This window comes from Rhododendron vialii, chromosome 13a (assembly GCF_030253575.1).
Source record: "Rhododendron vialii isolate Sample 1 chromosome 13a, ASM3025357v1".
Lineage (NCBI taxonomy): Eukaryota > Viridiplantae > Streptophyta > Magnoliopsida > Ericales > Ericaceae > Rhododendron > Rhododendron vialii.
The window spans coordinates 11392356-11462268 of NC_080569.1; the positions used below are offsets into that span (position 1 = coordinate 11392356).

Consider the following 69913-nt stretch of genomic DNA (forward strand, 5'->3'; position numbering starts at 1 on the left):
ATCGAAGCAAATGGAGCCTTTGATAAAGTTAATTTATGCCATTTTTTGTAAAATCTTTTATGAGAGAATATTTTACTCCAATATTGTGCATCCAAACAAGAGAAATCGGGAAATTAATCTTGCCAAAAATACGAGAAATTTTTCAGTGCCGGGTGGGCACGGGACACATGGTGCCCGTGCCAATCTCGGCCGTCCAATGAAGTGTTGGACGGCTCAGATCTGTTTGGCAATTTTAAAGGGTGAAATGACTAAAATACCCCTCTGCAGTCGAACAGATCTGAACCATCCAACACTTCATTGGACGGCCAAGATTGGGCAAGGGCACCACGTGTCCCGTGCCCACCCGGCACTGAAATTTTTTTCCAAAAATACAAAGTACGTAGTACAGTACTATTTTACATGACAAACGGGGGTTCGGCTCCTGTCCAGTGTGTTATTATCCATTTTGGTCCATTTGATGGTTGAGATCAACTCTACCAAAATTAAAGCTCTAGATCTTGCCATGTCAAGCCCCTCATTTTGTTGCTCTCTAAAGAAACGGAAGATCCTAAAACGGAAGTCTTGACGTTAACTCTGCAAAATCCAAAAGAAAAAAACTCCACTCAAGCACGTGTCTTCTCATATAGGAGTACTTTCATGGCACTGACTCATTTTAATTTAAAAGTCCAGCCAAACTAATATTCTGGGTTCTTGAAATTCTTTATTTTGTTTGTTTTGCTCATTTTATTTGAATTTTTGTTAGATTTGCATGATTTTTTTGGATTAATTATTTGTCTCGAGAGTCTAAAAAGTACTCTCTACATTCCTAAATGAGAGTCTATTTTCGACACACGAGATGCTCAAAAAATCGTTTGTATCTCACAGTTTGTGATATTTTAAATTTTGGGCTTTTGTTCTTATTCAAACAAAATTTCGCGTTTGTTAGTTTTGAGCATAACTTTTGTGGTTTTCCGATTCGTCTCGTCAAAGCAAATTAGAAAAGTGAAAAATTATGACGTCTACCCAAAAGGCTCAAAAGCAGGTTTTTTAGACTTTATCTTGGATATCTCAAAAAAAAATTTGGGTAAAAATTATAATTTTTTACTTTTTTGTTCGTCTTGACGAGATGAATTAGAAAAGTAAAAAAGTTTGTCGCAAAACTAGCAAACGCCAAAAAAACTTGAATAAGGACAAAAAAGAAAAAAAAATCCAAAAATCTCTTGGCGGAACGCTACTCTAACCAATTTCCCCCATATGAATCCAAAAATAATACTTACCGATATTTGTTGGAAGTGATTTTTTACAGGACCCCAAAAATTTTTTTTTAAAATTTTATAAATAATTTTTTGAATTTTTGTAAGACCCAAAGTGAACCACACATAAAATGTAATGTAACGTGTAAAAAGATAGACATATCTTTTCTGTTGCATTAATGAGGGCCAGACTCGATCAGTTCCATGTAAACGTAAGAATTGAGAAAACACGTGGATTGAGTAAAGTTTTGTTTGGATTTTGCAGTTAGCTTGTCAAAACTTCCGTTAGGATTTTCCGTTTCTTTAGAAGCAACAAAATGGAGGGGTTTGACATGGCAAGATCTGGAACTTTGATTTTGTTAGAGTTAATCTCAGCCGTCAAATGGACCACAATGGATAATACTACACTGGACTGGAGCCGAACCCGACAAACGGAGCCTAGATTCCACCAGAAATGATGACGACACAAGACCGTTCACTGTTGGTCAAATTTACTGAGATCCAAAGCATCAACACCTCTGGCTATGAAGAACAAGAACACCCCTCCCCCCCTCTCTCTCTCCCTCTCTCTCAATCACTCTTGCGTCCACGGGAGAGACCAGAGTATCATAAACCCACCATGATCACCGTCACCTCCACAATTCCAAATCACAAACCCACCTCCAAACTCACCTACCCTATTCCCCTCCACACCTCCTTCCTCCTCCTCCTCCTCCTCTTCTCTCTCCCACCTTCTCTCTCCAAAACCCCACCCCCACTCCCACTCCTCCCCATCCCCAGCTCCCACCAACTCCAATGGCAACTCTCCGACACCGCCCTCTTCCTCCACTTCGGCCCCAACACCTTCACCGACTCCGAGTGGGGCTCCGGCCGCGCCCCGCCGTCCGTCTTCAACCCCTCCGCCCTAAACGCCGCCCAATGGGTCAAAATCGCCAAAGACAACGGCTTTTCCCGCGTGATTCTAACCGCGAAACACCACGACGGGTTCTGCCTGTGGCCCTCGGATTACACGAACTACTCTGTCAAGTCTAGCCCTTGGAGAAACGGGGGCGGGGACGTTGTGGGGGAATTGGCTGCGGCTGCTGAAAGGGAAGGGGTTCAGTTGGGGATTTATCTGTCGCCGTGGGATCGGCACGAGTCGACGTATGGGAAGACGCTTGAGTACAATGAGTATTATTTGGGGCAGATGAGCGAGTTGCTCACGAGGTATAAAGATGTTGATTTTGGGTTTGTTGTGGTGTTGTTTGGTGTATGTGAAATGGGTATGTTTTGTTTCTGTTGTGGTGTTGTTTGGTGTATGTGAAATGGGTATGATTTGTTTGTTCAGTTCTGATTTGTCTATTGTGGGTTGTTTGAATTTTGTGAGCAATTTGTAGCATTTTTTCTGTGGATGACTTCGAGGTTTTTGGGTATTTAACTTCTTTATGCAAATTGGGTTTGAAATGTTTATGAGTAAGTTTTGAAGCTCGGGTTAGTTTGTTGAGTACTGGTTTGTGTAGTTTATGATTGATAAGCTATTTTCTCAATGGGTTTTTCGATCATGTGAGAAAGTGTGGAAATTTCTTGAGGTGTTTATAAAGTTACGGGTTTTGGTTAACTTGTGTTGATTCAAGCTGATTGATTGTGTTTTCAAAAGAAAAAGCTCTTCCTTCCATGGCTAACATGAATTGTCTCATTTGGACCTCTGGATAATTTTTGAACCTATGTTACTTGGAACGCGGATCGTTCCGCGTACCGGAACGGGAACGGGAATGCAATACGCCACATGCTTAATTTGTGGTACGGTAGGGGTAGGCTTCTATAGATAACAAAACTAGAACTTACTCTTCCAAGCGATAAACGTCAAGTGAAACTAAATATTGGTTGTCAAATTATTCATACAAAACACATTTCTAGCAACTTAATGGCTGGAATTTTTACAATTTATCCCACCGAAATTCCATTCTCTCTCTATTTTGACCATACTAAGTTGACATTTTGGGGAAAACTAAGGGGATCGCTAGATTTACTGTTTTGGAACGGTAATGCACCATGTTTCGGAACATTTGTACCAAAACGTAATTCGCTAGGGTAGTAGCGTTTTCTGGTAACAACTTTTTACAAATGGGATAGACACAAAAGCTTCTATTAAAAACATCTGAAACCTAAGAGCATAATTTGAACATCTTAACCTAAGAGAAAAATGTTCATGAAGTCGTCAAGTCACTTGAATTGTGGTATAATTGCAGCTATGCCCACAATTCTCAGCATTGGTCTTGGTGGATTCATATCTGGCAATGCCATATAAATGGTACAATGGAATGGACCATTGAGTTTTCTTGAGATAGTCGTATGCATCCTAACCAATTTTCATTCCTTGATGGTAGTCAGATAGGTCATTTCATTCATAGCTCTTCCTTCATGGTTACTAGAATTGCCTTGCTTCTTTTCATGCATAAATTTCCTTAGGAACAAAAGTAGTGAATTGAGGTAAGTTGTTTTTTAAGGTTTATTTCTGTGTTTGGAAACCGGAACAGATATGGCGTGATAAGAGAGGTATGGTTGGATGGTGCGAAAGGGGAGGGAGAGAAGGACATGGAATATTTCTTTGATGATTGGTTTAGTTTCATTCATCAACTCCAGCCACAGGCTGTCATTTTCTCTGATGCTGGTCCAGATGTCAGGTGGGTTGGAGATGAGTCCGGTACAGCCGCAACCACTTGCTGGTCCGTTTTCAACACGAGTGCTGCTAAAATTGGCGACACCGATACCAAGTGAGTCTTCTTTTTTATTTTTAGGACAAAAGATGATGTGTATATTCAGTTCTAGTACTCAGAAAGCTTAGTTTGATGGATAAGTAACTAAACTTTTGTCTCCTACCCAAAAGATACAAATTCTGTTTCTTGTAGTCCTGTGTACGCATCATTGCTGCCTAAACTTCCATCCCTTTCGGAAAATTATGCCAAGTATAGCACCCCTTTTCAGGCTACAACACCATTATCCTGGTTTTGCGCATTTCCGTTCCCTTAGTGTAGTTTGGATTTCAAACTCCAAGTCAACCAATCACTTGATCAATTATGTTAACAATACATCAGCTTATGTATTATGTATCCTCATTCTTTTTATTGGTAGGTAAAATAATCTATTGAGAAGAAACAAGATATGTATAAACAAAAGGGGTAAGCCCTAAACCACCCAAACAAGAAGCCTTACATCCACAACAAGTGCAATTACCTGAGTAGCTACATCAAAAGAGCTGATTCTAGCTCTAACATCTTCTGCAATCAGCTTGAGTATGATTTTCACATCATATTTCTTGCAATCACCACCATGATTAATGATCTCAGCAATGCTTTTAGAGGCTTTCCCAGATTTCGTACCTTCTTTCTTCAAAAGTCTTGTACATAAGGGCCTATAGTATTCCAGTTATCAATCCAAGTTTCATCACAGTCATCCATTTTGTATGTAGTCAGAGGTTGCCCAACCAATCTTAGCTTCAGTAGTTTTCTAATAGTCCAATAGCACTCTGCTGGAAAATTTAGGGAATCTGCTGGAACATTCATTTCCCTAAATTCCGGTTTTATCATGCATGTATGCACCCATTTAGAGCTTAAAGGTTCTTAACAGAGTGAATTTGTTCCACGCCTCCCTTTGTAATTTGTGGTGTATTTTGGAGGGAAATAATTTGTAGGGGGGAAAGAATGCTCCATTGCCGTGCTGAAAGGAAGGACATTTCTTCCTCCCACCACCACCACCTATCTTTTTTGGCTTAAAAGACGAAGGATTTCCTCTTTTCTTTGGCCTCTTCTGGGTGTTTGGGGTAATTAAATATCCATGTAGATATCCAAGGGATTGGTATACTTATGTTTCATGTGGGACTCTGAAAAACCACTTATGTTCAACAAAAACTAATGTTTCTCCACATTGAACACCAATGTTCCATACTTCCATCTGTTTCCCGAAATAATTAAGAAAATTGAAGAACAAAGTGTTTCGAACCCAAATCCTTATTATCCATCTTTTCCTCTCTGATTATTCATTCTGGGTACTCGACAGTGGAACTAGGCCCTCACATTGCCACCATTTATATATACCACAGGTACTCACAAGGAGGAGATCCATTTGGCCACGACTGGGTCCCTGCTGAGTGTGATGTCTCCATCAGACCCGGTTGGTTTTGGCACGCATCAGAAGTTCCGAAATCAGCGGTAACTCTCCTTGACATGTACTACAAATCAGTTGGCAGAAACTGCCTCTTCTTACTAAACGTACCACCTAATTCTTCTGGTCTCATATCCGATGAAGATGTAAAAGTACTTCAAGAATTCAACAAACTTCGGACATCCATCTTTTCCAATAACTTAGCCAAGAATTCCTCCATTTCAGCAAGCAGTACAAGGCAAGGGATAATTGATTCTTGGTTCGACTCCATGAATGTTCTTGAAGAAGGAATCTACTCTTACTGGGCTCCAGAGGAAAATCGAACAGGTTGGATTTTGTATTTGGATTTTCAGGAGTCAGTCACTTTCAATGTTTTGCAAGTTCAAGAGCCCATTCAAATGGGACAAAGGGTTTTCTGGTTTCACCTTGATGCTTTGAATGAGAGAGGAATATGGAAGAAAGTGATTAACGGCACAACGGTGGGGTACAGGAGACTGTTGCGATTTCCGACAGTGGTTTCTGACCGATTGAGGTTTGTTATTGATGGGTCTCGAGCGGACCCACTTATTTCTTATTTGGGAATTCATTTGGATTCAGTCTCCGGTTTGAATTTATCTGGGAATAGCACTGCGTCATACTTCAATGGAAGTCAAGTTCTACGGCAAATTACGACCAACCATTCTCGAATTGGTTCAATGTAGTTAGTTCTTCAAAATAAACCTACATTTTTTTGTTTTTATAAAAAATTTAATCAACCTACGTTTAAAAGCATGGTCTTTGGACTAGCTTCCTCCCCATTTTTTGGGAGCATGTTGTATGTAATCGTTAATTCTCTTATTTTCATGACTTAAACACCTTTCCGGTCCTCCGGATTCATTATTCATGAACTCCTTTTCAAGGAACAGTAGGTTTTCTGTAATTGTCGATAGCCTTATGGATGCTAACTTGTGTTCTGGCTCTTGTTGGTTTCCTTGAACCAATTCCCTGCACACGTGTCTCTAGTTCATTCTTCAGCAGGAGTGAATACACGGGAAAAGTCTTCAAACGCTATCCGTATGATGCCATGTGAAGGACAAGTTAAACTATGAAAATTCAGTCATAGCATTATCAGCATATTCTGCGAGGGGACAAGCATTTTTTATTTTATGTTTTGATAAAAAAGCAAACAGCTAGATAGCAGAGGTCTCTAATATTGTTCCTTGATGTTAGTAATTGCAATCGGATAAAACATAAACAGAGAAATGTGTGAGTGTCTCCACACAAAATGGAAGTCCTGAGATACCAAAGTGGATGTACGAATTTTCATACCTAAAGGAGCCGAACGCCAAATTTTCATACCTTTAAAGGAGCTGGACTTGACACTCATACCTTCTGGGGTAAAAACAATTTTGTATTCAATTGGCATTTAGTTTTCTTTGATTTATGTGTTTCCCGTTTTCGACTTCTGCGATTGAGAAAGGTAGCAGGGTTGCATGTACAGAGGCAGCAACAGTGTTTGCCATTGTGCTTTGGCATTTTTGGTGCTGCGATTTTGGCGTTGGTTTGGCGAGAGGTTGCGATTGAGGTATGGTTTTTCGGAGATGTGTTTGGGATCCACGACTGAGGGGTTTTTGGGATTGAACAGGGACAGCGAAGCCGATTCAGTTGGTTTACAGTGCCACGAAATTGTGTACCATTTGTTATGTACTCATCGATAACCAATTGCCCTCCTTGGGCATAAGCCCATCAGGCGGCTGCTTAGGACCCTTGAATTTTGGCCCAAAATCAAGACCCGTAGTTGAGATAATATTAAAGTAACGTTTCCAAATCAGTTGAACCCTTTGGCCCAGCGTTAAGGGTTAGTAGTATTAATTTGTTTCGCTCACGCCTCACAGTACCCTGGCGAGCGGGCCGGCCGGAAGCACATACATATACGTAAGAACAAACAACAAATCACAGTACAATGTGCAACTCTTGTACTACAATAGGGTTGAGGTGTGTTGGGTTGTTGGTGTCGTGGTGGTTGAGCTGGTGGGGGGAAACGAGGGATGGAAGGAAGGAAGGGAAACAATGCTTAAGTAATAGCTATGGAGGTCAATTTCGGAATATTTTGCCACTTTTGAAAGAATATAACTCAAAATTTTAACGGTTTTAAACGGAACCCTAACGGAAGGGGTCTACGGACCAAAAAAAACTATAATGAGGGGATCTCTCCGTAGGCAAAATTCTAAGAGGGAATGAGCGAGACAAAAAGGTAAATTTCAAAGGATGTCTAGATATTTAACCCTTTATTTTGTTATTAGGTGTGACTTGACTTTCGATGGAGCGGTTGGATTCTAAATTAGTTGGGTGGTACTGTATAGTAATAAAGGGTATTCGATCGCGATCTGTTGCAATAGTAATAAAGGGTATTCGATCGCGATCTGTTGCAATCAAATTATGTAGGAGCATGCATGATTTTATGTACGAGCAATTTGCTCACACCTATGCTATGGAAGGACACTCGAAGCCTTATTAAATTAAATTCCAAATAAAGGCACTGGCATACATGTTTGTTAGAACTGTGACTTATATGTTAAGTATGAAGAGTTACTAAGGAGTTCTAGAAAGAAAACCAGATGCCGGAGCAGAACGGAACGAGTGGAGCGAAGCGCAACGAGTGGAGCGTAGAGGGGGCCCAGCTGTATGGTACAGTATCGTACAAGGGTATTTTTGGGATATAGGCCAAATCCGGTTAGAGTTAGAATAGAGTATACCCTATTCTATACTCTATGTTGTAAACCCTATTTTATACTGTGATAATAAAATAACATCAGCCGCTCTCGCTCCTGTGGACGTACCCGATTTTGGAAAACCACGTATATCTCTGTGTTGATTTTTTACTGTTTTATACTCGTAAATCGTGTGCGTGTGTGATGATCCTAACAACTCATCGTTCTAGATTTTCATGGCACAATGAGTGTCTTGAGACTATTAACCATTTGGCTTACGTTCCATCTTTGCGGAGAATAAAAAAATCTACTCAAGAATTGATTCCAAGCCTTTTGTTATGTTTTCTTTGTAGCGGCGGAGCCACTTGAGGACGAGCGGGGGCACGCGTCCCTAATGAATACTCTTTTCTTTTTTTCTTTTTTTTCAGATTTTGTATTTTTTTCTGTAATTGGCTTCTTAAATTGTTCTTTGTTTAATCACTTTAATACATTTTGTATATATTTCATTCTCAACTTTTTGTTTCCAATATTACAACAATTCCATTACACTTGGGAAGTGAGATTTTTAATGAATAAAAAGAGAGTCAGCATTCATCATTTGAAACTCCTCCATACATAATGTCCAAATTTGTAAGTGGCTAAACCACGGGTTATATGCATTATACTTCATTAATTATTCACAGTTTTAAAAGTAATCTTGTCATTGTCGATAGAACTCTCAACACGTGACAAAATAGAGGTCTAAGCATAAAATTTGAAAAGAAAAGCAAATTTTTCTGATTGGATCAAGATTGCTGAATATTAACATTTTAATTATTGTGTATCTAACTATTATTAGACTTGGTACATTGAGACAATTCAGACAATTGATTTGTTTTGATAGTTTATGAAATTACTACCTTCCTTAGTAAATGTGTTAGGTTTTTTTTAAAAATTATTTTTATCATAAGCATTCTTTTATTATTTTGGTGTTGGAGTATGATTTTTTGTTCTGGTGAAGTGTGTTTAAAAAGTGCTCCACTATCGTTAATTCTTGACTACGCCACAGTTTGTAGTTTTTGTGGTTTAAGTTAATGATATATGTCCTTCTCTGTGGGTCGTCGTGTATATGTATGTGGTTTGATATAGCATGTGAGCTTAGTATTGAATTGTGTGTTGATTGCTCGAAGCGTGCCTTCAGATACGGACATGCGTTAATATTTTAATAGAGGATAGGTAAAATAGATAGTGTTGTTATATATGCATTGATCACTAACAGGTCATCATTGGGCCTAGGGGTGTGCAAAAAATCTGCAACCCAACCCGAAGGGTCTCATGTGGGGTCGAACATGTGGTTCGGACATGTGCGGGTTCATTTTTTTTGTTAAAAATCAATTTTCGATTCGGGTTGGTGCATTCCTTACCCGTAGCGGTCGGACCTGACCTGACTAACCCAAAGGGTACACGACGTAAAGAATTGGGCTCACTGACGGTTCTTACCACCTGTTCGGTTCGATTTTGGGGCCAAACCTGACCTGTGCACACCCCTAAATTGGACCCATAGGCCTACAACCTGCCCGAAGCCCTCTCAACCCGAGCCCGTTGTGGATGAGCTAGCCCAACCCGAATTGTTCATGCGCTGGGCTTGGGCCAAAGAATTATAACTCGGTCCGCCCGCCCACGAGTCCACCCGTTAGCCCGACTCACCCGGTAGCCCGAATAAGCTCATGTATTTGCAATTTGTAGTTTTGTTATGTCAGTGACTCTTTTAACAATTTATGCATATATAATTTAAAAAGTTAAAATATTATTTCTTTTCATGTTTCAATTAAAGTATTTTGTTTATTTCACCTCTCCTTTTTTCATGTTTCAAATATTATTGTTTTATTTTGTTACTACACACAAGATAAGAAACAAGAGATCGATGAAAAAAAAGGAACAAGAATTCCACTGTTCCAAGTTTTCTATACTTCGTAAAAAAAAAAAAAAAACAGTCATTATCATTGGGTAGTCTATTATCCTTCATCTTTTCGTCACGTATCACATTACATCAACAAAACAAATGCTCACGTGTAATTTAACATTTGTTCAAAATTATATGAATATTCTTAAAAGATAGTACTAGTATGGTTAGGAATATTTTGTGTGTGAAAATGAATAATAATTTCGTATTTTTGTGAAATGAAAGAAAGAATAGGTATAAACAACCCTAGCCAAACACAAGCGATGGAATAGTTAGAAGTTGTATCATATTCAAATTCTCCATGGAACGGCAGGTTTGTGCAACTGTAAATTGCCCTTTGGCTACTATGGCTCTGGTGAGTGTCCTTTAACCAAGTCCCTGCCTATGAGTCTCTAGATCATTCTTCGGCAGGAGAGAATACATGGGAAAAGTTCTATACTATCCCTATGACGCATGTAAAGGGACTATGAAATTCAGCCACAGCATTATTAGCATCTTCTGTGAGGGGACAAGCATTTTTTATTTTATTTTTTTGGTTGGGATAAAAAGCAAACATCTAGATAGGGGAGGTCTCTAATAATGTTCCTCGATCTTAGTACTTGCAGTTGAAAAAAACATAAACAGAGAGATTGTGTGTCTCCACACAAAATGGGAGTCCTGAGATACCAAAGATTTTGGATAGACAGACTCCGAAGTCGTAGAATCCTATTCATAAAGTAGTAGCATACCCATATGGGAAAGATGACAGAGCCAGCAATAAGCGAAAAATATCCAAAACCTGAAATAACTAAGTTATCCTGACATCTTGAAGAAGCCTTGCGGCCATAGAGCCAAACCTCCTTGCTTCCCATTCACTAAGCTTGTGAGTACTTGGGGCTACCACACCATCTTCCTTGGCTTTGTTGTCACCAAAATCATCCAATTCATCCGGGTCATTATTTTTATCAGCATCGTCATTCTCTTCTTGCATAGTGCCCGTGGTTCCGATCTCATCAATTTGCTGATCCAGTCCATTGCTCATGGTTTCTGCACTTCCTTCTGAAGGCTTCAAGCCCATGATGAAAAGTTGGATGCTTGGATGCTGGTACTTGCTGTCCATCTACACAATAATATTCAAAATCAGATTCTGGATGAGTTGCTAAGCATGTCAATTTTAGAGACGTTCTAGTAATGTACCCATAGATAATGCACGTTTTTCTAAGCATCTATCATGCAGGGGTGTGGTGCATCTACAATCATACACGGCCTACCACCCACTCTTTGTTTGGATATTGGATTGAAAAGGAAAGGAACATGAGAAAAACTCTGGGTTTTTTTTCAACTCCACACATGCATGGTCAAAGCAGAGGATGAAAACCAGGTATTACTTGTTCACCGTAAAGATTTGCTTTGCACTCCTATAGTTTGCTGGCAAACAATAGGGATTTTCCGTTGACAGTTACAAAAGCCAAAGCGAGAGAACTAAGGTTTGGACTTGCTTTGGAAGCCAAGACTGCACTGGTGTGAGCAATGGAGCCTTCAGTTCTCAACTTCTCATGTATGCTACGTTAATAGAGGTCTTTAGTTCTTAAGTAAAAGTTATACCTTTGCCTTTGGAACATTTTTCACTTGGAAGTTTCTCTTCCACAGGTGAAGCATTTGTTCATGGACATTTGTAGAACGCATCTCGTACCCCAACTGCATGAAAATTTGACTAAACAGATCAGTTCATCCAATAAATGGTTTTGAAAGAGAATGGAGACAAATTGATATTCGGAAGGCATGTTACCAGGATAGTGGTTTTTGGTCCTGATAATGCAAGCATCGTCTGCAAAAGTGGTTCCAAGAGATGCTCTGCATAAACCTGGTATAGACTTGGAAATTCTTTGGCTTAGTTGAAATATTATTAAACAGAGTTATATACCAAACATCTTGCTTCATCTATGCGGCATTAAGAAATTACTGTTGAAGATAACATTTGGCACCTGGACAGGACAAAGCAAGTTCAAACATTTTGAAAGTGAATCTATTAACTAAGTTGCTAACAGTGATGCAACAGGGGATCAAAACAGTCAGCAAATAATAATGAAAGAGGATTGCATTGGCACAAACATTCTATAAAGGTGTTTTATTTTGACTACTACATACACAGGATTGATGTTGGCTGATATAATAATGCCTACATTAAGAGAGTAACTTGCTTTCTGCATTAATGGGTCCTGTTCCATGGAACTTACAACATCGGTGCCGATGATATAGTCAAATGGTGGACCAACAGCCTTTATGTGATCAACATTACCCCAGTTCAGCTCTGCAACCTCGATGGAGCCAAAGGGATCTACAAAAAAAAAAAAAAAAATCCATGTAAGAGAATGGTACTTTCGTCTCCCCCCTAAGTAGTAACCAAGCTGCAATATTCCCAAACCCGTAAACTTCTTTTTGGTGATATCACTAGAACTCCAATTGTGTTCGATGATCAAAAGTGCGCGTGTAAAAGTAATTTATATTAAATCCATTGCTATAATTGAAGTATTAAAGTGGAGACAGCGATTAAGGAAACAAAGTAAAAACTATTTTCCAGAAACTTATAAGACACCTGAACCAGGATCCGCTTGCATGATTCTTGATGCATTACGCTCAACATTTCTCATTAGCAAAGGCAAAACCTCAGTTTGGTCTGTTGAAACTACATCACAGCCCAGCAACGCCATGCCTGAAAAGACACAACTAACACTATCAGTTGCCGGAAGGACAAATGACAATAAGCAAGAGCCCTCTCTAGAAAACAATTATGTCATTAATCCCACAATGCCAGAAGAGACTGACCTAAACCAGCCACTCCACATCCTGCTCCAAGTTCAATAGCACGTTTTCCTTTCAGTTTAGAAGGGGAAAATCTTCCCTTTCTGCAATTCTTTTCCTGAGAACCAAAGACATTAAGAGAAACAGTGAACGAATGAACGTCAAGAAGTACATGCGCTACCCCTCTCAAGCAGCATAATCCTTCAGAGGAATTGGCTAGAAGAGCAGGCAATAGTTTCATTATTTGAACTTCAATGTCTACTTGGTAATAAAGTACAGCCCCTTGTTCGACCCGAATACCGATTATGGAGGAGAATATACAAAATAAAGCTGCACTGCTCTTTAACAGATTTAAGCTTTGACTAATAAATTGTTGGTCGACGCTCAACAGTGCTACAACGAGTTCAAGAAATGCAAAATGCAAGGTCTTTACATGACATTAAGTTCTATCTCAATCAGAATATAACAAATTGTGAGTTGCCATCCTAGAGATGACTACTGTCTTCCTCTAGCCCTTCCCCGTTCGCTCTCCTTCACCCAGAAAGAATAGACACAGAGCATGAAAGAAATAAAACAAATTGCAAAGAAGAGAGTACTGAATGTTCAATCAGAAACTACTTCTAAAGATATATATAGCTGTGGATTAAAAAAAGAAGCTACTTCCTGTATAACAAGGAAATTCCAACAGATTACTAAATTCTGATGCCAAAGACTGATTGAGGGATGACAAAATACCAGAAATTTGGCAAACACCATTGATGCATCCCAAACTGTGGTCCCCAAGTGCTTAGAATTGGGATCCTAAACAATTGCAACAGAATTCCATTTGTTAAGATATAGGTAAGAGAATAGGTACCGTAATGGTTACATTGGATTCTCTGTATCATGCAATGGAGAAAAATGACCGAAAACCATATTACAAAATACCATGTCATAAGTCTACCTCAAAAAAGGGGAAAGCACAGAATGTAGAGAAACACCATACAAAAAGTACCTGAGAAAACTGTAGTTGATGTCCTAAAAGTTCAAACAAAATGGCCGAAGTGTCGGGAGAATTTAACCTGGAAATTGAAATTTTGGACACTGTAAGAAACAAATTTCTCCAATCTTAAAGTAGTGAAAATTTTACTCTACAACTCCCTATATTGAATACCGCAGTTTGAGATGACAAGAAAACTATGAAAACAATTGCAAACTTTTCATAATCAGCTTATAGAAGTTGGATTTTTCCGTGTAATTACCCTTAGAATTTAGTAACTAAGGCACTCGTACTGATACAACAAACTGATGAAAATGCCTTAACACTACAACTGAAAGAAACCGAACAAAAGCTGTTCTGTAGAAACGAGAAGTGGGGATTAAAGTGGGATTAGGTCTTCGAACATTTTATCAACTCCAGGGGGTTTTGTCATTGTTGTGCTGGTGCCACCCTACATGGGGTAAAAAGGTCGGGGCTAATACGGGCACAATCAATCAAACTAACCAGCTCTAGGATGTTAGACGATTATACAAGCGATCACGATCATAATCATGAAAGAGCGTCCCTACTTCAAGAGAAGAGGAGCATACCTTTCAGGCTCCATAGACTGCTACAATGAGGGGAAGTAAAGCTTTTCCACCAATTCTCCCACTACAAAATTAAACAAAAGAGCAGAGTTATTACCCTAAACAGTGAAATAAAAAGGAACTTGAATGCATCCAGACAAAACCCACAAAAAACTAAGCTTCTTGTTCCAATTCCAATGATCAGAAATAAGACAACACACGATACAGGAACAGGGTATAAAAGAAAATACGTTAAAATGTGCAATCAAAATGAATTTTAAGCTTATCATCTCTGTCAACAATGCAACATGCACGACGAATTCGGAAGTGAAACTGCAATTCAGTTTGAAGAAAAATAGTACACAGTGATAAAAGAAATTAAGAGCTTGACGGCGAAATCTTAAATATTGCCACGAAGAGAGAGAGAGAGAGAGAGAGTAAACAAATGACATAGCTTTGGCTTGTTTCAATATCTTGGGGAATGGACAATTCGAACACCGAAGTGATAGAAGATGAAACTTAAAGATTTCGAAGCTTTTGAGTCAAACCTTACCGATTATTGCAGAAGCCCCAAAACAAAATTAAACTATCGAATCGTATGAATCACACCCAAGTCACTTAAACGGAGGAGATGCAGTGGCTTATTTGTGATTTAGCCACACACAAACGGAAACTTTCTCGCAGTACAAGATGAGCACCCCCGCCAGGAGAGGGTTTGTTCTCTGAGTCTATACACTCGTATATAAGAGAAAACCTTATTTACGGAGACTTGCTTACGTCACTCAATCGTGACCGTTCAAAAATATTTTAAACGGTCCGAATGTTAATAAAAAAATTTCAGAGAAGAATTCAACTTTTTCCGGAAAACATTCATTAAAATCCAGACCGTTCAGAATACTTTTGGACGGTTGCGATTGGTTGGTGCTACAAACAAACTGTTTACAGCACCTCCGTGAATAAGTATTTCTCCGTATATAAAGAGATATATATTTACGGGGCCACGATGTAGCGGTTCTTTACAGAGATACGCAACGGTCCGGATTAAAAATAATCTTTAACGGTAATAGTAATAAATTGTTTATAATCTGGATCGTTCAAAATACTATTTGACGGCCAAGATTGAGCTCCGTAAGCACTTTTTTACAGCTGCTTTGTAAACAAAATTTTCTCCTATATAAAACCTATTTTTAGGGAACTCAATAAAAAAGTAGAAAAAAAGGAAAAAGAAAAAAAAAAGTATTTGGAATTCAAAAAGGCTTCAAAGTTTTAAAAGAAGGATCATATTTTTTTCATAAAAAATCTAACAAAAAACAATAAAAAGGACTATAAAAAAGATTATGAAATTCATTCTAGTTTTATTATAAAAAAAAACTCTTACTTGTATTATTTAGAGATAGATTTATTAGATTCACTATTTAGAGATAGTGATATAGATAGATTTATCGTTTAGAGATTAATTGATAAAATATATAAATTATGTGAAACTAAAAACAAAAACGATTGTATAAACCTCCATGAGATAATTCTTTTAAATCAGTGTTGTCCTAGTTCCATGCATGAAACAAAATAATTTTTTTTTAATGGTGAAAAACACAAAAAATAGACTTCGACAATATTTTCGTCGTTCCGTACATCGTGGGCTAGAAATGTGCCCGTTTAGTATATGGGATAACAAAAAATGCATCAAAGTGAACATTTTTTTGTCATCCCGGTCGAATGGACACAATGCTACCGTCGATGTCTGAGACCACGAAGAAAATGTCAAAATTAGTTTTTGTGTTGTCCACCATTAGAAAAAGATTTTTGCGTTGTCCTATGCATCATACAGCTAGAGATGCTCTCCAACAACTCGTGGTTGATTCGTTAAGGCTCTAATCGAGTCGAGTTAGAGTTTGAGTTTTAAGCTTATTTAGGCCTCATTCTTCTAAATCTATTAGAAAATAAGTTTGTTTGTCCTTATTTGAATTTTTTTTGTATTTGGTAGTTTTGCGCCAAATAAAGTCAAACTTTATTTTCTAAACTTTATTAGAAAATAAAATTTGCTAAAAAGTGGTTATTTCCCAAAATATTTGGGTAAAAGTAAAAAAAAAATTACTTTTCTGATTTATCTCGTCGAGACGAATCAATAATTCACAAAAGTTTGACTCGAAACTAACAAATACAAAAAAAAAAAAAAGAGAACAAAAACAACTTATTTTTAGGCAATTAATAATGCCAAAACCAATATTATTCCTGCCAAAATAAAAAGTGTTTATGCCAAAATATTAATGATAGCTCCTCGTAGAATTACTTACTTGCTCTCTCCTGCATCACTGACTTTTTAAACCTCATCTTTTTAAAATTATGATAATAGTTTTTACTTTTTACGTTCTTCTTGTATAGATGAACCAATAATCTATAAAAAAAAAAATTGACTCAAAACTAACAAATTTAAAAAAAATTTAATAGAGATAAAAAATAATATGGCTTATTTTTAGTCCAAACCAACCCTTGAATCCACGCGTACTTTTTTTTTTTTTTGAGAAACAATCCACATGTACTTGATTGATTAAAATAGACCAAGATCCGAATAGCAAGCCGTCCTCCGAGCATTCGCATCAGCCTCAGCTGATTTTGGACCAAATTAATCCTCAAAAACCACTTTTCTACTTTAGCTATTCAGTTTTTCACAATTACACAGCACCAGACTCTTTACTCTCACTCTCTACCATATTTTTTAATATTAAGACTAGTGTGTACAGTGCAATGAAAATATTAAAAATAACTGTGAACATTAAAATAAGCATGACCAGTATAATAAAAACTATTAAAATACTAAGTAGCAAATGAACAGTTGCTCCGGACTTTCCACGAGGCACTGTAGCATTTGTAGAAATTTGGTTAAAGTAAAGAGCTACAAGCGACGCTGATGAAGGAATATTTTTAGGGTTTGGCTTGTTACTTTACCTTAGAGGAGGGAGTAGAGAGAGAGAGAGGTGTGGATGCCCTCAGGCGGCGTTGAAGCTTCGACATTTATCATCAGAGCAATTGAAAACATCAAAACAATAGCAATTGAAAACCTCAAAACAATGATAAAATACTCCGAAGAGCTTTAGGCTTTGTTCGTTTCTCTTTTTTTGTTTTATAATAATTATTCTATTTCTCTCATCAATTATTACTTTTATTTTTTTGGCTTAAATACCTTTATGGTTCTTATAAAATAGTAACCGTTTCAATTTCGTCATTGTAAAATTTTTTGTTTCAATTTTACCCTTACACTTTGTGACGAAAGTCAATGTTACCCTTTCCGTCCAAAATGGATGGAAATCTCATAAGTGGCTAACGGTTGGCTGAGGTGGAGTACAAAGGGCTCTCATATTTTCTCACTCTATACACCTTTACCAAAGCATACATAAACCACCACCGAAGATGGCATCTACTCCGGCCATCTTCTCCGACGCCAACGTTAACGTTCTCTACTCTGGCCATCTCCTCTTGTGCGACTTCCTCACAGTAATTTGGTGCATCAATAGCTGGGTGTTTGAATTTTTTGTTTGGGAATACACTCAAAGAACCAATATTAAAAGTCACCCAATTACCTTGCAAGTGTGTCGGTCATCAAACCGGCTTCCACCAGGAGATTAACCATATCATCTGAGTTTCTCAACTTGGTCGCAACCCGGTTAAAATGCCCCGAGTCGGGAACTCGGTTAAAATGCTTCTCTGCCGCTTAATTATGTTCGCTTCAGTGAACAACCCATGGATTTTCTAATTTGATTTGGCTTTGACTCAAACCCACTTGTCATTAGGTTTTAATTAAAAGAACGGTGCTGTCTGCACAGAGTGTGAAATCTGTGCCAGCGCGCACAGACCTTTTTAGACCCGTTTTGGATTCTAAAAAAATGATTGGAGTCGTTTATTTTGTTAAAAATATTTTGTTTATGATCCCTACCAAAAATCAGCTAACTAGAATATAGTAAGAGTGTTTAAGAAACATGCAACTTTGTCTCAAAATTCAAGCCTAAATTCTTGGACAAAATTGAATATTTCGTATATACCCTTACCAATATTCTATTAAGTTGATTTTTAGTAGAAACAATAAACAAAGTATTTTAAACAAAATGAGTAGATCCGATCCTTTTTTTGGGATCCAAAATTGACCTAAAAGAGGTCTATGCGTGCTTGCACAGATTTGAAATCTGTGTGGATATCCTTTTCGATTTGAAAAATACAGAGTAGATGTTTGTATACCAGGTGGCAAAACATGTCACCTCCATGTTGCTTTGGTAAAACAAATATGAGTGCCCAGTTGTACTCAGCCTCAACTTATGAGATTGCCGTCTATTTTGGACAGAAAGGGTAACATTGACTTTCGTCACAAAGTGTAAGGGTAAAATTGAAACAAAAAATTTTATGAGGACGAAATTAAAATGGTGACCATTTTGTAAGGACCATATAAATATTTAAGCCTATTTCTTTCTCTATCTCACTATACTCATTATCCTTCTCTCCAATCATTGCCTTATTTATCTCTCCACCCACTACCAAAATTAAAATATTCAAAACTAGCAAACGAATAAAGCCTTAATGGGTTTTGCTAAAAAAGATGATGTTGTAAAGTCCGTGGGCGCTGCTATTTGCAACCCTCTATTTTCTCTTATAGCCCGTTAAAAATTTTCAATTATACTCGACAGTTAGTTACCGAAATTAAGATATATTTTCAGCATCCAATTACCGAAATATAATATTTTTTTCAACAGCTATTTACCAAAAATGTATATTCGGCAGTTGTTTACCGAAAGTTGAATGTATTTTCGACATGTAGTTACCGAAATATAATCTTATTTTCAATAGCAATTTACCGAAATATTATTTATGATTTTCAACAACCATTTACCGAAATGTAGTGGACTATGGGAGAAAATAAAGGACTGCGAATAGCAGCGCCCAAGTCAGTGATATAGAAAGGGCAAGTAAGTAATTCCATGTGGAGCTAAAATCAATGTTTTGGAAGGAACACTTGTGGTTTTGGCAGCAACAATATTGGTTTTGACATTATCAATTATTTATTTTTAAATAAGTTTAAGAGAACTCATCCTCAGTAAAGAAGTCAAGCTCGAATGCTTACTACGACGTAGGGCTGTTAGCCGAGACTGGAAAATTGATCGAAATCAAAAAATTCGGACTGGATCGAATTTTTCAAACCGGTCGAATAATTTTGATCCCCGGAAAAATATTTTTGATCCGGTTTATGTGTTTCAAAGACCGGTCGAAACCAGACCGGTTATATATATGTATATATTGAACTGTTTTCATGGGTTTTTTTTTTTATGTATTGAGCTCAAAATTGATTTTTTTGTTGAGCCCAAAAAAGGGGGTTGAATTATGGGTCTTTGATTGATATTTTGTTAGTTGAATTGTGGATTTTTGGTGTTGGGCCCAAAATATGACCATGAATGAAAATCGGATAAATCAGATCGAAACCGGTTGAGCCGGTCGAAACCGGACCGCATTATCTCAATCGGTTCCGGTTTCTAAAAATGTCAAACCAAATAATCGGTTTCGACCGAAAAATACGCTAAAACCGGATAGAAAACACCCCTACCTACAAGCTTGGCTCGTGCACCCATCTAGTACCGACCCGAAATTTTAACGGGTCGGGAAAAACATGCCCCATCCGCCGAGCGGGACGGCCATCTTCCTGCAGGGTACTTCCAAGGGGAACTCTGGAAACCCTACAAACCAAAGCAATAAACCCTAGAAGCGATTCATATGGAAGGTGATAAGCCTTTGACGGCGACGCTAATGTGTACTGTAGTGGCCGTCGACCACACCCACCTCTGTTACAGAGTCTGCTCTCTTTGCGAGAAGACTTTGCGCGAAACCGACAAAAACAACACTTCTTCTTCTTCGTCGTCGTCGTCGTCGTCTTCTGCCTGCAAATACTGCAATGCCTTCCACCCTGTTTCCTCCAATCCCAAACGCCTCTTTCGCGTTCTCGTAAGCATTACTACTAGGAATGACTTCATAGCTCCACCGTTTGTTTCCACACAAAACTGGGTTTCTTGCATGCTTGAGTTCTGGGTCAAAATGTTCTTGATGTATATCAATACCATGCTTTTCATGTTAATTATTTTTCTTGATAACTCAGATGTCCGGGCCAGCTTACGCGCGACTCGGTTAATCTCGGGGCTCAATCCCATCGCCTATTTGCGGAGAGCCCAATTAAAGGTATGGACCGGCCCCAAAGGAGTTGATAGCACGTGGGATGGTTCAAACTTGAAATCTTAGAAGGAAGTAAATCCCTATGTCCCAAGCCTTGACCACTAGATGTAAGTATGTAACACCAGAGGTGAATGATAATAATCGGTGCCAAACCTTTATAATAACTTGAAAATGTCTGTCAACGAAGGATTTAGACAAGTTCTGGGGAGGCTATTGACTATAATTTGTGAATGGTAATAATGGGACTATTGTGGATATGAAAGTCTCATTTTTGGGTTTATGGTTGTGTTGTGTTTTTACTGGTAGATGTCTATAGCATCAGACACCAAAGTGTTTGTGGTGGTGATGTTTGATAAAGCTGCGAGGGTTCTCTTTGGTTGCTCTGCTGATGAATTCTTTGACTTTGCCAAGCTTCACCCCTTTTCTGGTACCTTAACCTTTTCCTCATTAACTCCTGATCTTCTTTCTTTGCGTAATTACTTTTCTTGGAATGCAAATCCAAATTGCGTGTCATTGTACGGAGCTTTGGTATGTAACATGAATAAGACTTATCTTGCTCTTCTCATTTACTCTTGATGTTCTTTCTTTGCTTATCAGTTTTTGGGAGAATACAAATCCAATTTGCGTGTCTTCATATGGGGCTTCGCCATGAAACAGAATAAGAAATATTTTGTTCAGTTACACATTCCATTATCATGTTGTATCTTTTACTATGAAAATATAAAATCACTTGCATACATGCAAGTTGCTACCTGCCTGATTGAGAAATTTGAATTCCTTTGCTCCTAATCACTTTCGTAAAAGGTAAAATTTCTTCTTTTCTTCTTTAGTTATTTCCATGCGTTTCTTTCCTTGTTCATGAAGGAAATTTGGTTTTCTCTGAGTTATAAATGTCTCTGTAGTCTCTATAAGACTATAACTCGAATGTTTCCTCCTACATTTTCCTTTACATTGCTGTTTTTCAACACCAATAAGCTTAAGAAGGTAAAATGCCTCGTCTTTTTATTTTTATTTTTGTGTCTATCTCTTCATTCACCCCTAGGATTCAGGTTACAGAATGAGCATAGGAGTTTCATTAAGGCTACATTATCCATGCCTGCCAATGACTTTAACTGTTTCAAATCAGAAAATGGCAGTAATTATGGTTCTGATTGATTGGGGATATTGCTTGTGTTTAGCTGAGACTGCTGCTAAAGCTCTGGAGGGAGAAATGCTGAGAGTGACCCTATCAAAACCAAAGAATGGTAATGCGCAACATCAGCGAGTGGTGTCTGTTGTTCCTTTACGTTCTGGTTTTCGACCTGCCATCGAGAACTTGAGAGAATTGTATGGGTAAGAGTTGGTTCATAACCCCTGTTATTCATCTTGTATGCTTTGTTGAAGTTGGATCAGAATTTTACCAAGGGTTAATACCCCTGCAGTGATAGTTGAGCCTAAAAACTTGTACTCCGTATCATGTCCAAATTTTTGTGTAGAGTGGTGGCAATGTGATTTTCAGATACTTCAATTTGATTGCTTTTAGTACAGTGTCCGTTCAATCTGTTTGGGATGCGTTGAGACAAGATCATCAGTTTTTTGGGTACTTAATCGGCTATCGAAAATGAAGAGAACCCGAGACAGAGATGTGAATGTTGATGTCGACAAGAGATGGTTGCCAAAAAGGAACAAGATAATTTGAATGTCCCTATTAATTTTTGCTTTCATTTATCATACATTTGAACAGTCTATTAGGAATGGCTTGTTACATGAGGCCAAGCTGTCCCGTAGACTTGATCACAGAGAGCCTTGTGTCCACCTCCTCAGCATTTCCAGCGCAGCTTTGGGTTGATCCATTGGAACAAGGTGACCAGCATCACGTACCTACGTTCAAACAAGCAAATTAACTGAAGTTTTGAGTTTGAGTTTGAGAGAGAGAGAGAGAGAGAGAGAGAGAGAGAGAGAGAGAGAGAGAGAGAGAGAGAGAGAGAGAGAGAGACCTTGAGGAAGGTTAGAGGCCCGTAGCTTTTCATTACACCTTTTTCTGCACCATCAACTACAAAGGAAACATTGGAAGCAGCTGTGAAGTCTTTCTGCCCAGACCATGCCATAGCATGAACCCAGTTTGAATTCCCTGTCCAAAACCCATGAAGCCAAAGAAGTCAAGAAATAACTATGCTGCCTAATTCTTGTCCCGTAAAGGGCATCACGGAGGGTTAGTATACCATGAAGCAGCTTCTTGGGTTCCGGGTTATTATACACTGCCGCTCACCAATGGGTTCTCCACGTCTGCTTATGGGCTAACATGCTCAATTGCCAGACATTGAAGACGTTACCTAATACTATCAGTAACTTGATTTTAAGCATTTGGTATCGCATTTTATTGGGCCAGTAGGAGACTTGGTTGTAGACATTTTTTTTCCCGTCGATTGTGTTTTGTTATTGGATTTGTGAAAAGCAAAAAAATAAAGAGATTCTCTTTTCTTTTCCTTTGGCAAATTGGATGTCCAAACAAAATCTCAACCTACAAGCGAAGAAACCGGAAAGTCTGAAGCGAATGAAAGAAGCTTACCAAGCCAGTTGCAAATGAGATCATACTCCCCAGCATAAGCCAACATCTTGATTCCATCTTCAAGAAGTGCAGGAATTCCGACTTCAAGATTCCTCATCCTGTCTGTCACCATGGCCTCGGACACGGTTGTGCTACACGAAACAAACTCAATGTGTCCAACTCCTAAAGCATCCCTAACCGATTGCTCGTTAAGTAAATTCTCCACGTTGGAGAAGTCGTAGCACAGCCGCCCCACGCATTGCTTTCTGATATCATAGTACTGCAGAGAAAAATACCCAACGAATTCTTATCAAAATATGGAAGACGTTTATGTGCCAGATTAGGAGTGACAATGTCGATCCAAACCCAAACCGAAACCCATTAAATAGCGATCATTATAACACTTCTTACGTTAATATGACCCGTGATGGACAATATTCGACTGAATATGGAATTGCAAACTTCATATGCATGTGTGCAAGAATCTCCTCCGTCAGCACCTAATGCAGAAATTTCAAGAATTAAACTAGAAAAGAAGCTGAGAGGTTATATACAAACAGGAGATGTGTATTACAGACAAAGCGTAATGAAAAGTACAAGAAATTACCACAAAGTGATGCGGCCTGTGTGCAAGGGGGAACCAACTCGCTCTCGATATTGTCGTAATCAGATTGTTGAATCAAGTTCATGTCCAAAGCAAAGTCAGGATATGCTGGGTACTGGATTATAGGATCAGTGAGCCCATTACCAATAGCAAATCCCTGGTCATACATTTTCGCCAACAAAATTAACCAGGTTGAATCAATTAACTAAACGCAAGAAATTAGAGAAAATTTTAATCCCATAGACGTACTCATATACGTACGTACTTTGAGATTTATAAAAATCCCTTCCTTGGCTTTGTTTCCCTGGTGAACCCTAGAAGCGAAAGCAGGGATGTAGTGCCCGGCGTATGATTCTCCGGTTATGAAAAAATCGTTGCTTACGTATTGGGGATGTAGCTTGAAGAACCCCTATATATAAGAGTATTATAGGAAGCGTTAGTTAATTACGCACATAACCTTTTAGATAACAGACGTTTTAATGCCATAAGAAGTCCAAAGTTGGAGTTGGATTTGGGCTTTTTTATACAGGAGAACTGGAGAAATTAGTAGTGAAATTGTAATGTTGGTGAAAAAGATTGAAGATAAGGAGATCGAGAGAATTGATCTAACCTGCAAGAAGTTATACAGGTCATTGCTAATACCATTCTCATCATGTCGAGTATCCTTTGCACTGGAGCTGTAACTAAAGCCAGTTCCAGTTGGTTGATCAACGTAAATAAGGTTCGACGCCTGCCAAAAAGAAAAGAAGAAAATCGTGTTAGGCGGATATGAAGCAAGGATATATATATATATATGCTTCAACAAGCATCTCGTACTTGTACAATGTCCATCTATATATTGAACAGTGGTAATTTGCATGATACATGATGATAATTAAGCATGCGTAGCAGTCACATAAAATGTGCATCGATCTTGTATTACAAATTAGTATAATTTCTTTGACAAACTAGATAAAGCTAGCTCGACAAGACTTTTGGATATACTTTGTACGCTTTCAGGACTAGACTTTGGGTTACAGGCATAGTTATTGATACCGTTCTATATCGGCCGGTACTGGCCGGTACGTACCGTTTTGATGCAAAACTGGTACCCTAACCCCCCAATTCCGTTCCGGACCCAATACCGGTCTTTACAGGTCGTTTCGGGAAATACCGGTCGAGTATCCTTTTTCTGGTTAAAAAAAAAAAAACGTTTCTCTGGGTTATCTTAACCCCAAAAAAAATAAAAAAAATCAGAATTTAAGCAAAACGTGCACAAGGCTCAAATCCCAGATTTGCACCCCCTGCGCGCGAATAACCCGTGATGCGTACCCGGTTAATTGGTTTCCGGGTTTGTTTTTCCAAATTGCCTTCGGCCACGGCCCATTTTCCCGAGCACATGAGACCTCTTATTGGGTCCTCATTCACAAGTCCACTAGTGTGCAAAGTCATTTAAGATAGAAAAGAGTTTTGTAACTAGGTAATGTGGGGAAAGATGCAAACATATAGGTATTTTATGATGAATTGCATGGTATGAGAGATTTTTTTGAATTATAATTATATATAATTATTATATATATTGTAGTTGCAGTAAATCCGAAATGGTATCCGGTATCTGATCGGTACCGGTACGTACCATACCAGTAGGAAAACTGGTACCCTGCCCGGTAAGGTATTCAGAACATTGGTTACAGGTTGTTTAATATAAGTTTTTTTTTGGTAAAGAGGTTCTTTAATATAAGTTGTCAATGCTTTCTTGGTCACGTGGTCTGATTCTTGTTTACTTAGGCCATGAGTGCACTATTGAGATTTGTAAAAATTTCTTATTACGTTAAATGTTGTCGTTAAACTGTAGTTTATATGCATGTTAGATCCGTTAAAATAAAATTAGTTTTATTTTCAACTGAGAGAGAGAGAGAGAGAATTAGTAATTATAATTACCTGATCCCAACCAAACTCATTCCATAGAAGAGACAAGTTGTTGGCAATATGGAAAGGGCCATTTTCGTAAAACAAAGCGAGTTCGCTGCCACAGCCAGGGCCTCCAGTGAGCCATATAACAACAGGATCGTCACTGTTGTTGTTCCGGGATTCAAAGAAGAAGTAGAACATCCTGAAACATTTCCAATTAACAAGCTAGGGGTCAAGCAAAATTAAAGGTACTAATTAGCTGCATGAAACAATTAAACAATTTTAGGTTCCAATTGAGTTGCCAAATTGCCTATAAAGTAGAACCCCATAAATATTAACCAATCATTCTCTTCTGTTGAAAAAAGTTCGTTAATTGTATAGTTTCTGATGAAACAATACAATTGTTTCCCACCAAAAGTTAAATAATTAAATATATAGATACAATTAATTGTGATTTGGCTAATATCGCGAACACTACATGCAAGGTTGTACCGGAATTATGGCCATTGAAACCGTGGTATATATGTTTGTGGCTGGATACTGCATGTCCTATATATTTGACGAAATTATTTAATGCTCCTGTTTTTACTGACTCTACTGGTTCATGATCAGGGCCGGCCCAATGTATTTGGATGCTCTAGGCCAAGTGATGGAATAGTGTCCTACATAAATTTTATAATTTAAAAATAATAAACAAAAATATTTTTCTATATATAATTTTCATTCATACTATTTAACATAGTAAATATTTTGGCCTTAATGGCTTGTACGGTTGCAATAATATTCAGTAGACTCAAGTTTGAATCACAGCAGCCCCAATTTGTGTGATAGGAGGAAATTTTTTTTGGCAAAAAGACACTACAAAAAAAATACCTTACCAGGATTTGAACCTAGGCAACTTATGTAAAAAAGCAAACACTTTATCATTGAATCATCAAAGGAATTTGTATTATAATTACACACAGAAAATATATATACTTATTTAGGAAGGGGGTGCCCCATTTTTGGCTCAAAATGTGGAGGCCCAAGGCGGCGGCCTCTTGCGCCTCCCCATTGGCCGGCCCTGTTCATGATGTATGCTAAGGTTGTTTGGAGAGGTGTTTTGTGCGCGTTTTGATCACTATGGTCTCTGGGTGGACTTTTCATATTTCAGATATTATGTATTCTTGTGATGTGATGCTGAGGTATTAGTGCTGCTCTGGATGGCTAAGAAATCAGGTTGAGATCTTTCTGGCCTTGCTTTGATGGGGCTGGTTTGTGGATGCTATGAAGTTGAAGTTGATATGGCTATTTGGCTGGTAGTGGATGCCAGCTCTTTTTGAATGGTTTCTGTTGATTTTTGGACCAGTGGAAGTACATGTTTGGCTCTGGATGGATCCATTTCTCATATACTCCGTATATGGTTTCATTCAATTCTGTTCAATGTAATTTTTTTCCCTCTTTTTCTTGGCCTGTTTTATGATTCAAGTTTTTCTTGCATCTAGAGCTTGGCCTTTTCGATGTACCCTTTGTCGAGTTCAATAAAATCTTGTTGCCGATTAAAAAAAAAAATTATTCAATGCTCCTAGAGTCTACCACACGACATCACACATTTGTGTGGCATCCACAAAAAATACTGATCACATAAATGTGTTGTGTGAATAGTTTTGGATCAAGAGATTGGCCTGACAGTAGTGGATAATGTCTCATTCGCTCTCAAAGTGGTGGTATCTAATTCCTAATGTGTATTTCAATACCACTATTTATAACACTTCTACAAGAATTGTTATCGCTTTCATTTTCTATACAGCTCTTTGAACATTGATTCCATTTTTTTGAACGGCGAAAAATATTTTTTATTAATCTTTTGAAGTGATGAACATTGATTCCATTTTGACTCAAAAACACTACGATTATATAATTGTACAGTGTGAATACAAAATTACTCCCATCGTTAAATGTTTATAAATTCTATTTTTCGAAACTTCTCTCGTTACGTACTTTTCTAGGATGTAGATTATTTTTTATTTTTTTATCGGCGAAAGTCAAGGAAATTTTTTTTTTTTAAGACGGTACATTATTAATGCGAACCCAGTATTACGTACCTTGCATCTACGGTATTTGGGAGCCGATAATAACCGGCATGGTGACCCAAGTCTTGAATACTATTATTCCCTGCTGGGTCCCCAAGCACAAGCAATCTCAAAGGCTTCTCCACCATCATCGGACCGCCCGCCGAAGACTCGTCCATCACGTGGCCGACATCCCCGTTGTTGATGTCATGTTTGGGGGACAAGTTGAAACTTTTGATAAGCTTTTGGGCTTGTAATTTCGGGAAGCTCCGTAGAGGCGAAGATTTGGAAGCTGGTTTGGGCATGACATGATTCCTGATTGCCGAGGAAAGTGGAGAGAGGAGGAGGAGACAGGAGAGAAAGACGTGAGAGAGAGTTTTTGCCATTGCTGCTGGCCGGGTTTAGTAATATTGTCGGGATTAGCTGGCCGGGATGAAAGATTTGTGGTTTGGTGAAATGAATTTATAAAGGGTGGCCTGGGATTCGGTTTTTAATCAATTAATTCACGGGGCCGGGCACCAAATTTGAAAATACCGATCGACGAAAAGGAGGATGAAAATGACGGATGAGTTACTCGATCTACTTGTAATTTGTTACGAGGTTGATGCGGGGAACGTAGCTATAGTCGACGAAGAGTCGTATCTACAGGATATATATTAACTTTGTCAAAATGCTTGTAATATCCTTTCTTAAAAGGAATCCACTTACCTTGTCAAGGTACTAATTAATTATGTTTGAATTAGGGAATGATCAGAAAATAGAACGAGCTGAGAGATTTTTTGCCATCTATGGAAAAATTTACCATAAGTCTGGTAGTAAAGTACGTAGGAGTACTGTGAGTAGACTTTTTCTCATGAGAATAAATTCTATTTACTACCGGTGTAAAATTTCACTTTTTCACCACTGCCTATTATGGATCATACCGAGTGTCTATTGTTGTGATCTGAACCGGTTCATATTTTAAGACCCGCAGCATAGTATTGTCATGCCAAAAAACAGTTTGATCGGAAGTCGATAGATATATCAAAATTTGAAATTTGGTTTATAAAATGGACGATCTGATTTCTGCCAATAATAATAAAGATAAACTATCCATTTTACAAAGCAAAATTTAATTTTTGATACTCCTATCGCTGCCTGATCAAGTTTATTTTTTGGCATATACACTACTAGATGAGGTGTATAAGATGAACGGTTCAGATCAACAATAAATACACGGTAGGACTGTAAAAGGTGGTGGTGAAAAAATGAGATTTGTGGAAAGAATTTAATCTCTTTTCTTATATTCTCGAACTCAAAATATAACTCCTATATATGTCGATGGTAGTTTAAAACACTCCAAGGGGCAAAAAAGGAATTTTGCATTAGACAAGGCGAAGAAAGACGCCTTGTATATACTTCCTGGTGCAATTCTTATTCTCCTTTACAGCCACAGAATTCAAGCCGAAAGAAAAAAAAAAAAAAGGATAAATCACTGGGCTCCATTGCCAAATAACAGGAAGTTGCAAGGGTAAAATGGTATTTTGTAGGTCGAAAAAATTCGAAACGAAAGGACGAAAGCAAATGAATAATAAATTAATACCCCAATCCTTACTCGATCTTATTTCTACCTAATCTCGCTCCGCCCCAAAATCCCTAGCCATTAGTCGACATAGATGGGTGGGGGGCCCGGGTTGGGGTTCTCCCCTGTGAGGTTTTTTCCTCCGTCGGCATTGGATCGGAATCTCCTTTCCTCTTCTTTCATCACTCTCCACCCTTATCCTTCCGATTCCTTAGCCTCCCTGGTTTCTCTACCGTCAAGCCTCCTCCATCATATTCGTTGTTCGCCAGTGACTTGTCTCTGGTGGTGTGGTTTAGATGTGCGGTTGTGGGTGCGAAATTTTTGTGTATGATTGGGTCGCCGGAGTTAGAGATCTATGTTGGTGGATGATGATGGCGAGATTTTTTTTTCCATTTTCTTGTTGGTTTGCGATCATTTGCTTATTCTTCTCCATTTTGTGGAGGTTTCTCTCTGGTTTCTTACCGTGAGTTTTTCCTCAGACTGGGTTTCTCCTAATTGGGTTGTTTCTTGTTTCTGCAAGAAAAATGTTTAGTTAGTTTGAGGTATAGTCTGTGGGATGAATTCTTGCCGTTGTGGTTACTTAGCCTTTTGTCTAAGGACGTGTTTTTATCTTGATGTACTCTTTAATTGGAGTTATAATATCACGACGGCCTAGGACGTGTTTTGAAAATGACTCCACCGTTTGTTTCCACACAAAATTGGGTTTCTTGCATGCTTGATTTCTGGGTCAAAATGTTCTTGGTGTATATCAATACAATGCTTTTCATGTTGATTATTTTTCTTGATAACTCAGGTATCCGGGTCAGCTTACGCGCGTCTCGGTTAATCTTGGGGCCCAATCCCATCGCTCACTTGCGGGGAGTCCAATTAAAAGTATGAACTGGTCCCAAAGGAGTTGGTAGCACGTGAAAGGTTTCAAACCTGAAATTCTAGGAGGGAGCAAATCCCTTAAGTCATGAGCCTTAACCACTAGACCGACCTCTTTGGGTGAATGACAATAATGGGTGCCAAACCTTTATAATAACTTGAAATTGTCTGTCAACAAAGGATTTAGACAAGTTCTGGGGAGGCTAATGACTAATTTGTGAACGGTAATAATGGGACCATTGTGAATATGAAAGTCTCATTTTTGGGTTTATGGTTGTGTTGTGTTTTTACTGGCAGATGTCTATATCATCAGACGCCAAAGTGTTTGTGGTGGTGGTGTTTGATAGAGCTGCTAGGGTTCTCTTTGGTTGCTCTGCTGATGAATTTTTTGACTTTGCCAAGCTTCACCCCTTTTCTGGTACCTTAGCCTTTTCCTCATTAACTCCTGATATTCTTTCTTTGCGTAATTAGTTTTCTTGGAATGCAAATCCAATTTGCGTGTCGTTGTACTGAGCTTTGGTATGTAACATGAATAAGACTCATCTTGCTCTTCTCATTTACTCTTGATCAATGTTCTAAAACTCGCTATAAAATTCGCTAGGCGCTAGTTAGGCGGAAAAGGGGCGCCTAGCGCCTAGGTGCCGACTAGTCGGCCGCCTAGCACCTAGGCGGGGACTAGGTGCCCGACTAGTCGGCTGTCACACCCCAAAATGAGAAGTGACCGGCCATGAACCACAAGACCAAAGCTCGTAGAACATGTAGCCTAAAAAGAAATTTTATAAAAAACTCCCAAGCAAAAATCCACCAAACAGTCAACCATTTTTTTTATTCAGAACATCTCCAACCAATAAATTCTACAAAAGAATGGAGTACAAACATCCCATGAACCAAATAAAATCCAGTCATCCAACAGTAATAAAAGAATCCAGATGTTTGACAAAATATTTCAAATACGGAAGCGATTAATAAAATAAAAATATGATGAGACACCCTAAGGAGGTCAATACAAGAAACGGAAATGATGCCACCAGAGTCCTTGCCTAATTCCCGTTGCCTGAAAAGAAGTTGGAATAAATCCATCAGCTGACGAGCTCAGTGAGTAGTAAAGCATGTATATTAGAATAGAGTTCCTGAAATAGGGATCAAAATAATTTACCATGTCAATATAAATTTGGCATAGAGGTAAACAATAAAAAAATCAATTAATCTAATAAACGATTCATTCGATAAATCTTAATGGTGTTCTCAATCCAATCTCCAACAACAATGGGGAACCACAACCAATATCGATAGAACCAAATGCTAGTGAATAAATGTCTCATAATTGGATCCTATATCGTATCTTTGAGTCACCACGAGTAGGCAGCCCGTGGAACTTTTCCCAAAGAACGACCCGGCAAAAGAAAGCCGTTGAGCATTAGAGTCACCGGCCTAACCCGGTCTCTTTTCTAATGGCCAGAGTCACCCGTACACAGAGGATTAATTTTCCTGGACTTTCCAAAATATGTTCCCAACAATATACACAAAGTTCTCACCAAAAGATTTATTCAGACAATAAAAGATTTCACCAAACGTTTTCCCGCATGCCAATTCAAGTAACCAAATAAATAGTTATGGGTTTCCAATTCCAATCATAAAATCTTCTAAACAATAATTTAAGGGACACGGGGAAGTTCGAAAATACGTAATGCTTAACTACTCACCTGGGCCAAAAGTAATGCAACTCAAATCGCGCAAAATGAGCTAACCTGAACAAAGAATCATATAGTAATATTATCACTAACTGTAGCAATTACGACTGATGTAAAATTACAATTAACTAATCCTAAAGCTAACTCACTCACTCACTAACCGTGTTCGCCATTCCCAAACTCACAGCACAACTATTTAGTCTAACACACTAGTTGTATAAGCACACCACCTCACCCATTGAACTCTCCTGCTACATGAAGAACTATATCATTACTCCCTTAATCTCCAACACCACCAACTCCCAACAACACCAATCAAAGCAACGTGCCAACTCACTCACACAAACATGACAGCATGTGCACATCATCACCCCGCACCCTCAAAGCACCACCTCACACTCGGATCCACTTACTGTATAAGAACCACAACAGCACATGCACACCCATCTCTCTCTCTCTCAACACAAAATACAAATTAACTAATTTACCCAATATCAGTCCATGCATCCTATTGCTATGGGAAGAGGTGGATGACAGAAACGAGAGAGATGAGAGTATATTATTACCTTGAAGTTAAGAACCCCAGTAAAACCCTTCTTCGAAGTTCGACGGCTGCCCTCAAAAATCAGAACTCTTCTCAATGCTTTCTAAAGAATAACCCTAACACCGTATGTATGTATGCTTATATATTGTCCCTCGTAAGTTGATAACACTACCCATTCACACACGTTTCCCCTAAATACAATGGACGGATAAAATAGAGCATCTAATTACGATACAAAACTAATTACTAAAATTGATTAAACTTATACCCTCAAAACAATAATGATAACAACTATGCCCATAGTGCACATAAAATAAATAATTAGGATCCGACCACAACACCCAATTAAGAAGTGGCTCGTAAAATTAATAATATAAAAAAAATATTAGGCCGTAACAGTCTAATCTAGGCATCAGACCACTGCCTAGCGCCTAGCCAGGACTAATCGGCCTAGGCAGCTGCCTTTTAGAACACTGCTCTTGATGTTCTTTCTTTGCTTATCAGTTTTTGGGAGAATGCAAATCCAATTTGCGTGTCTTCATATGGGGCTTCACCATTAAACAGAATAAGAATCATTTTGTTCAGTTACATGTTCCATTATTATGTTGTATCTTTTACTATGAAAAATATAAAATCACTTTCATACATGCAAGTTGCTACCTGCCTGATTGAGAAATTTGAATTCCTTTGCTCCTAATCACTTTCGTAAAAGGTAAAATTTCTTCTTTTCTTCTTTAGTTATTTCCATGCATTTCTTTCCTTGTTCATGAAGGAAATTTGGTTTTCTCTGAGTTATAAATGTCTCTCTAGTCTCTATAAGACTATAACTCGAATGTTTCCTCCTACATTTTCCTTTACATTGCTGTTTTTCAACACCAATAAGCTTTAGAAGGTAAAATACCTCGTCTTTTTATTTTTATTTTTGTGTCTATCTCTTCATTCACCCCTAGGATTCAGGTTACAGAGTGAGCATAGGAGTTTCATTAAGGCTACATTATCCATGCCTGCCAATGACTTTAACTGTTTCAAATTAGAAAATGGCAGTAATTATGGTTCTGATTGATTGGGGATATTGCTTGTGTTTAGCTGAGACTGCTGCTAAAGCTCTGGAGGGAGAAATGCTGAGAGTGACCCTATCAAAACCAAAGAATGGTAATGAACAACATCAGCGAGTGGTGTCTGTTGTTCCTTTACGTTCTGGTTTTCGACCTGCCATCGAGAACTTGAGAGAATTGTACGGGTAAGAGTTGGTTCATAACCCTTGTTATTCATCTTGTATGCTTTGTTGAAGTTGGATCAGAATTTTACCAAGGGTTAATACCCCTGCAGTGATAGTTGAGCCTAAAAACTTGAACTCCGTATCATGTCCAAATTTTTGTGTAGAGTGGTGGCAATGTGATTTTCAGGTACTTCAATTTGATTGCTTTTAGTACAGTGTCCGTTCAATCTGTTTGGGATCCGTTGAGACAAGATCATCAGTTTTTTGGGTACTTAATCGGCTATCGAAAATGAAGAGAACCCGAGACAGAGATGTGAATGTTGCAACAAGAGATGGTTGCCAAAAAGGAACAAGATAATTTGAATGTCCCTATTAATTTTTGCTTTCATTTATCATACATTTGAACAGTCTAGTAGGAATGGCTTGTTACATGGGGCCAAGCTGTCCCGTAGACTTGATCACAGAGAGCCTTGTGTCCACCTCCTCAGCATTTCCAGCGCAGCTTTGGGTTGATCCATTGGAACAAGGTGACCAGCATCATGTACCTACGTTCAAACAAGCAAATTAACTGAAGTTTGAGTTTGAGTTTGAGAGAGAGAGAGAGAGAGAGAGAGAGAGAGAGAGAGAGAGAGAGAGAGAGAGAGAGACCTTGAGGAAGGTTAGAGGCCCGTAGCTTTTCATTACACCTTTTTCTGCACCATCAACTACAAAGGAAACATTGGAAGCAGCTGTGAAGTCTTTCTGCCCAGACCATGCCATAGCATGAACCCAGTTTGAATTCCCTGTCCAAAACCCATGAAGCCAAAGAAGTCAAGAAATAACTATGCTGCCTAATTCTTGTCCCGTAAAGGGCATCACGGATGGTTAGTATACCATGAAGCAGCTTCTTGGGTTCCGGGTTATTATACACCGCCGCTCACCAATGGGTTCTCCATGTCTGCTTATGGGCTAACATGCTCAATTGCCAGACATTGAAGACGTTACCTAATACTATCAGTAACTTGATTTTAAGCATTTGGTATCGCATTTTATTGGGCCAGTAGGAGACTTGGTTGTAGACATTTTTTTTCCCGTCGATTGTGTTTTGTTATTGGATTTGTGAAAAGCAAAAAAATAAAGAGATTCTCTTTTCTTTTCCTTTGGCAAATTGGATGTCCAAACAAAATCTCAACCTACAAGCGAAGAAACCGGAAAGTCTGAAGCGAATGAAAGAAGCTTACCAAGCCAGTTGCAAATGAGATCATACTCCCCAGCATAAGCCAGCATCTTGATTCCATCTTCAAGAAGTGCAGGAATTCCGACTTCAAGATTCCTCATCCTGTCTGTCACCATGGCCTCGGACACGGTTGAGCTACACGAAACAAACTCAATGTCTCCAACTCCTAAAGCATCCCTAACCGATTGCTCGTTAAGTAAATTCTCCACGTTGGAGAAGTCGTAGCACAGCTGCCCCACGCATTGCTTTCTGATATCATAGTACTGTAGAGAAAAATACCCAACGAATTCTTATCAAAATATGGAAGAAGTTTATGTGCCAGATTAGGAGTGACAATGTCGACCCAAACCCAAACCCAAACCCAAACCCAAACCCATTAAATAGCGATCATTATAACACTTCTTACGTTAATATGACCCGTGATGGACAATATTCGATTGAATATGGAATTGCAAACTTCGTATGCATGTGTGCAAGAATCTCCTCCGTCAGCACCTAATGCAGAAATTTCAAGAATTAAACTAGAAAAGAAGCTGAGAGGTTATATACAAACAGGAGATGTGTATTACAGACAAAGCGTAATGAAAAGTACAAGAAATTACCACAAAGTGATGCGGCCTGTGTGCAAGGGGGAACCAACTCGCTCTCGATATTGTCGTAATCAGATTGTTGAATCAAGTTCATGTCCAAAGCAAAGTCAGGATATGCTGGGTACTGGATTATAGGATCAGTGAGCCCATTACCAATAGCAAATCCCTGGTCATACATTTTCGCCAACAAAATTAACCAGGTTGAATCAATTAACTAAACGCAAGAAATTAGAGAAAATTTTAATCCCATAGACGTACTCATATACGTACGTACTTTGAGATTTATAAAAATCTCTTCCTTGGCTTTGTTTCCCTGGTGAACCCTAGAAGCGAAAGCAGGGATGTAGTGCCCGGCGTATGATTCTCCGGTTATGAAAAAATCGTTGCTTACGTATTGGGGATGTAGCTTGAAGAACCCCTATATATAAGAGTATTATAGGAAGCGTTAGTTAATTACGCACATAACCTTTTAGATAACAGACGTTTTAATGCCATAAGAAGTCCAAAGTTGGAGTTGGATTTGGGCTTTTTTATACAGGAGAACTGGAGAAATTAGTAGTGAAATTGTAATGTTGGTGAAAAAGATTGAAGATAAGGAGATCGAGAGAATTGATCTAACCTGCAAGAAGTTATACAGGTCATTGCTAATACCATTCTCATCATGTCGAGTATCCTTTGCACTGGAGCTGTAACTAAAGCCAGTTCCAGTTGGTTGATCAACGTAAATAAGGTTCGACGCCTGCCAAAAAGAAAAGAAGAAAATCGTGTTAGGCGGATATGAAGCAAGGATATATATATATATATATATATATATATATATATATATGCTTCAACAAGCATCTCGTACTTGTAAAATGTCCATCTATATATTGAACAGTGGTAATTTGCGTGATACATGATGATAATTCTGCATGCGTATACAAGTCACACAAAATGTGCATCTTGTAATACAAATTAGTATCATTTCTTTCACAAACTAGATAAAGCTAGCTCGATCGATAAGACTTTTGGCCATACTTTGTACGCTGTTTTTTTTTTTTTTTTTGGGGTAAATAGGTTCTTTAATGTAGGAAAATTTTTAAAAATGGTCCCTCTAGTTTGCACGAGTTCTCATTTTCGTCCCTCTACTATTAATTGTATTAATTTTAACCCTATAATTTTCATTCCATCTCAATTTCGTCCTTCTCCCTGACGCCGTCCATGAAACAAACGGAATTGAAGGGCAAAATTGTCATTTTCTCTCACAGAGGGACCAAATTGAAATTTTATGCAAACCAGAGGGATTATTTTTAAAATTTTACATTTTACTTTCATTTTTTTGCAAATAAAATAAAAAAGACCATAAGTAATGTATTTGACAACAGAATTATTGGGTAATCAAACTATATTGAAAAATTTATATTTCATTACACATTACAAAAATATTAGAAAATGCACAAATCAACCTCTTAGCTAATGTCTTTGTATCATGTTCTTATAATCTTCTTATTTTTTCACCCAATAAAAAAATGTTTAAAATCCGTGTTTATTTGTTATATGAGTAATCTTATGAGTAAGTCCCAAAATAAATACACTTATACCCATATTTTAATGTATTTGATCTCTTAATATTTAATAGTGTTTCATTGCTTAATTAAACACAATTACAAGATTTCTAAATACTACTAAATAACTTTTTCTTTTTAATCATGTGACAAAAAAAATAGCGATAGTGAAAATTCAATTGAAAAAAAAATACAAGACCAAGACAATTAACATAAGGGTTGTTTTTCGAATTTTCTCATATTTTTTGTGATGTATATAATAAAAATTTTAAAAAATTTCAATATATTTTTTATTATTCAATATAAAATGAGATGAGAAATATATTATATATGATGTATTTTAAATTTATTTACAAAACAAAAGTATAAAACAAAATTATAGAAATAGTCCCTATAGTTTGCATGAAATCTCAATTTAGTCCCTCTGTGAGGAGAAATGACAATTTTGTCCTCCAATTCTGTTTGTTTCATTAACGCCGTAAGCAAGAGGGATGAAATTGAGACAGAATGCAAATTATAGGACTAAAAGTAACACAATTGATACTAGAGGAACGAAAATAAAAATTCATGCAAACTAGAGGGACCATTTATAAAAATTTCCCTTTAATATAAGTTGTCAATGCTTTCTTGGTTACGTGAGAGAGAGAGAGAGAGAGAGAGAGAGAGAGAGAGAGAGAGAGAGAATAGTAATTAATTAATTACCTGATCCCAACCAAACTCATTCCATAGAAGAGACAAGTTGTTGGCGATATGGAAAGGGCCATTTTCGTAAAACAAAGCGAGTTCGCTGCCACAGCCAGGGCCTCCAGTGAGCCATATAACAACAGGGTCGTCAGTGTTATTGTTCTGCCGGGATTCAAAGAAAAAGTAGAACATCCTGAAACATTACCAATTATCAAGCTAGGGGTCAAGCAAAATTAAAGGTACTAATTAGCTGCATGAAACAATTATAAAAAATTGATGAGAGGTCCACTATAGCATGTTTGTAACCCACTAAGTCCACTTCTAAATTTCATAACTCCTCTAGTCCACTAATATAGTTATATAATCTAATAACTCCAATTTACTTAAAAAGAGATATTTTTCAAGACCAAAAACCCTCCTATATAACATATAGAGAGAGAAACCTTAGATCACAAAACAAATCTAAGCCTCCCCTCTTCCCCTCTCCCCCTCCCCTCCCCTCCCCTCCCCTCCCCTGGTGAATTGTCCGCCTCCAAATTCTCCACGCCGACGAGCTCTCCCTCACTCACCACGAACTGGATCGGGCTCGAGCTGCCTATAACTGTGATGCTTACCAACAATTAGTCACCGAAGTTGATGGAGGTGGCGGTGGCAGTGCTAGCAATTATCGGCATTCTGGGTTTGGGGCTGAGCTCCATCAACAGCGACACAAATCAATCTGACAGGTATGTACTTTACTCCTTCAGTCTTTGCCCCCAAGCTGCTCTCACTACAACACGAAAGGGCTATAACGAGGATTTACTTTCCTCACAAAAGCACCTGATTTCCTCACAAAATGTATTAGCGAGGAAAAATTTTGTCGCCAGTTTTCCTTGCTTAAACCCTGTCGCAAAAAGTATTAGCGAGGAAAATAAATTCCTCGCCTAATTTGACGTGTTGCGAGGAATTTCTTCCTCGCTAAATGCTTAAATTCCTCACTAAATATTTTCCTCGCAAATACCATTTGTCGTCAAATAGGCTACGAATTTATCAATAGGCGAGGAAATTTTTTCCTCGCTAAAAAAAGAATCCCAAAACAGAAGTTCTCTCCGCGCTTTTTGCAGTTTCTGGTACTCAAACCTTGGACCTCTCCCATAAGACGCGAAGCAACTACCAACCACGCTACACTGTACTTTCTATGAAATTGGTGAAACTTTATTTATATATTATCTCTTTCACCACTCCAAATTAATTTTTTCAACATTAATTTTGGCCTTTCTACTTTTTGTAGTTTTATAGTGTCTGAACTTTATTTGAACAAGTTAATTTTTTGCTAGCACAACAATTTTATCTGACAACTTTTGAAGAACTAATAATATGTGTTATTATTCTCATTTTTTTATGGGATAATCCTAACTTTTATGGAATGAGATTAATTTTGTCGTCATAAGCTTGAGATATATTTTAATGAAAAGTTAGGGACAAAGAAAATTTACCTCAGAGTGCCCCGAAAAAAACAACTAGTGGTTGAGATTCAGTTTGATGTGTGGGACCCTATATATCAAAGTGAATCTCAACCACTAATTGTTATTTTCAGGGTAAATTTTTTTTTGTACTTAGTACTAATATTTTAATATCAGATTATGAATAACAGGAAGCATCACCCTCATTTTCTAATTTTAAAAGTGAGTTTGACATTCTTTTTTGCCAAATACAAAGGGTATTATAGACTTGTAATTTTTTTCATCATCGCTATAATAATATGAACAAAATTTATAAATATTCATATAAGATCATCCTAAAAGCACTAAAGACAATACTTTTTTAATTTTTTAATCTTTAATAAATTTTTTAAAATTTTAAAACGTCTCTCTCTCTCTCTCTCTCTCTCTCTCTCACACACACACACACACACACACACACACAATATGTATATGTATAAATAAAAGTATACATGATACTTACAAAATTGCATTTGAAATTAATACTTAACATATTTATCTGGTTATAAAGGAATGTCATTACAATCACCTAAGTTGGTTTAAATAAAAATCAACAAACTATTTACAGGGGAAAAAAATTATAGCATGAATGCACAACACATATGAAATAGTGTATTTTTTGTGAAATAGTGCATTTTTATGTAGATGTTCTGAAAATAGAATTGTGATGATCCAACTTTGAGATATTTTAAATACAACGTACATCAGTAACTTAAGATATTTTTAACTTTATCTTTTGTTGAGTTTTTCACTATTATGAAAAAAATCATCGATACCTACACTTCAAGATATCTTTCATTGCTAATTAGAATAAGAAAAGTGACAAATATGAGGTTTCTTCACCAATTCAATGCGATTGGTGATGAAAACTATTTGTTCCCTTTTAATACTTTTTATTTTAATAAATTTCATAATGGTATAGTTTATTATGTCATACCGTCGTGATATTACAAAATACATAGGAATATAATTAATAATAACTTATATATATAAAAAAAATGAATCCTAAAAAAGGTGACGAAATATTTTCTTATCAAAAAGTTACATTTGGCGAGGAAAAATATTTTATTGCAAAAAGGTTACATTTGGCGAGGAAAATCTGTTTTCCTCGCCAAATGTAACCTTTTTGGGAGGAAATTATTATTTCCTCGCTAAATGTAACTTTTTGGCGAGGAAATGAAATTTCCTCGCTAAATGTAAGCTAAATGTAACTTTTTAGCGACGAAATTGGATTTCCTCGCAGATTGTGTTTTTTTAGCGACGAAATTGAATTTCCTCGCCATATTTCCTCGCAATAGGCCTTTCGTGCTGTAGTGTCTGCTGGATGTGTTTGTTTGTTTTGTGTTTCTCTCTATTTGTGGATAAAAATTGATGGGTTTTCATTGGCTGACTAAATCTATCTATATTCTATTTTTTCTTGAGAACGCGGTGTATACTTTGTACCCATTACTAAAAAGCGGGCAAGCAGGAGGCACGATCTGTTAGAAGAATCTAAAGCCACAAAAAAATTCTACATTCTTCACATGTACTACTGGTATTATGGTTAAACTCTGTATATATTATAGATCTATATATAATCTTGTGGAGTAGTTTATTTTTTAATCATGGTGATTTATGGCCAGAGAGGGACGCCGCCACCATGGCTAAAGATGGATCGGCCCGTACATTTACGTGAATTTATATTTGTGCTTTTCATCAATCACTTATTGATTTGGTCCGCGCAGCGGCCTCTCGTACTTGCTTTTGATATATTTGGAGTTTTTTGAATAAATATATAAGATTATATGTGTGTTTTTTCTAGGGCTAGACATATAAGGTTGAAATAAGTTGTGTTTTTTGAAAAAATATATAAGTTTATATATATGTGTGCTTTTCGTGTCACACAAAAAATATATTTTTGTTGTTATTTAATGTCATTTTTTTTAAAACATTCTCAGTTAGAGAGATATAATAATATACAATGTTATATTGTTATATATAACATTCTAAATTATAAATATTCTATGTTATTTAATAAAGAGAACATATAATGTTATATATGACCTTTTGTACCGTCTAACGTTATATATGAGCTTTTATCATAAATAACGGTATATGCTTCATTATCAATCACTTATTGAATTGGTCCACGTAGCGGCCTTTCCGACTTATACGTTAAAATATGTGATTTGAAACTCGGTTAGCGATGTGGTTTAGTTATAGATAATCTTCTCTATTGACACATATATGTTATAGAGTGTTGCTACAGGTACCGAAATTGGGGGACCGAAATCGGACCGACGGCCGCCGGCGGGCCGTCTCCGGCCACCGGACGGCCGATCCGAGCCGTCCAAAAATTCTAAAAAAAAAAACCGAGGGGGCCCACGCGGGAATCAACGTCATCCGAGGTGTGTAGGGTGCTTGATCGGAGCACCCCTTTTCGTGTGTATATGTAATTTACATATACACACGAAAAGGGGTGCTCCGATCAAGCACCCTACACACCTCGGATGACGTTGATTCCCGCGTGGGCCCCCTCGGTTTTTTTTTTTAGAATTTTTGGACGGCTCGGATCGGCCGTCCGGTGGCCGGAGACGGCCCGCCGGCGGCCGTCGGTCCGATTTCGGTCCCCCAATTTCGGTACCTGTAGCATTTTTGTATGTTATATGTAACAATTTGTCCTTGGTACTTAATTTTGTCCTGTAAAACTCCAAAACAAAGGAACTAATAACGTTATATGTTCTCTTATTGAATTGGTCCGTGCAACGGCCTCTCGAAAACACATATGGATATATCCATATATGATTATATGAGAATATTTGTGACCAATATATACATATATATAGTTATAACGTTATATATATACGAGCTTGTATTGACATAAAAAAAAAAATTCAATTTGCATAGAGAACATATAACGTTGTATTTGAGATTTTGTCCTGTAAAACTAAAAAAAGAAGAAGGAACTAATAACGTTTTATGTTGTCTTATTGAATAGGTCCACGCAGTGGCCTCTCAAAAGCACATATAGATATATCCATATATTATCATAAGCAAGTCGAAGAGGCCGCTGCGCGGACAAATGCAATAAGTGATGGACAATGAAATATATAACGTTAACTTCTATCATGTGTAATACGTGTTTTTCCTAGAGTTGGACATATAATATTATATCTCATTTTTTAGATATATTAATGTTGTTTATGTTGTTTTGAATACGTATATATGTAGATATAAAGGTTATGGAAATACTATTTGGAGGCAGAAAATCAAAATTTTGAAGAATCTGATGAAGGTTTTGATGAAGAAACGGTGAAAAAATGAAGCTCGGCCCCTTTGGCTTTATCAACATTCAACTTGGGATTCAAGGCGCGACTAGAAATAATGATAATGGTGGCATGATATGTGAACATATAATATTATTTTTTGAGATATAAAATATTGTTGGAAAGATATGATGTTGTTTTGAGAACATATAATTTTATGTCACGTTTTGTGAGACTTAGAGCTAAAGAAGCTCAGATATTATATATATATATATATATATATATATATATATATATATATATTTGTGAGATTTAGAACTACAGAAGCTCATATATAATGTTATATGTTCTGTTCTATTTTTATGTGAGATTCAGAGCTGCAGAAGCTCAAATATAATTTTATATATTCTTTTTTTTTTTGCGATATTTAGATATTCAAAAACTCACATATAATGTTATATGTTTTGTATAGACCAGCATATAACGTTAAAGACTAAAAATAAGAAAAACCAAAAAGAAATGTTGCATGTTAGAAAATTTTTGCCACACATATAATATTGTATGTTAAGAAATTTTTATCACTCATATAACGTTAAAAAATCAATACAAGAAAAATAGGAAAAAAAAAGAAAAAAAAAATTGTCACATATATAACGTTAAATGTTAAGTATAACGGGTTCAATAAAAAAATCGAGAAAAATGAAAAAATGCTTTTTTTGTTAGACATATAACGTTATATATGATGTGATGACATCGACGACGGTGGTGGTGGTGGTGGTAGCGGCGGTGGTGGTGATGGCGGCGGCGGCTTGATTGCAACAAAAACAAAAAAATATGAAAAAAAAATACTTTTTCGTGTTAGGCAAACAAGGCCCTTGTTTTTTAGGTGGGATATTTTTGTCATTAAAATTATTAGTGGATTTAGTGGGTTATAGAATTTAAAAGTGGACTTAGGAGGTTTGGAAAGTGCTATAGTTGAAAAAAGTTCGTTAATTGCAAATACCAATTGATAATAGTTTCTGATGAAACAATATTACAATTGTTTCCCACCAAAAGTTAAAATAATTAACTAGATACAATTAATTGTGACTTAGCTAATGTACGTCGCGAACACTACATGCAACGTTGTACCGGAATTATGGCCATTGAAACCGTGGTACGTACGTTTGTGGGTGGATACTGTCCTATATATTTTGACGAAATTATTCAATGCTCCTGTTTTTACTGACTCTAGACTGGTTCATGATGCTAAGGTTGTTTGGGGAGGTGTTTGTGTTTTGATCGCTATGGTCTCTGGATGGACTTTTCATATTTCAGATGTTATGTATTCCTGTGATGTGATGCTGAGGTATTAGTGCTGTTGTGGATGCAGGGCCGGCCAGGGGTAGCCCCGCAAGTCGGCGGGCTCGGACACCCAGGCGAGGGGCAACAAAAAAAAATCTCGTAAAAAAAAAAAAATAGAAATCCAGCAGGGAAAAAATTTAGGGGCATAATCCAAAAAAAATAAATTACAAAATCAAAAAGAATTGGAAATATGTAGTTTCCACCCGCTTTAAAAAATTATGATACTTAAGAAAAGTAGGAGGGCAAAAATAGAAGGTGTTCTATGCTCGGGGTAAATAAAAGATAAAAAGAAAATTAGGAGGGCAAAAATTAGAAGGGCAAACTGATAAGTGCCAAAACATACATATTTTAGCCCTCAAATCTACATTTATTAGTCCTTTATTTTTGTTAACCGATTTTTATTATGTGTTTTTATATTTATAGGTTGCTCGAGCCATTTGTCTGAGACTTTGAATAAAAAGAAGATTTTAAAGAAGTTTAGAGTTCAAATGCGAAATGATTCAAAATTGAATGGTTCATTTATTATTTCATAAAGTCCAAAGGACCTTTGTGTGATAAAAGTTTTCAATACCCATATAAACCATGTAACCTACTGGTGAAAGAAGGCTGCCGTGGAAAAGTTTCGGACGGAAGAATAGAAAGGACGGGGGCTGCCAGCAATATTGTTTAGTTTTCAAGTTTTGTTTAATTATTCGCATTATGGTAATTCGTTTAAATTTTTGTTCTTAATAAAAGTTGTTCATTTGTGTTTTCTCAGTGTTAATTTCGTGTTTATTTTTCATCTCGCGTATAGAAGCATGTTTCAAACTAGAGTTTATTTTGTTTATTGTGCAATGATTAGTGAATAATCGTATAGGTAGGGTCGCGGTGTGATTAAAACACCGTGGCCGGTTTAGGCACTACTCATATTTTCAAACAATGAAAAGATAATTTTAGATTGGTAAAATACTTTCCGTAAATGAACCTGGGCATTGTCGGAGCCCATGTGAATGGGGGTCCAAAACTCATTTTTCGTTGCGCATGGGTAAACGGCGACCATAAAGGTTCGCATCTTGCGGGGTATCTTTTTCAATCTAAAGTTCAATGTTTTTAATTAGAACACTGAATGGAGCAGGCAAATCCGAACTGGTTGCGAGTGTTATGAACCCTATGACCGTACCTCCTTTAATTATTTGAAAAGTACAATCAATTTTTAGTTTTTTTTATTAATCTCAACCAAATCGACAAGGAGTGGCTACCTAAGAGCCAGTTTTAATTATAACAACCCGAGTTTTTAGTCAACACACATCATCGTCTCTGTGGATTCGACTCTGGACTTACCGGATATTGTGCTACGTCGGTCTCCGCCCTACGCTTGGGGCAACCCATTAATTTAGGATTAGGAAATCGTCGAGCACAAACTAGGAGGGCATATAGTAGGAAAAAACATAAAAAAGGGGACGGGATTGCAATTTTATTTGCCCCCAAATTTTCGATACCTGGTGTGGACCGTGTAGTGTAAACCCTAACTTAAGAAGGAGAAAACCCATCAGCTTTCAGGTCATCACATTGGACCACGAATAGTTTTGTTTCTCTAATCTCCATCACAGATAGCCCACCCTGCTTGAGATTCTTCAACGCCAAGTCGTCGAAGAGCCAAAGTTGAAAAAATTGAACTCAACTTTTGTTTCTCCAGTTCTCCTCTTTCTCGCCTCGTTATTGACGGTAAGTAAGTGCATTTTCTTTCTTTTCTTTAATCTTTATTCGGTGCTAGTTTTACTGTTAGTGAAGCTTTTCTTTAATCTTTATTTCGGTTAGTGCGTGCCTTTAGTGGAGCAACGACAAAATAAATTAATATGGATTGGTTAGTTCCTTTGACTGTTTTTTGATTGCAACAGAATAATTTATTCGGTTACACTGCTGTACACACTACATTATTAATTTTGTGAGTTTTTAGTAGGGTTACTTGTCTTGAAATTTTGATTAGTGAGGTATATTAATATAGGTACTATGACGAATATTGAGAATGACAAGAATAGAGTGATAATTGGCAAACAAAAATCCGAATCTTAAAATAGAAAAGTGAGGCAACGAAAAGATTTTAGTAGGATTACTTGTCTTGAAATTTTGATTAGTGAGGTATATTAATATAGGTACTATGACGAAGATTGAGAATGACAAGAATAGAGTGAGAATTGGTAAACAAAAATCCGGATCTTAAAATAGAAAAGTGAGGCAACGAAAAGATTTTAGTAGGATTACTTGTCTTGAAATTTTGATTAGTGAGGTATATTAATATAGGTACTATGACGAATATTGAGAATGACAAGAATAGAGTGAGAATTGGCAAACAAAAATCCGAATCTTAAAATAGAAAAGTGAGGCAATGAAAAGATTTTAGTAGGATTACTTGTCTTGAAATTTTGATTAGTGAGGTATATTAATATAGGTACTATGACGAAGATTGAGAATGACAAGAATAGAGTGAGAATTGGTAAACAAAAATCCGGATCTTAAAATAGAAAAGTGAGGCAACGAAAAGATTTTAGTAGGATTACTTGTCTTGAAATTTTGATTAGTGAGGTATATTAATATAGGTACTATGACGAATATTGAGAATGACAAGAATAGAGTGAGAATTGGCAAACAAAAATCCGAATCTTAAAATAGAAAAGTGAGGCAGCGAAAAGATTTTAGTAGGATTACTTGTCTTGAAATTTTGATTAGTGAGGTATATTAATATAGGTACTATGACGAAGATTGAGAATGACAAGAATAGAGTGAGAATTGGTAAACAAAAATCCGGATCTTAAAATAGAAAAGTGAGGCAACGAAAAGATTTTAGTAGGATTACTTGTCTTGAAATTTTGATTAGTGAGGTATATTAATATAGGTACTATGACGAAGATTGAGAATGACAAGAATAGAGTGAGAATTGGCAAACAAAAATCCGGATCTTAAAATAGAAAATTGAGGCAACGAAAAGATGCAATGGAAGAATCACTAGTTGGTTCAATATCTAGCCTATTTGATGCAATAAAAAACAAAAATCTCTTCTTTCAAGTCAAGTTGAAGAAGCAAGTAATGAAGAATTTGGAGAGGAGGATGTGAATGATAATCCTCTCCAAATTTTGGTAATCATAAAACACTATAATTGGGTTTCATTTTGATTATAAAATTTTGATGTAATTCAAGCTAAAGGGCACAATATCACCTTATTTTTGTTATTATTATTTTTTTGTATGTCTTTTTTTTTAAACTTAATACTAAGTGGGCAAACTTGAGGTTGGGCTTGAACAACCCAAACGTCAGGACTGATACTGTATGAATGGCTAAGGAATTAGGTTGAGATTTTTTTGGCCTTGCTTTGATGGGGCTGGTTTGTGGATGCTATGAAAGTTGGTATGGCTATTTGGCTGGTAGTGCAAGCTCTTTTGGAATGGTTTCTGTAGATTATTGGAGCAGTGGAAGTATATGTTTGGTTCTGGATGGATCCATTTCTCATATGGTCTTTTCTTGACCTGCTCTATAATTCAAGTTTTCCTTGCATCTACAGTTTGGCCTTCTCGATGTACCCTTTGTCGAGTTCAATAAAATCTCATTGCCGATCAAAAAAAAAAAATTTATTCAATGCTCCTAAAGCCTACCACACGACATCACACATTTGTGTGGCGACCACAAAAAATACTGATCACATAAATGTGTTGTGTGAATAGTTTTGGATAAGAGATTGGCCTGACAGTAGTGGATAATGTCTCATTCGCTCTCAAAGTGGTGGTATCTAATTCCTAATGTATATTTCAATACCACTATTTATAACACTTCTACAAGAATTGTTATCGCTTTCATTTTCTATACAGCTCTTTGAACATTGATTCCATTTTTTTGAACGGCGAAAAATATTTTTTATTAATCTTTTGAATGGATGAACATTGATTCCATTTTGACTCAAAACACTACCTGATATATAATTGTACAGTGTGAATTAAAAATTACTCCCATCGTTAAATGTTCATAAATTCTACTTTTCGAAACTTCTATCGTTACCTACTTTTCTAAGATGCAGATTATCTCTTATTTTTTTATCGGCAAAAGTAAAGTTTTGTTTTTTTTTTAAGATGTACTTTATTAATGCGAACCCAGTATTACGTACCTTGCATCTACTGTATTTGGGAGCCGATAATAACCGGCATGGTGACCCAAGTCTTGAATACTATTATTCCCTGCAGGTTCCCCAAGCACAGGCAATCTCAAAGGCTTCTCCACCATCATCAGACCGCCTGCCGAAGACTCGTCCATCACGTGGCCGACACCCCCGTTGTTGATGTCATGTTTGGGGGACAAGTTGAAACTTTTGATAAGCTTTTGGGCTTGTGTTTTTGGGAAGCTCCGTTGAGGTGAAGATTTGGAAGCTGGTTTGGGCATGACCTGATTCCTGATTGCCGAGGAAAGTGGAGAGAGGAGGAGGAGACGGAGGAGGAGACAGGAGAGAAAGACGTGAGAGAGAGTTTTTGCCATTGCTGCTGGCCGAGTTTAGTAATATTGTCGGGATTAGCTGGGATGAAGATTTTGTGGTTTGGTGAAATGAATTTATAAAGGGTACGTGGGATTCGGTTTTTAATCAATTTCATGGGGGGCACCAAATTTGAAAATATCGACGAAGAACATTTAACAAAGAGATTCAATGGAGCTGTTCAAAAATCAAAACATTCATTGGAAAAGGAGGATGAAAATGACGGATGAGGTACTCTACTTAATTGTTACGAGGTTGATGCGGAGAACGTAGCTATAGTCGACGAAGAGTCGTATATCTACGTGATATATTAACTTTGTCAAAAGAAAAATTTTAAAATCAGCCACAATTGGCTGACAATAGTAAGTATGTGAATATATATTAAATGATGTATAAAGTATAAAAAATACGTATTTTTCTTGTCTTCTAGTGTGTTTATCGTCATTCCACTGGACTGACAATAGCAAGACCGTTGTCAAAATGCTTGTAATATCCTTCCTTAAAAGGAATCCACTTGCCTTGTCAAGGCACTAATTAATTATGTTTGAATTAGGGAATCAGAAAATAGAACGAGAGATTTTTTGCCATCTATGGAAAAATTTACCATACTAATAAAAAACTGTTGGAGATTTTCAAAATAATAAATGGATTTTGGTTATTTTTGAAAAGGTATTGAGAGGATTTTTTTTTTTTTTTGGCGAATGGTTACAATACCTTTACACCTGAGTTGTGACTTTGTGTGAATGATTATAACATCTACAGTATTAATTTGGGAAGCGTTTATTTGGAAGGGATGTATTTGTTGGGAAGGAATATGAAACATGGAGTTGCCTCCAAGAGACATGATCCTACTAAGAAGCATGATCATTTTTAATTAAATTGTCTTCAATAGATATGATGAACCTTCCTAATGTGTGTTTACTAAAGAAGACAAAATTTTTCACATAAATGTGCTTATAAGTCTATAAATAGGCTCATTTTTAAAGTCATTCCACACACAGAAAATTTCATATTAGATTTCTCTCTCTCTCTCTCTCTCTCTCTCTCTCTCTCCACACTCTCTTACAAATGAAAGTAATACAAATTTTGTGGGGTTTGCGATAGTTTTTTCTTAGATTTTAGATTGTTGATTTTGCTTTGTATTTTAGAGAAGCTATGAAACAGTATTTGCTGTGGTTGTACAAACTACAAACGGGAAAAAATAAACTTTTGCTATGAGTTAGCCTATTTTGTCCTTGGACAAGGGGTAATTGTCAAAATGCCAAGGAATGTTTTTGCCTTTGCACTAATCACAGCTTCTCAGTAAAAACACACAAATCGTAACTTCTAAAAAATCAGCTTTTGTTCCTTAAAATAGCTTTCAAAAAAGCTGGTGACTTTTAGAAACTGCTTTTAAAATCTGCAGTTAATTACACTTCATTGCATATATTTTAAGAAGCTAAAGTACCCCTCATTAACCTGCTCTCAGAATTTTTTCTCTAATTTGCCCAAAATATAAAGAAAAACCCAATCATGCTTCCCCGATCTCTTGTGATTCTTTTTCTTGAAAAACCAAATACTTCCCCTGGCCTCAAAGAGTTGGTTTGACATAATTAGCACCTAGCTAGCTATGACATTTTCGTTGTTCTCTTCTCTCTCTTTAGTAACAAAACAGACAAATGTGGAAGTAGGGATTGGAAGTTCAATTTCTGGAGTAGAATGCTTAATTTCTCAGTTACTTCCACCTCGTACGTGAGTGTTTTTTTTTTTATTTTTTATATCAGACATTTTAGCAGCCATAGCCAATGAATGTATGAAAATAACACATTTATTTTGAGAAAAACTAACTCGTACAAAAAATAAATATGTTCTGATCATGCATTTATCGGTAACAGATAAATATGAATTTCGGCGTGATTAATATTTTCATCATGCTCTGGAAAGTGAACATTTTCAACAATCAAATGATGGAGCCCATATGCTAATATAGCAAATCGTTTTGAAATCTCATAAGGTTCTTGCCGTAATAAAAAACTTTAAATGCAAATTATTGCAATTTCCGTTAGCTCATTAAAAATTATGATGATTTGGTCTAGGATTGTGCTTTTCAAAATGGCCATGATTTATTCAAAGAGATATGGTTCTAAATTAAAAGAACTTATTGGATCATTCAAACATGAAAACTTCCTTTCAAACTTTGCATCCTTATCCATCACTTGGTCTGCCAAGGACTCATTTCGCGACGAGAAACTTTTTAACACAATGATGATGATTACTACCTGGGATGAAACCTCTCTCTCTCTATTTATATATAGAGGTTTCATCACCCACTTCATGTGAGATGGTGTTATAAATAAACGTTGTCCTTCCTAATTTTTTGCTCTGGTAGTTTTTTTCGATATTTATTTACTTTTTGTATTATTTGTTTAACTCTTCATTGTGATTTTTGAGATTAATCATTCGTTTCAACGAAAAAAATCATTAAGTACCGAAGTTGAAAAAAATGACACTTACGATAGTTGTTTTGTACCTTTTTGTCAATGATTTTTTTTTTTTTTGGTCATAATTTTTTTTACTTTCTAAACTTATCTCGTCGAGATGAGTGACAAATTCAAAAAGTTTAAGGTGAATGGAACAAAAATTTAGAGAAACAACAAAATTAATACCAAAACAAAAATTTAGGAAGGTCAGGTAATTTTGGGACAGTATACTTTGACTGTGGTCCACTCCAGAGTAGCTTGAGCAACTGTTGTATTATACCTCCAACTTGGAAGTACGAATTGCCCAAAACTCAATGCCCAAACTTCGAACTCAAACTCACGTCCAATGGCAACAACTAAAATCTCATGGTTTGGTTCCAATCCAATCCGTGAGTCACGGTTTGGCTCCGGTTTTATCCATGGATTAAATTCCATAAACACTAAATTGCTAATTCAATAAAAAAAAAAATCAAATTCATGCCAAAAAAAACCAAGCATTACAATCTGCCATTACATCCAGCAAGGTAGCAACCAAATGAAGTAAAACAATCATGTATTATTCGGAGTTCTAGATTAGATACATCAAGGCAACAACCACATGACTCCAACACAACGTGCAAATTGTAGTCAAGTATTTTCCAAACATTATCTACTTATTACATTCCATAAAACCTAACAAAAACTAGCCAATTAGTTTCACAAAACAAACAAATAGTATCACATCAAGATAAAATTGCTGAAAAAAATAAAATCAATTGGCAAAACTTATAATTATTTACTAAAGATTACACACACATAAATATTTTTTATTTGTTATTTTTAAATATTCACGGTCCGATTCGTTTTATCCACAGTTTCATAATGAAAATCCGTGCACCGAACCATATCTCACAGTTTTTCAATTTTTAAATCCGTGTTCGGACCATTAATCCACAGATTCAATCCAAAAGTCATGGATTGGTTCACTCCGGTCCCATTTCACGGTTCTCTATTTTTCTTGGACAGCCCTAACGACAACAGTACCCAAAACATGTGATTTAGGTTCTATGGAGTTTATCTAACAATTATCAACACAAATCAAGAACTAATCAATGATCTTCAAATTAGCTTCTTGCTATACTTTTAGGGAAATAATAATGCCAAAACTATTTTTGTTAGTGTCAAAATTCTAGTGCACAAAAGGCTTGTACAATGTGCAGTGTACAAGACTTTTATGCACTGGAATTGGTACCAACAAAAACAGTTTTGCAACACTTAAAATCTTCATTGATGACTACCTAATTAAGGTCTCAATCCTTCAAATTACTTCAACATCTAGTCCACAAATTACCATATGGATGATCTTCACTAAGGAGTATTTAATCGGCCCAATTGTTAGGGTAAGCCCAAGTCTACGTTTATGTAAGGCTATCCCTAATATTTAAAAGAGAATATCTTCTTCACGGAGTTTTCAGTGAGTAATTTTCAGTAAGGCAGCCCCTATTCCCCTGTTTATTCCCCGTTTCTGTTGCCGCTTTGTGCAGGCCTCAGTTTACCTCATTCCCTTAATCCTCTTCTACTAAAATCAAAGTGTAGATTAGGGTATAGCCAACAGATTGGCCAAACCAAATTTACAAAAGCGCATAATATTTCCCTTCAATTTGTTTGGTGACACGGTACGTAATATGTATCCCAAAGATTTCTACTTTTATTACTCGTTTGAAACAGAGTTGTTCATGAATCTCTTTGTACCGAATCTGCTGTTAAATGTTGAATTGGGGACAGTAACGTTTGATCCATTGGAACCATAATTATTTGTATCTGTTGCTTTCATTAATCAATCTCTTCTTTGAGCTTTGAAGAATCTTCTATAAGAAATGAGGGTTGTGAATAATGTGTTTGATTGGGGCAATTACATGGGGACAATCCGAAATTTTGACTGTGTCGTCACGGAAAGTTTGCCTTGTGTCCACCTCCTCAGCATCTCCAGTGCAGCTTTGGGTTGATCCATTGGAACCATGTGGCCAGCATCATGTACCTATTTCATGTTCGAAAACAAGCAAATTTAGGTCAAGTTTGAGTTTGCAAACCCCAATGCCAAGAGGCATTTGGCCCGACAATATCACGAGTGCACTTAAGTGCTAAGAGAAAGGATGTCAGAAGAGAGAGAGAGAGACCTTGAGGAAGGTAAGAGGCCCATAGCTTTTCATCACACCTTTTTCTGCACCATCGACTACGAATGAAACATTGGGAGCAGCTGTGAATTCTTTCTGCCCAGACCATACCATAGCATTAACCCATTTGGAATTCCCTGCTCAAATCCAAACACACCATGATTTCTAAAGAAAGCTAAAGAAATTGATGGGAGGTGAGGCGTAACTATGGTATTGATTGAAGTTTTGAAGACAAGTTGGATGCTCTGTAGTTAAAATTTACTGAACTAGCATGCAACTTGGGGGTTGCAAAACACTGGTTCTATGGAGGGCGTCGTGCCGGTTTGATAGGGTAGAGGCTCCAGAGAGAGGCATGGAGTCCCGGGTTAGTATATCATATGCTGTTAATGGTTTTCTGCTTATTGGCTTGCTATTCTCCACCACCTAACCGGAGAAGAAACTGGGAACGCGACGGTGATTAGATCATAACCTACGGCATTGACTACTATTAGGTAGTGGAGAATAGCCAACCAATAAGCAGAAAAGAAGATGATGGATTCTTTTTTCTTTTCCTTTCACAAAATGGATGCTCAAACCCGGTCTTGATCCAAGAACGAAGAAAATTCCAATGTGAGTTAAAGCAAGAAGATTACCAAGCCAGTTGCAAATGAGATCATACTCCCCAGCATACACAAGCATCTTGATTCCATCTTCAAGAAGTGTGGGAATCCTAACTTCAAGATTCCTCATCCAGTCTGTCAACATGGCCTCGTACACTGTTGAGCTACACGAAACAAACTCAATGCGTCCAACTCCTAAAGCATCCCTAACTGTTTGCTTGTTCATCAAATTCTCCATGTTGGAGAAGTCGTAGCACAGCTGTCCCACGCATTTCTTTCTGATGTCATAGTACTGCATACGACACACGCGACAAAGCGTCGTCATCAAAATACGAAAATGAGTGAAAACCAAATCCATCTGACTAACAACAGTTTGAACACTTCTTACGTTAATGTCACCCGCGATACCAATGATCTCATTGAATACAGAATTGCAATTTTCATATGCATATGTGCAAGAATCTCCTCCATCATCACCTAAAGTAGAAATTTCACTCATTAAACAAGAAAATAAGCTAACAGATTGTAAAAATAGGATATAAATTGTGCTAAAATAGATTACCGAAAAAGAAATAATACAAGAAATTACCACAAAGTGTTGCAGCCTGTTCACAAGAGGGAACCAACTCGGTTACAATCTTGGTGTAATCAGACTGGTTAATCAATTTCATGTCCAGAGCAAATTCAGGGTACGCTTTGTATTGGATTTCCGGATCAGTGAGCCCGTTACCTATAGCAAATCCCTATTAACCCACAAATAAAATGAATCAGGCTGAATCAATTAATCAACTAAATAGCATCAGATAAAAACATAATAGAATTTACTGTAATTTAGAGATGTACCTTGAGGTTTACATGAATCCCTTCCTTGGCTTTGTTCCCCTGGTGAACTCTAGCAGCGAAAGCAGGGATGTAGTGTCCGGCGTAAGATTCTCCGGTTATGTAAAATTCATTCTTTGCATACTGGGGATGTAGCTTGAAGAACCCCTGAAGTTAAGACATTTACAAGAATGTGTTAGCTAAGATATACTTGACCTTGTAGTATGGAAATGAGAGGTGAATTTTCATTCTGAAAACCAATACAATACAAGGAGAGAGAATCAGACCTGCAAGAAGTCATATAGATCATTGCTGACACCATTTTCGTCGTGTCGAGTATCGTTTTCGTTGGAACTATAACTAAAACCAGTTCCAGTTGGCTGATCAACATATATAAGGTTTGATGCCTGGAAAAAAGACATATTCGGTAAGCGTCTAGCAATGAAGCATGAATATCACCAAAAAAAAAAAAAACACGTCGTACACGACAATATTAAACAATGTTTTGTACCTTACTTTTGTGATTAATGTTCAGTTCTGTATGTTTGATCTTAGTTTTACGCCAAACTTTTATGTATTATGGGTTCGTCTCGAATCGGAAAAGTGAAAAATTATGATTTTTACACAAGTATTTTGGAAAATATCCAAGAAAAAACCAAAAAAAGTCAGGATTCAAGTACCTTGTTGTTTCTTGTTTTTTTGCATTGACAAAGCTGTAATGTATGAGAGAGAATGATGGCATTTGATTACCTGGTCCCAACCGAAGTCATTCCATAGTAGAGACAAGTTCTTGGCAATGTGGAATGGGCCATTCTCGTAAAACAGAGCTAGTTCACTGCTACAGCCAGGGCCTCCGGTGAGCCATATAACCACAGGGTCACTAGTACTCTTGTTTTTTCGGGATTCAAAGAAAAAGTAGAACATCCTGTTGCAACCACAAAACACCCTAGTCTGTGAACTTAAAGTGGGATCAAGTTGAGATGAAAAAATATTGCCTAATGAAAAACCCAGAAGCTTTAAAGAAATCATTCCGGGTCGATGTGGCTCGTTTTTCCGAGTTAATTGCAAACATCATAACAATGGCTTCGGAGAGCATTTCCGAAAACGAATTATTCGAGAATAAATTGTACTACTACTATGCAGAAAAAATTCACTAACTTGTGCTGAAATTTTTTACTAAGTTTGATTTAGCAAGCTATAATTTCCCCAGATAATTCAAGAGTTTTGAAAAAAAATGCAGGAAACAGAAATTAAAAATGCAGGTAATTGGAATTTTTTAGTTTTTTGTCAATATATCCTTCTGTTTTCTCCATTATTTTGAGCACTAAATTTTTTAGTCCGGTTCCCTTAAGGGATCCCGCACGGGCTTACCGTGCGGGACTCCCATTTTCCGATCGAATTGGGACGATCCGAGCCACTCAAAGTGATCAGAACGTGATTTTAAGGGTCCCCGCGAGAAATCAGCAAAAAAAATGATTTTGAATGGCTTGATCAGAGCAGTTTTTTATTGAATGGTTCAGAAAAAACTACTCGGATCAAGCCCTTCCCGATCATTTTTTTTGCTGATTCCTCGCGAGAACCCTTAAAATCACGTTCTAAACACATTGAGCGGCTCGGATCGTCACAATTCGATCGGGAAAGGGGAGGTCCGCACGGTAGACCGGTAAGGAATCTCTCACTGGATCCGTGGTGTGTGTATATATATATATGGGCGTCCCATTCTCACGGTGACATCTTAATATTTTACTGTTCCAATGAGCAGTGGCAGGACGTTTGTCCACAGAATCTTTTTTACTCTATCGAACCCAAAGCATATCGCTAAAAACTCTTAGCCGTCTGTTTCTTCCCCTCCCTCCTCCAAGAGTTTCACCACCCTTGTGCCGCGACGGGCTGGAGTGGAGATGGGTGCTTCCTTCCTCCCTAGTGATGGTTTTTCTCGCTTTCAAAAGTCCCTACTTTTCGGTGAGGATTCTCTATCTATCTCAAATCTGAGAGTTTCTTAAATATTTCTGTTATCCACTCTTTTCTTTATCTTGACTTCCCCTTCATTGACCACTAAGGTGCCGGTTCAGATTCCGATAGTGGCGGTGGCAATGGTTCTGATAATGAATCAGATCGACTGGCTTGACAGCCTTGCAGTACAAGTGTTTGGATGTTTAATTAGTGTGAGTTTTTTTTTTCGTGTGCATAGGAGAGCGAATGAGATGACCCATTCTTTGACTAGGAGAGGTTGTAGTGTCCAGGTGCCTATACCCGGTAAGACTACCGTCCTTTGTGACTTTCTAACCCTTTAATTAAAGACGAATGCTATTTCTACGTGATTATTCTGCATACTTGTGTTTCTGATCATTGGAACTATTACCATTTTGGAAAAACAAAAGAGCAGTGGTCAAGGAAACACAAGGTATAGATTATGCCAGACAAATGCATGGGCCAATTAATTAAATAAATCAAGATCCATAAAATCTGGCCGAATATTTGAAACTTGATTAGTTAATTAAGGCAAATAAGCATTAATTGCGACAAGTTGAATTGATTAGGTCAATAATGTTTACCCTTTAAAGCTTAGAAACATTAATGATGAGTAATAAACAAGCGCAGCTGTAATCTTATTGGCAGTAATTATTTTTTGCCCATTTAAACTCAAGGTACACTACTATCGTTAACCAACCACAATTTCTTCATTAGTTTCCTATTATTAGGCTGTCTTAATCTATGTCACGAACATTTTAACATTAAAATCGTTATTTTTCACTGTGAGTATTTGCGTGAGAAAATTCAACGGCTCCGTGCATTGCTCCACACACAGGACTGCTCATAAATTATTATTATTTTTTCGTAAAACTGGCACAAATATATATAGTACGACTCAAAGGAGTTTTGAAGCAATGTCTAATGGAACAAGATAGTGCCTCGTTTGCTGCTTCCATTTCCAAATAAATGTTTCCAATACTCTTATTTAAAACATTGCTACAAAATTATTTTGTCTTGTACTTTATGCGCCCTCTTCTACCGAAGATTCCACATTTACTCAAAAAAGGGATTTTACAAAAAGTGAGTTGTAAGGTGCAAATCAAACTTTCCACTTCCTAGCTACATATCGGATTCATGAATTCCATTTTTCAAGAACACAACTTCAGACGCAATTATGTTCGGAATCATTGAATGTGTGTAGACTCGTATGCATCTAACGGTTCTAGATACAGTTGTGTTCGGAATTGTGTTTTACTGCTACCAATTCAAATATTACCTTGCATCTTTGGCGTGTGGGAGCCGATAATAACCCGCGTGGTGACCCAAGTCTTGAATGGTATTCCCAGCATCCCCGAGCACAGGCAATCTCAACGGCTTCTCCACCATCATGGGACCATCCACCGGAGACTCGGCCGCCTTGTGGCTGCTGCCGGAGCCGGTGTTGATGTCATGTTTGGGAGATAAGTTGAGGCCTCTGATGAGCTTTTGGGCCTGTGTTTTCGGGAAATTCAGTTGTGGTGAAGATTGGGAAGGATTGGGGTCGTGAATCCCAGTTGCTGAAGAGAGTGGAGACAGGAGGAAGAGGAGGAGAAGGAGGAGAGAGAAAGTTGGTGCCATTTTTCAGTGGGTTTATTATGCCGAGACTAATTGGGAATGATAGAGATTTGTGGTGTTTGGTTAATAATTGGGTTTATAAAGAGGTGTGATTATTGAAGTAGAACCCACTTAATTAAATACTACTTGTAGAATTTGCTGCTAAGGAATACAAGGAGGTGGATTGAAATGTGTTCTGTTTATGTACTCCATGTTAGAGAGAGAGAGAGAGAGAGAGAGAGAGAGAGAGAGAGAGATGGAAAAGTCTGGGTTAACGGTTATCCGGGTCATACTGGTTGGTTGGAGTTAGATGTACTTTTTTTTTTGTCTTTGTTAGTATTTATATCATAGATTGATAGAAAGAGGAAGAAACAAGAAAAAGAGAGAAACCAAATAATGTGTTTCTTTCGTTTCACACCTAGTGAACATAATATACATGTTTTAAGGGAGTCTTTTGTTTCTAGTTACGCGTCAAAAAAATCCTTATTATTGAAAAGCTTAATGCTGTGTTTGGTTTGATTTTTGAATTTATTTTTGAAAAATTGTAGGGGTAATAAATGGAAAGAGATAGAGAGAGAAATGTTAGAAGTATGGGAAAATCTAGGGGAAATTTTTTGAAAAATTCTTTTTGAAAAGCAAAAAGAACAAGGATAGTATTTTGTTATTTTTGACTTGTTATAGTATTAACATGAGAATCTGTACTTAAATACGTGAACCGTAACGAACACTCGCTTATCGCTACGTGGTTGACCTCACCCGTCACTAGCTAGCAGCGGAAAATTTGTGGCTTCCAGGCCAAATCACATTATTGATGCATTAATTGACTATAGGACCACGAATACGCCTGGAAAAAAGATCGAACCGCTCCTACCCACAAGAGAAAGGGCTAACTTTTCAAACGGCGCAGTTACATTGAGCACCTAACTTGAAAGTAATCACAAATTGACATCGAATCCGTAGAAAGATCGAGGCAGCTAGAAAGTGATGGATTAGGTGCTCTACTTTTTGGCTAGCTCCAAGGCTGATGAGGAGATTAATCTATAGTCCTATATATATATTATATAAATACTCCATATGAGTCATAAAGCCATAGAGCAACGATGTTTAATTTGTTGCCTGATAGTCATCATGGTCCACTATTATATATTGAATCACAACCATTAATTAGATGCATATATACATCTATGTAAAATTATTAAATTTGATATGAAGTTAATTGGATATTAATGAGTGTCTTGTGACCAAGTCAAATTGGGATAGAGAAAAATAGACGGTTTTATTAATCGTAAAAGGAAATGACTTCTCTCTGTGGTCCCTTTATTGAACCGTAGATGTGCAGTTGGGATCGATGCGTGGGATCTGCTTTAGGCTCCACTACATGAGTCAAACTGCTGATTTTATGTATCTTAGGTGGAATTTATTCCAACAAAAACCAAATTAACCGGATGTTGTTATATAGTACTCCCGGTCCTCTGTCCCAAAATATTTGTCCGATTTGCAAAACGAGGACTCAAAAATAATAAATTTCTTTATAGAAAAAATTCATTTTTTTTTCTTCATAAATTTAAAGAACTCATCGATATCTAATGAATTGTTGAAAAAAAAAATTAGATTTTTTCTTGCAAAAATTGTATTATTTTTAAGTCCTCGTTTTGCAGACCGAACAAATATTATGGGATCTGGGGAGTATATTTTTTGTTTCAAAATAATGTGTTTCGAGTAACTTTCGACAAGTACCTAAATATGGATTTTTATAAGGAGGCCTTCCACCAAAACCATTTAGCACAAGGTTTCACTTGCAAGGAGGTTGATATCTAAAAGATTTTTCCTCTTAACAAAATTTAGTAACATATATAATACATCGTACCGTTTTGCTCAAAATAGAATACAAAAGAAAGAAAACAGAAATAAATTAAAATGTCTGTTGCCTCACAACTATTTTTTGTAATTTAAATCCAACCACTACAATGTACGTTAAGAAGAGGCCTTGGTCTAAACATCTATAGTGGATCTTAGACTAAATTTTTTATACTCTTACGCCAAGGGCTAAGAAAATTAATATAGATATACTAATGTCTTATGATCTTTTTCGTGACCATGTTGATTCAAGTGTTAGAGAAAACCTGATTTTTTTATCAAAAAATAGTTTAAGAGATACCGATCAATTATTGGGACTCGAAACCACGACTAGGGGTGCTCCTATGGGGTGCAAGCGGGGGCCCTAACTCCTGCGTACACCTCATAATTATCTCATTATTTTTATTATATTTTAAGTTTTATTTCTAAAAGTTATGAAGAAATGTCTCCTCAAAAAAACTATACTATTACTATTTTACATATATATGAACAATATTTGGTTGTTAATTTATGAGTACTATGTGACTTGGTCCCCGCATCGTATTAAGAATCCTGCATCTGCCGCTGAACACGACGTATTGGTACAAATTTTTTTTTTAGGGGCAACCAGCTAGATAACTGTTTACTTCACTCTCAAAAAATAATAAGACAAATTAATTTGAGTTGTTAAGGTGAGGAGGAATTGGCAATGCTAATATTTCTTGGTTACTAGTACTGCAATTCAAAGTTCAAATAGTCCAAGGTGGTTGGAGAAAAGAAATACCCACCAGAGAAATAGAAGAGTAAAATTATAATTATCTTGCTTGTAAGGAATCATCAATACCTTCAAAATTCTCTTACGCAAACTATGTGATCCAAGCAAAGCAATAAAAGCAAAGCAATAATATATATATATATACACACACACAGAGTCCGGATCCAATGAGGGATCCTGCATGGTGCTATCGTGCGGGACTCCCCTTTTCCGATCAAATTATGACGATCCGAGCTGCTCAAAGTGATCAAAACGTGATTTTAAGGGTACGCGCGAGAAATCAGCAAAAAAAATGATCGGGAAGGGCTTGATCCAAACAGTTTTTTATTGAATTTAAAATCACGTTCTGCACACTTTGAGCGGCTTGGATCGTCGCAATTCGATCGGGAAAGGGGAGTCCCACACCGTAAGGCCGTAAGGGATCCTTCATTGGATCCGGATTGTATGTATATATATACAGGGCGGTTCCAGGGACATTTAAAAAAACCCTTAAAAAAACACTTCATAGTTCCCGATCGAATTTTGATGATCCGAACCGCTCAATGTGATCAGAACGTGATTTTAAGGGTGTCCGCGAGAAATCAGCAAAAAAAAGATCGGAAGGGCTTCATCCGAACAGTTTTTTATTGAACTTTATTGAACGGTCCAATAAAAAACTGTTCAAATCAAGCCCTACTCGGTTAGTTTTTTTGCCAGTTTCTTGCGGGCACCCTTAAAATCACGTTCTGAACACATTGAGCGGCTCGGATCATCAAAATTTGATCGGGAACTATGAGATTAAGATTTGGAGGGTTTTTTTTAAGGGTTTTTATAAGTGTTCCCGGAACCGCCCCGATATATATATATTTCTGTGATGAAAACAATACTATGAGAATTGACACATTCACGTCATTAATTAATCCTTAAATGTGAGTGTTATGATTTCAATCGTTTGGCGGATGCTACCGGCAACATAAGAGTTTTGGCAAGGATCTTGGATACATTAAGAAAAAAACGAAAAACAATTCGGTACGTAGTTTTTCACTTTATTTGTTTTTTATATTTTTGTCCCTCCGCTAATCTAGATAACTTGCTAGTAGGGCTGCAAACGAGCCAAGCCGAGCTTTGTCGAGCTCGAGTTCGTGTACTAAATGAGCCAGAAACTTGAGCTTAAGCTCGGCTCGGACTTTTAATGAGCTAAGCTTAATCATTTACTAAACGAGCCTCTTTATAAATCGAGCTAAGCCTCTCTTAACACGCGAGTCAAGCTTTTTTTGAAAGAGCTCCACTCGGCTTGTTTAGTAAACGAGCCGAAAACTCGAGCTCGAGCGCTCGGCTCATTTACTAAAGAGCCGAGCCAAACCGAGCTTGCGAGTTGCTTGATTCGCAAGCTAACTCAGTTGGTTGGGTGCTTGTTCCAAGTTCACAAGAGTATCGAGTTCGAGACTTAACCGTCGACTAACTTACCAACCTTCTAGCCTATACCATTGTATTAGTTTCTTGTCATTCATCAAAATTATGGTTGTGGAATTAGAGCCTGTATCTTACTAGTTTTGGAAAAAATTTAAGTTTTTTATATCCACACTTACTTTTTTATTTTTTCGTGTTGAAAACGTGTGTATTTTTTGCTCAAAGACAAAAAAATAGAATATTAATATAAAAAAAAATAGAAGTATGAAAATCATTTTTCATTTTTAAGAGCAAAATTGTACTACGTGGAAAAAAAAACCAAGCAGACATGGCGTCAACTGTTGACTATTGAGAAACATGGAACAGAAATAAAGAGGGCTATCCCTTTTGAAAGGGCTAATTATTGGGTACTCTTTGAAGACTACCATGTCCATGTAGCATTGCCATATGATACTTTCTGCAAATAAAATATTTAAATCATAGAACGTTGGTCACTTTTTATCTCTCAATCACCAAATAAAAGTGACTGATAATGTCTCTATAAATTAATTTGCCGCTATGTAAATGGTTGAGTAGCCATGTGGTGCTCCGGAAGCGCTGAATAATTACTCGACAGGGAGTGGCTATACAATATACTTACATGAATAAAAGATATAAAAAAAAAAGATATAAAATGTACTCAAAAAGAGAAAAATAAAGATAGATACGTGCACATGTTGGTAAGGAAGTTGCAACAAAAAGCCTTTAACCAGAGACCTTTTTTTTTTTTTGAAGAGATTACATATTCTCTGTTTATAGATATGCGTGTGTAAGTAAATATAAGTATTCGTGAATTATGATGCAGTTCGGTTACGTTTATGGTTCGGTTCAATTTTCGGGATGCAGTTAGCACATGAAAACCAAAACAAAAACCAAACCGTAAATATAAGTATTCGTGAATTATGATGCAGTTCGGTTACGTTTATGGTTGGGTTCGATTTTCGGGATGCAGTTAGCACAGGAAAACCAAAACAAAAACCAAACCGGCTAGTTTTTCAAAATCAAACAGGTAAATTGTCCAACAGGTTCGAGTCTCGTAAATTGTCCCCTCTGTAGCAGTTATGTGCAAAGATCACTTTCTACTTGTATCTTTGACAAACCTTTGTATGATCAGCAAAGATGTTACGTGTGACTTTTGCTGTTGATGTCGCAATCAAAACAAAGCTCGGATGGTAAAATGGGACCGGGAGTTTGTTTCTGAAGCAATCATTTTGTCTTAATACTAGGGGTAAGCATGGTTCGGATTGGTTCGGTTTTATAATAAACCAAGAACCAAATCAATTCTTACGGATTACGAATTTAGGGAACCAAACCAACCTACAAAAGACATAAAACCAAATCAATTCAAACCATTAAAATACGATTCGGTTTCGGTTTTAAACCATGATTTGTTTTAAACTAAGCTATCATCTTCAAAAAATATTTAAAATTAGGAAGATAAATGAAAAGAAAACTTATATTAAAACCAATTCCATTCAAATTTACTAAAACACACGAAAATCAACCAACTAATTAAGAGTAGAATACCGACAATTGCCTCAAGTCTTAAACTAAGAAAATAAAATACTGAAATTGGATTTCATGTATAGAAATTTAGGAATTGGGCCGTTGAAGTTGACTGATTTGGTGATTCTATTTGCTTTTTGTGTTTAATAAATTTATAATCATAGGAAATTAGGAATTGATTGTAATATATAAAAGTTTAGTCTAAATTATCTTGGCAGTGAAGGAAAACTAAATATTGTGATGGATCAATAAATTAGAAAAATAGTTGATTAAGGCTCCCATATTTATTTGATGAATTATAATTAAATTATATATATGTATAACTACAAATGTGTGTGTGCATATATATATATATATATATATATATATATATATATATATATGATGTACTATACGGTTCGGATTGGTTTGAATTCATAACCGTAAACGTGAATCCACAAACCAAACCATATAAAACGGTTCTTATTTTTTTAAACCATGACCAAATCATACTACTAAAAAACCCAAACCTTTCGATTTTGATTGGTTTGGATAGAATTCGTGGTTTGACGGATTTTTTCTCACCCATACTTAATTCCATAATAAGAACATAGCCTGAGCTAATGGCCCAGTGGACCCCTATTTTTGGACTTTACACCAATTTTCTGTAATAATAACTTCAAAATTAATGAAAGACAATCGATTGATTTCCATTTCCTAAACATGAATATGATTATCTACGTACACACAGTACCAATTTAATCATTTACCCAAAAAAAAAAAAAAACCAAAATTTGAAAATATATAAGACTGCACTTTTTAATGTGTTAATTATTTACTACTAGAACAAAAATACAACTATGGGTAGACCATTTTGTGTACAAATCCATCATTGGCGTAACGATCATTTGGATACGCAATCTTAAAATATTTTTCTAAGGGTCGTTTTAAAAAATCACTTTAATTGGGTATTGGTAAGGGCTTAATCGATTTTTTGCTCAATTTCTTGATAGCAAATAAGGTGTAGAATCGATCCAGCGCATAGAATCGAGCCTTTACCAATTATTGATATACAACTGAGCTAATTTTTATAGAGACCCTAAGGAAAATATATTTAATATTAATAAAATATTGAGCGGCTTCGATCATTCGTGTGAGATTCCAAAATGGATCCCACTAAACACAGTGTACACCAAATGGTTTACCCATAGTAGGACTCATTTTTTTTTTTGTTGATTTTCCCAAAAAAAAAAAAAAAAGCATCCAATATCCCACTAAAAAACAAAAGCACTTGGACATTAATTTCTTGAAAAAGTAGACTGACCAAATTTACATTTGAAGAACAAAAATCCGAAATGCTACTGGTACGATCTGTGCACAGATTGTGCACAGATTTTATGGTGGGGCCCACCACGGATCCCACATAAATGATCCGAGCCGTTCATTAAATGTAAGACATTTTTTCAAGGGTTCTTGTAAAAAATTAGTTCAATCCAATACCTATAGATGCTTGATTTAATCATCTAACTTTTCATTACCCGAAAATCTGAATGAAAATTTAGATGATTGGATCGAGCACTTATAGATATTACATTGAGCTGATTTTTTACGGAGACTCTTGAAAAAATATTTTACATTTAATGAACGGCTTGGATCATTTGTGTGGGACCCGTGATGGACCCCACTACAAAATCTGTGCACAGATTGTATGTACCAGTAGCATGGTTCAACAAAAATAATGATATCCACACAGATAAAAAAATCTGTGCCAACACGCACAGATCCCTTTGAATATGTTTCGGGATCCAAAAAAATGATCAGAACCGCTCATTTTGTTTAAAATACTTTGTTTATGATTCCTACCAAAAATCCATTGAATTGGATATCTTTAAAGACGTTAACAAAATATCCAACTTTGTCCTAGAATTTAACGGATTTTTGGTAGGAACCATAAACAAAATATTCTAAACAAAATAAGCGGCTCCGATAATTTTTTAGAACCCAAAATGGGTCTAAAAAGGATCTGTGCGTGCTGGCACAGATTTCTTATCTGTGTCCATGGCACCGCTGTTGTGCAAAGATGAAAAGGATTCCACTATATAAGAACGATCATTCATCAGTGGCCTTTCCCACTAAAGGAAAAAGAAACTGAATGATGAAAATTGAAACATTCACATGACAGCGCATGCGTGCCGGATAAATAATGTCTGAACAGAGTCTCTCTGCAGTAGGCAAAACCTAGTCGATCGTGGATTCGGGGATTCTGTAGGGTGGGTTGCCCAACAAGTTGTAGTGCATCATGCCTACCGTCCATCTCAACAATCAACGGTTCAAATTTAAAACAAACTCTTCTAGAAGAGTCCGGGCCGTTGAAAACACTTTTTAATGTTTGGACAATGCCCTACGGCCCCTGTAGTGTAGGGTTTCCGAATCCCTCGATTGTCCAGTCTGGCTATTTGAGCAGGGCTCATCCCGGGTAGATCTTCCATGCAGCAATTATATGGAATTGGAAATCAGTAGCCATGTGATTGATACACGTTCGTCTTACAGAAAATGGAAGGTTTTAAGACTCGACTGTCAATTTTCATCGGGCAAAGGGATTTACTTGGCTACCAATATCTGATCACATCCGTTTTTTTCACAAATGATCTACTCAGCGGGTCATACAAATGCCTGGATCAATCAACGTAGGACCGGATTGAGCCCACCAACATGCGGACTCAACAGAACGACCGGAGAGAGACCAGATCCTAAGTGTCTATAGAGATTACACAAACCGCAATTCCATCTCATATTTATCGCACAAACAACCGCCAAACGTGTCAACTAAAAGCTCCTGATCTTGGTAGAATTATATAACATGGACACTTTCTTTCATCTCTTTCTCAAGAGGTAAACTAGGTTTTACCTGCTGCAACCTGTAACCGAGATGAAATTGAACACTTGACTATGACCTAACTCTGGCAAGTCGCGCCCGTATTTCTTCAAGTTCTTCTTCATCGTCAGCACCCTCAGCTATCGCCTCATCCTACAAAGTGACATGCGTGATTTACATTTTTTATAATTCTCCCAAAACAAATGATCGGCAAGAATGAAAATGCATCAGCAGATAAAATAGTTGCATATACCTCCACCTCAGCTCCTGCAACTCTGGCTGGTTGCTTTAGTTTCTCCTTCCTGACTGCTTCAGGAAGCTGAGCTGCAGTCTCACCAGCAAGTGCAGTCAAGACCTTCTCAACTTCTTCTTCAATCTCCTCTTCTATATCTTCTGAATCTAACGCTGAGTCAACGGCTTCATTTACAGTCTCCTCAATTATCCCCGCCTACATATCACGCATGACCGAGATTAGTTTGCAATCTTCAATATTAAAACCGGACCAATTACCATCAGTGTTCCGTACGATAGAAGATTGCATAGTTTGCGAACCATCTTTAGAGCATGTGATGCATGAAGTTCTATGTGATTACCCTTGTAAAATGAGATTTAGGTGGTAATAATTAGGGCTGCCCGTGGATCGGTTTGGTGGGATCGGTCCGGTTCCCAATCCGATCCACTCATGGATTTCTAGGTAGAGACATAACTATAAAACAATTTTACACTATCAGTTGAAGAAATATAACCAAAAAGGACAACAGAAATATTCTTTTATCGGTTCACGTGTAAAGTAATGAGTTTGTGTTTATACGAAACACGAAGCAGAGGAAAATCCCAGTTTCTATCCCAGTTGAATATACTTTTGATAATACCATTTGTGAGAAACCAAAAAATACCTTCATCATTTCCTTACTGAACTCTTGCATTGTGATAGCAACTTCTGGAGCCTTCATGAGGTTATTGACAAGCTTCATGACCTCAGCACTCTTGGATAAATGCCCCACCGTGCGGGCAATTGCTGCAAGGTCAACCAGAGATATAAACATGGAAATTTTTACTAGACTGTGTAATTAGAAAAGAGATTTCCTATTTCAACTCAAATAATCAAAGCTGCTTCCTGTTAGTTATGAAATCACATGAGAATAGGCCAATTATATTTAAGGTTACAAAGCTTGCAACATTACCAAGAGACTGAAACCATGCTTTCATACTTCAGTCCAAATTACTTAACAGTATTAAGCTTGGGTCTTTCTAAATCTTTCAAATCTTAGATGCACTACTTGCAAGAAGACAACATTACCATGTGGTTGTGTTTGTTTGGCATTTTAGTTTTGTTTTCCAATTATTACCCTATTTCTTTCACCAATCATTACCCTATTTTTCCAATTATTACTTTGTCATCCATCTCTATCTCTCTACTCATTACCCCTCTCTCCAATCATTACCCTATTTCTCTCTTCACCCACTACCCAAACTAAACTAAACTAAAATGCCAAACAAACAAAGCCACGGTACCATAGTTCGAGTTTGTGAAGATGGGTTTAAGCCTGACATTCTTTGAAGTATCAGAAATGTATGTATCAAAATGTGAAAAGGATTTGGTTGACAAGTTACAGAGTAAAGGGCCTTGGAAAGATGCCATGAGAAGTATATCGAACTCGGCAGAAACAAAACCCCATCTCGAATTGTGTAGGGGCCTGGACAAGTTGTTTTAGGCCACTACATTCATGTCCAAAAGGGTTCCGATAAAAGGGACACCCCAGTGATTTCCCTCCAAACAAAACAACCTGATCCACATTTCGTTTTTGCCATTTCTTCTGCTTTTGAGGTTGTGTATGCCAGAAGCCAGGAACACACAGCACACTCGGCCCACACAACACAAGAAAATTCGAGCATTGAATGTATCTATTTTATTTACGGTGGGATTTGCCCTCCCTATTGGTTGTGATTGCATGGAGCCATCTTTTCGCAAGACTATCTAACCAATGGCCCACATGGGGCACATCTATTATGCAAATTTAGAACATGAGGTAGAATTGGAGGAATTTATGCTCTGTTCAATGCATAAGACCTTGCAAACACATGTAATGCTGTTCTACCTTTCTGGACAGTGGAACAGAGCACTATTGTCAAGATATTGCTTTATTGGGTATTGACCCTTCCTGAGAAAATGCTGGGTAGAAACCACAACAGCAGTACCTCATACAAAATATATTCCTATCTAAAACAATCGTTCAAACAAAGTCAATAATCAATACATTGACCGTTGCCATTGCTTCGAAGGACATCTGAGCAAATTGAAAATGATTGTAAGCGAAGTACTAAATCTTGTATTAGAGTACTTATAGGCAAGGTTGCGGAGGAGAAATCTGCATGGATATAAATAAGATGCCGAACACTGGTAATTTGGAGGGAACAAGACTCACACCATCATCATTGCTATTACCAGTGGGATGAAGGAAATTACAGAGGTCACACAAAACTATGCACGGTGAAGGAATGTCCTAATGGTGGGGTTCAAAGATGAAAGATCTCATTATCATTTTTGCAATTGATCACATGAATGGCAAAGGAACAGGATATGAGTGCTTCTTTACACCACATAATAATAGGAAATCGTATGCAGAAGGATTTATACCATTTATTTGAGGAGAACAAAGACTTGTATCAATGAGAAAAGATTACTTTCACAGAACCCGAAACTGTTCATTGTTGTTCCAAAATAATAGCTTATATTTCCCTAAATTTGATCTGCCCAATTTTATCAAAAGCACAAATGCTTCGAATTTTATTCTCATTGGAGAATGGCACACTTTTACCAATTACTTTGGCGGTTTGGCCTATCAAAGCGAGCAGGTCCAACAGCATCATGAGAAAGCAAAATATGTTCATCTCTAACTTTGATTCACGCCTATCAAAAAAAACTTTGATTCACACAAAGCTCGCTTCTTTTTCTATCCAAATTTGTTTTTAGAAGTTGAAAACAGTCTATTGTGACAAAATAATCAAGAAAGTAAAGCAATATACCAACACTCTCCCCAAGGTGCATTGATATTGAATTTAGTTGCGCCTTGTTTTCGTAAAGACGGTTCACACATCGTCTAGACATCACAATCTCCTTAGCAAGTGCCTGAAACAAACATACAAAGGCTTATGTAAGTAAAGAGAAGCCGATAAATAAATTACCATAACGAGAAAAGAACGAGACTTCCTAACAATTACAAACACATATCAATATTTTTTTGCTGGTTATGTAGTTCACCAAAGGGTCAAAAAAGAAAAACCAAAAAACAGGTTTATTGCCGGAAACCCACTTGGGAACTCAGACAATCACGCTGGTTTCAGTGAGACCTATTCCATGTTTCCTATGGTACTCTACTGGTTTAGTTGTAAGTATTTTCCTATTTGTAGTCTTAAGAGTTAGATCATTCTGGAGATCTCATGTCTTGCAGAATGGGTTGTAGCAGAAGATCATGAACTTATTTCTGTGAGTAGATATTTAGTCTTCGAAATTTTTAGGTTTTTGGTGGAGGATATTGACGGGTCTAGGCAGCAATTACCAAACCAAGTTCCTAATAGCAGACCCATACTGCTATTTGGTGAGGATTGCAAAACACTAATGCTCCAATGTGCTAACTAAAAGGAATTTCTTTACATTAGAAAGATTCATCAATTAACCCATTTGTTCTCACATCAACACCAGTGACAATTCCCAAGCACGATTATGAGCTCATCATCCATCCCTAACTGTTCACACTTCACTCAATATTCATCAAGCACTAGCTAACATGGCATCATTTTTTTCAGCCTTCCACTCCATGGATCCTCTATTT

General features: G+C 37.0%; 8 protein-coding genes across 12 annotated transcripts in view; 3 read left to right on the forward strand and 5 right to left on the reverse strand.

Moving 5' to 3' along the window:
* Positions 1 to 1689: 1689 nt before the first annotated feature.
* On the forward strand, positions 1690 to 6291 carry LOC131314955 (alpha-L-fucosidase 1). Its single transcript, XM_058343957.1, has 3 exons — positions 1690 to 2438; positions 3749 to 3985; positions 5311 to 6291. Exons 1-3 carry the CDS (start codon positions 1690 to 1692, stop codon positions 6071 to 6073), a joined length of 1749 nt encoding a protein of 582 aa, XP_058199940.1. The 3' UTR covers positions 6074 to 6291.
* Positions 6292 to 10572: 4281 nt separating this feature from the next.
* Positions 10573 to 15070, reverse strand: LOC131314956 (uncharacterized). 4 transcript variants are annotated; one of them, XM_058343958.1, is made up of 10 exons: positions 14884 to 15070; positions 14355 to 14418; positions 13780 to 13846; positions 13521 to 13586; positions 12810 to 12903; positions 12580 to 12696; positions 12221 to 12321; positions 11773 to 11847; positions 11589 to 11681; positions 10573 to 11103 (listed from the first exon to the last, which is right to left on the reverse strand). In XM_058343958.1, exons 2-10 carry the CDS (start codon positions 14366 to 14368, stop codon positions 10792 to 10794), a joined length of 939 nt encoding a protein of 312 aa, XP_058199941.1. In that variant the 5' UTR covers positions 14369 to 14418; positions 14884 to 15070; the 3' UTR covers positions 10573 to 10791. The 4 variants fall into 4 exon arrangements, with proteins under 4 accessions (XP_058199941.1, XP_058199943.1, XP_058199944.1 ...); XM_058343960.1 differs by having other exon boundaries at positions 14355 to 14417; positions 14853 to 15070; XM_058343961.1 differs by having other exon boundaries at positions 14949 to 14966.
* A 4850-nt stretch (positions 15071 to 19920) lies between these two features.
* On the forward strand, positions 19921 to 22075 carry LOC131314960 (uncharacterized). Its single transcript, XM_058343967.1, has 3 exons — positions 19921 to 20309; positions 20841 to 20961; positions 21713 to 22075. The coding sequence occupies exons 1-3, from the start codon at positions 20082 to 20084 to the stop codon at positions 21868 to 21870; spliced, it is 507 nt and encodes a 168-aa protein (XP_058199950.1). The 5' UTR covers positions 19921 to 20081; the 3' UTR covers positions 21871 to 22075.
* A 90-nt stretch (positions 22076 to 22165) lies between these two features.
* Positions 22166 to 28035, reverse strand: LOC131314959 (serine carboxypeptidase-like). Its single transcript, XM_058343966.1, has 9 exons — positions 27640 to 28035; positions 25586 to 25757; positions 24276 to 24395; positions 23931 to 24074; positions 23669 to 23822; positions 23473 to 23561; positions 23083 to 23341; positions 22511 to 22644; positions 22166 to 22394 (listed from the first exon to the last, which is right to left on the reverse strand). Exons 1-9 carry the CDS (start codon positions 27990 to 27992, stop codon positions 22308 to 22310), a joined length of 1512 nt encoding a protein of 503 aa, XP_058199949.1. The 5' UTR covers positions 27993 to 28035; the 3' UTR covers positions 22166 to 22307.
* Positions 22186 to 48287, reverse strand: LOC131314958 (serine carboxypeptidase-like). 2 transcript variants are annotated; one of them, XM_058343964.1, is made up of 10 exons: positions 47725 to 48287; positions 37541 to 37715; positions 35914 to 36033; positions 35569 to 35712; positions 35307 to 35460; positions 35111 to 35199; positions 34709 to 34967; positions 34137 to 34270; positions 33942 to 34033; positions 22186 to 22352 (listed from the first exon to the last, which is right to left on the reverse strand). In XM_058343964.1, exons 1-9 carry the CDS (start codon positions 48087 to 48089, stop codon positions 33947 to 33949), a joined length of 1527 nt encoding a protein of 508 aa, XP_058199947.1. In that variant the 5' UTR covers positions 48090 to 48287; the 3' UTR covers positions 22186 to 22352; positions 33942 to 33946. The 2 variants fall into 2 exon arrangements, with proteins under 2 accessions (XP_058199947.1, XP_058199948.1); XM_058343965.1 differs by lacking the exons at positions 22186 to 22352; positions 35569 to 35712 and having other exon boundaries at positions 33803 to 34033.
* LOC131314961 (uncharacterized) lies at positions 29854 to 34008 on the forward strand. Its single transcript, XM_058343968.1, has 2 exons — positions 29854 to 30452; positions 33356 to 34008. The coding sequence occupies exons 1-2, from the start codon at positions 30305 to 30307 to the stop codon at positions 33511 to 33513; spliced, it is 306 nt and encodes a 101-aa protein (XP_058199951.1). The 5' UTR covers positions 29854 to 30304; the 3' UTR covers positions 33514 to 34008.
* Positions 48288 to 52321: 4034 nt separating the features above from the next.
* On the reverse strand, positions 52322 to 57915 carry LOC131314957 (serine carboxypeptidase-like). The gene is made up of 9 exons (XM_058343963.1): positions 57365 to 57915; positions 54865 to 55039; positions 54402 to 54521; positions 54139 to 54282; positions 53885 to 54038; positions 53684 to 53772; positions 53329 to 53587; positions 52700 to 52833; positions 52322 to 52560 (listed from the first exon to the last, which is right to left on the reverse strand). The coding sequence occupies exons 1-9, from the start codon at positions 57703 to 57705 to the stop codon at positions 52435 to 52437; spliced, it is 1542 nt and encodes a 513-aa protein (XP_058199946.1). The 5' UTR covers positions 57706 to 57915; the 3' UTR covers positions 52322 to 52434.
* A 7871-nt stretch (positions 57916 to 65786) lies between these two features.
* The window catches only part of LOC131314962 (vacuolar protein sorting-associated protein 24 homolog 1-like), a 5857-nt gene continuing 1730 nt past the window's right edge, over positions 65787 to 69913 (reverse strand). Inside the window, exons 3-6 of the mRNA XM_058343969.1 lie at positions 69108 to 69210; positions 66977 to 67098; positions 66334 to 66528; positions 65787 to 66233 (exon numbers count right to left, since the gene is read on the reverse strand). Of these exons, the coding sequence (XP_058199952.1) occupies positions 66153 to 66233; positions 66334 to 66528; positions 66977 to 67098; positions 69108 to 69210 (501 nt within the window). The 3' untranslated portion in view covers positions 65787 to 66152. The remainder of the gene's footprint in view (positions 66234 to 66333; positions 66529 to 66976; positions 67099 to 69107; positions 69211 to 69913) is intronic.

Excerpts from the sequence above, each read along its gene's own strand:
- LOC131314955 (XM_058343957.1), top strand. The coding sequence starts at position 1,690 with ATGACGACACAAGACCGTTCACTGTTGGTCAAATTTACTGAGATCCAA. Across the intron at positions 2,439-3,748 it reads ATGAGCGAGTTGCTCACGAG|ATATGGCGTGATAAGAGAGG; the intron begins GTATAAAGATGT and ends AAACCGGAACAG. Across the intron at positions 3,986-5,310 it reads ATTGGCGACACCGATACCAA|GTACTCACAAGGAGGAGATC; the intron begins GTGAGTCTTCTT and ends TATATACCACAG.
- LOC131314956 (XM_058343958.1), bottom strand. Across the intron at positions 12,904-13,520 it reads TGGTGTTTGCCAAATTTCTG|GAAAAGAATTGCAGAAAGGG; the intron begins GTATTTTGTCAT and ends TTTGGTTCTCAG. Across the intron at positions 12,322-12,579 it reads GCAAGCGGATCCTGGTTCAG|ATCCCTTTGGCTCCATCGAG; the intron begins GTGTCTTATAAG and ends TTTTTTTTGTAG.
- LOC131314960 (XM_058343967.1), top strand. The coding sequence starts at position 20,082 with ATGGAAGGTGATAAGCCTTTGACGGCGACGCTAATGTGTACTGTAGTG. Across the intron at positions 20,310-20,840 it reads AACGCCTCTTTCGCGTTCTC|ATGTCTATAGCATCAGACAC; the intron begins GTAAGCATTACT and ends TTTTACTGGTAG. Across the intron at positions 20,962-21,712 it reads CAAGCTTCACCCCTTTTCTG|CTGAGACTGCTGCTAAAGCT; the intron begins GTACCTTAACCT and ends GCTTGTGTTTAG.
- LOC131314959 (XM_058343966.1), bottom strand. The coding sequence starts at position 27,992 with ATGGCAAAAACTCTCTCTCACGTCTTTCTCTCCTGTCTCCTCCTCCTC. Across the intron at positions 24,396-25,585 it reads ATGAGTTTGGTTGGGATCAG|GCGTCGAACCTTATTTACGT; the intron begins GTAATTATAATT and ends TCTTTTTGGCAG. Across the intron at positions 23,562-23,668 it reads ACAGGCCGCATCACTTTGTG|GTGCTGACGGAGGAGATTCT; the intron begins GTAATTTCTTGT and ends TTTCTGCATTAG.
- LOC131314961 (XM_058343968.1), top strand. The coding sequence starts at position 30,305 with ATGGTTGTGTTGTGTTTTTACTGGCAGATGTCTATATCATCAGACGCC. Across the intron at positions 30,453-33,355 it reads CAAGCTTCACCCCTTTTCTG|CTGAGACTGCTGCTAAAGCT; the intron begins GTACCTTAGCCT and ends GCTTGTGTTTAG.
- LOC131314958 (XM_058343964.1), bottom strand. The coding sequence starts at position 48,089 with ATGGCAAAAACTCTCTCTCACGTCTTTCTCTCCTGTCTCCTCCTCCGT. Across the intron at positions 34,271-34,708 it reads TCTCATTTGCAACTGGCTTG|GGAATTCAAACTGGGTTCAT; the intron begins GTAAGCTTCTTT and ends GGTTTTGGACAG. Across the intron at positions 34,034-34,136 it reads GGCCTCTAACCTTCCTCAAG|GTACATGATGCTGGTCACCT; the intron begins GTCTCTCTCTCT and ends GTTTGAACGTAG.
- LOC131314957 (XM_058343963.1), bottom strand. The coding sequence starts at position 57,705 with ATGGCACCAACTTTCTCTCTCCTCCTTCTCCTCCTCTTCCTCCTGTCT. Across the intron at positions 55,040-57,364 it reads CCACACGCCAAAGATGCAAG|GATGTTCTACTTTTTCTTTG; the intron begins GTAATATTTGAA and ends TGGTTGCAACAG. Across the intron at positions 54,283-54,401 it reads ATCTATATGACTTCTTGCAG|GGGTTCTTCAAGCTACATCC; the intron begins GTCTGATTCTCT and ends TCTTAACTTCAG.